The following is a 72089-nucleotide window of genomic DNA, read 5'->3' as shown; positions in this document are numbered from 1 at the left end:
AAAAAAAAAAGCTTCACCTGTTACTCAAATATTGGGGATATATTACCTTTCCAGGGTAATTTGAGGGAGACTGGGCACTTTTCAGGGCTCAAAATGACGTCCTTCAGCCCGTTTATAAGTTTGTGTGATATACAGATAGAAATGATCTGATCAGTGTAACCATTGTAATGCAGGATGTCTTTGAGTCGCCCTATTTCAGCATCAAGCTTGCATGGTGAGCAAATGGCTCAGCCCTATTTATGAGGTTTTCGATAAGACTCCGTGGTTACGGAGGGAGGGAGGGAGGTGGTTACGGAGGGAGGGAGGTGGTTACGGAGGGAGGGAGGGAGGTGATTACGGAGGGAGGGAGGTGGTTACGGAGGGAGGGAGGGAGGTGGTTACGGAGGGAGGGAGGTGGTTACAGAGGGAGGGAGGGAGGTGGTTACGGAGGGAGGAAGAAGGTTGGGACAGGTGAGAACACATGAGGATTTAGAAACAAGGATGAGTATTTTGAAATAAAAACAAGAAATGCTGGAACCACTCAGCAGGTCTGAGGATTTTGAGGTTGAGTTGTTGCTGGACCAGGAGCCAATGTCGGTCAGTGATTGGTTGCCGAGAAGGCCAATCTTATAGCTCATGGAACTGTAAGAATCCCAACGCGTGCATTGACCTGGGAAGGTAGGTTTGCGGTGGACCGTGGTAGAAAACCCCTTAGCAGATTTCTCAACTAGTACATCAAGGAAAGGGAGCTCATTTGACAGCTCCATTCCAAACGTGAACTTGAGTGTAGGATGGAGCCCATGAAGACGTGCAAGGAAATTATTTCATGCAGCTGCGGATTCAAATATAGCAAATGTATCATCTACATATTGGAAATATGCAAGAGGAAGGAGGTTAGGTGTCATTCCCTTAAAAACAGGTTTGTCATGGAATCCAACAAAGATGTTTGTGAGAGCTGGGCCTGGAGGGGATCCCTTGGCAACACCAGCAATACATGGTGTCAATAAAACTGAACTCAACTGTGCAAGTTGCCGAGTTCATAAGTTCAATGAATACTGATTCACACAATGGTGGCGGGTCTAGATCACCATGATATAGCACTGCAGTGCAAATATCTATGGCTTCCTGAAGTGGTACATTGGTGAATAGGCTAGCAATGTCAAATGACACATGGACACGGCATTGCTATCGATATGCAAGTCCTGTATGGTCTTCACAAATGTGAAGGAATCCTTCACTGTGCATGTGGAGAACTTGCTCAAAAACTGGTTGTAACAATTTGCCCAACCATTTGGCAAATTCATTTCTGGATACTATTTACATTGCTTCAAATAAAGAAAACACAACGACACAAAGAATTGAGCACAACGCTGAAAGTTTCACAGCAAATAGTCAAGTGGGAAAAGGATGAAATACAGAAAGAAAAAGCCTAAAATACTGAAAACACTCAGCCAGTCCGGAAACAACTGTGGAGAAGAGAAGCTCGGGTTAATGGTCCAGTTCTGTGACCCTTCTATAGACCTGAAACATTGCTCCTCCCTTCCTCTCTCCACAGATACTGCTGGAACTGCTGAGTGTTTCCAGAATCTTCTGTTATTATTCAGATTTCCAGTGTGTGCAGTATTTCTCTTTTTGAAAATAAAATATTCCCTGAGAGGAATGGAACTTTACATAAAAAATAGGAGTAGGCCATTCGGCCCATCGAAATAGCTCTGCCATTCAATAAGATCACAGCTCATCTCCTACATCAACTCCATCTTACCACACTAGCACAAATCCCTTGATTCCCTTAGTATCCAAAAACCTATCGATCTCTCTCTTGGATATACCCAATGATTGAGCATCCACATCTCTAGAGTCACAGAGAGATACAGCGCTGAAAAAGGCCCTTCGGCCCACCGAGTCTATGCCAACCAACAACCACCCATTTATACTAATCCTACACTAATCCCATATTCCTACCACATCCCCACCGACGCTATATTTCCCTCCCACCTACCTATACTGGGGACAATTTATCATGGCCAATTTACCTACCAACAAGTCTTTTGGCTTGTGGGAGGAAACCAGAGCAACTGGAGAAAACCCACACAGACACAGGGAGAACTTGCAAACTCCACACAAGCAGTATCCAGAATTGAACCCGGGTTGCTGGAGCTGTGAGGCTGCGGTGCTCGCCACTGCGCCACTGTGCCGCCCATAATGTGTGATCTCACCAAGGCTCTGTCTAATTGCAGTCAAACTTCTTTATTCTTATAAAAACTCTTCACAATGTTGAACACAACTATTAACTGCCATTCTGCTCTAAGAAGAAGGACCCCAGCTTCACACACCCCAGACCCCTATTCTTTCCACATTAGCTGAATTCCTGCATTTCTGATACCATTCCAGTAAATCTCCTCTGCACCCTCTCTAAGGCCTTGACATTCCTGCTAAAGTGTGGAGCATGGAATTAGACACAACGCTCTAACTGAGGCCTATAACCAGTGAGATTTATAAAGGTCCAGCGTAAATTCCTTGTCTGTGTCCCGTACTCCCATTTCTGGTTTCTGACTCAATGTCGGCTCTGAGCTGTTGAAACTGCCTGAATAAATATTTCCACCCAACAAAGCGCTCGGAATGTGAGAAGGGACAAAGTGAGTGACCAAGTACATCAACTCCAAATAAAACTCCACCATGTAGTGAAAACACTCGAAACACAACGGCTCTTTTAAGAGCCACCCACAATCTCTCTGAAAAAGCTGCACCAACATCTCTCTCGAATTGGCTTATTTCATTGGTTTTAATGCTCAGTAACTCTCTGGAACTTTCTCACTGTCTTTGTGTTTTCTGTTTCAATCTGGTATGGAGATTCTGTGAAGATGAGTTTCACTGCCTGGGAGGATCTTTGTGGTTTTCCTGCAGAAACACAAAACAAAGTCTCTTTTCAGATTCAGCCACCGCCTCATAGGGACAGCAGTGACCTGGGAACGGGAGCTGGGGTGTGTTTTATGCCGGAAATAACAGTTAATGATTTATGTTGTGGTCTCGTTATATTCCAATCTCTGAATTGAGCCTTTCCACCGCACCAGGGTTATGGGGAGAGTTTTCATCGTTTCTTTTCCAAACTTACAGACGATGTTATAAAGTTGCTGATTTACCCAGATGGCGGATTCTCCCCTCACAGTGAAAAGCAACATCGGACCTTCACATCTGCCCATTGTTTTATAATTGAATAATTAGTCAAATGGAATTATTTGTGATGTTATTTCCCCCGAGACGGTGTTTCCTGCAGTGAAACTGATCAGTTTCAGCTCAGTCATTCAGGGACCTGGAATTCCTGCAGTTTGAGCCCGCTGTTACCCCAGCCCACTTCTGATTGGTCACCCTCTTCTCATAAAGTCAGTGACAGCCATTCGCCCCATTCAGTCCATGTCGGGTTTCCAATCTGTTCAGTCCCCGACTCGATCCCCAAAGCTCTGCATAATCCCTTTGGGTCAAAATGACCGTGGCCGGACTCGAAACTGCAATCTTCTGATAACATCATAGAATATACCGAAGACGCCTTATCCATTAGGCCACACAGCCATTAGCTCACATGAGTGATTCAATTAGAGAACCTCGAAGCACAAAATACAAAAAATCATTGGTTGAACCTGTCAACCTGGCAGAATATTTGAATTTGTGAAAGCCGCCAATTTCACTTTGGAAAAGAAGTGATCGACTGGAAAAGTACATAAAAATCTATTTTCCCGTAGCGGTTTAAATAAACTTTTAAAACACAATTTTGCTTTTACCGACTCAAATTGCTGCTGCTATTTTAAGAACAGCTTTATTTTGCCAATTTTTGTCAACTTCTCATCCGTAACTGACAGTAAAAGGCTCCGTTCAGCAATCTTTCACGCGACAAATAACTCAAACTCGGTGTGGAAGTAATAAATTACAGACTATTGGTAATTCCCCTTCACACAGGCTTCAGGGGGACAGTGAGAAGCCACTGAAATAGTTGCTTCATCCTTTTAAAAGGTTCCCATTCTGTCCTGGTATTGACATGTTGGAATCAGATTTGTATTTAACAAGATATTTCTGTGAAAACAAAATCCTCAACAGACCAGCTGGGAATCTGGGAATCACTGAAGTAAAATAAAAGGCTTTTGATTGAGAAGACGGGACCTTCTCACCAGCAGCCGGGTTACATTCCCCTCACATCCTTATACAGTGAGCAGCTCTTTCCCTCGAGAAATAGACAGCAGCAGTTGGAAGTTAAGTAAAAGGATCGGTTCATTGAGACAAGTTTCTGACTGACAGGTGGTGCTGAATATTAATACAAGAAGGTCCTGGAATGGGAAACAAGTGTCCAGAGTGGGGTCTGAATTCAGGACAGGGAAATGGCCAGCACTGACACAGATCATTTCATTATGACATTGATATCTGACTGTCGAAAAGGAGAAGCGAGTTAAACACATGATGGTGAAAGGAATGGAAGATGACGCGGGTTGTTCTAGATGAAGAGGGATAGACAGAGGTGTGGGTACAGCAGACTTCAGACAGTAATCAGCCCTTTCAGATACTGTGGGTGGATCTGAAAAGAGCCTTTGGGTATTTGATAAAATCCTGGCAGATTGACTTGGTTTTGGTGCCCGGAGCGCTGGTTTTCTTGGGCAGCAGCACGGCCTGGATATTCGCAGCACCCCGCCCTCAGTGTCCTGGAATCAAAAGCAAGTGTCCAGAGTGGGACCTGAAATCAGGATAGGGAAAAAAGCTCTTTGTTTAAAAACCCTCAAATAGCGACCTTGTAATTGGTCAGGTTGCTAATGTTTTAGTTAGTGTAATTTATGAATAATTACTAATTAGAAAGTGCTGTTTGGACAGAGTGTAAAGCTGTGAGTTGATGTGTGAGGGACTTCACTGACTAGGGGAAGGAGATGCTCTTTGGTCTCTCTTTTCTTTTCTGCCTTTTCAGCCTCCATGATACAGGGGAAGAAGCTGATCGGTGAGTAACTGGTAAATTATTCTACTTATTACACTTATTACACGAGCAATAATGAGTTTGTAAAGCTGAGTAATGGCAGGGCAGCTCGAAAAGTAAAAGTTCGAAATTGGGGGAAGGCAAATTTTACAAAACTGAGAGGTGATTTGGTGGATGTGGACTGGATACAACTACTTGAAGGAAACCCAAAGATGTTTTATCAGTCCATTAAGAGCAAGAGGATAACTAAGGAAAGGGTACGGCCTATCAGAGATGTACAAGGGAACTTCTGTGTGGATCCAGAAGATGTGGGCGGGGTTCTTAATGAGTTGTTTGTCTCTGCCTTCACAAAGGAGAGGGATGATGCAGACATTGTAGTAAAAGAAGAGGAGTGTGAAATATTAGATACGATAAGCATAATGAGAGTGGAAGTACTAGAGGGTCTGACATCCTTGAAAATGAATAAATCACCAGGGCCAGATGGTTTGCATCTGAGGTTGTTAAAGGAAGCCAGGGAGGAAATAATGGATGCGCTGAGGATCATCTTCAAATCCTCACTGGATTTGGGGGAGGTGCCGGAGGATTGGAGGTCTGCGAACGTTGTACTATTATTTAAAAAGGATGTGAGGGATAGGCCAAATAATTATAGACCGGTCAGTCTGACCTCGGTGGTGGGTAAATTATTAGAATCAATTCTGAGGGACAGGATAAACTGCCACATAGAAAGGCATTGATTAATCAGGGATAGTCAGCATGGATTTGTAAAGGGAAGGTCATGTCTCACTAACTTGACTGAGTTTTTTGAGGAAGTAACAAGGAACATTGATGAGGATAGTGCGGTGGATGTGGTTTACACGGATTTTAGTAAGGCATTTGATAAGGTCCCACTGGTCAGTAAAATGAAAGCCCATGGGATACAGGGGAATGTGGCAGGTTGGATCCAAAATTGACTCAGTGGCAGGAAACAAAGGATAGTTATCTTCGGATGTTTTTGCGAATGGAAAGCGGTTTTCAGTGGCATTCCACAGGGCTCTGTGTTGGGTCTCTTGCTGTTTGTGGTATATATTAATGATTTGGAATTAAATGTGGGAGCTATGATTGGGAAATTTGCTGATGACACAAAAATTGGCCGTGTAATTGATAGTGAGGAGGATAGCTGTAGACTTCAGAATGATATGAATGGATTAGTTGAGTGGGCGGAAAAATGGCAAATGGAATTCAATCTGGAGAAGTGTGAGGGAATGCATTTGGGGAGGGCAAACAAAGCAAGAGAATACTCAATAAACGGGAAGATATTGAGAGGGGTAGAAGAAGTGAGAGACTTTGGAGTGCATGTCCACAGGTCCCTGAAAGTGACAGGACAGGTAGATAGAGTGGTGAAGAAGGCATATGGAATGCTTTCCTTTCTTGGTCGACAAAAGCAGGGATGTAATGCGAGAACTGTTTAAAACGGTGGTTTGGCCACAGCTGGAGCATTGCGTACAGTTCTGGTCATCACATTACAGAAAGGACAGAATTGCTGTGGAGAGAGTACAGAGGAGATTTACAAGAATGATACTGTGGGTGGCTCTGAAAAGAACCTTTGGGTATTTGATAAAATCCTGGCAGATTGCCTTGGTTTTGGTGCCCGGAGCGCTGGTTTTCTTGGGCAGCAGAATGGCCTAGCTATTAGGCAGCACCCAGCCCTGAGTGAAGGTCACCCCTCCCAGCAGCTTGGTGAGCTCCTCGTCATTCTGGACAGCCAGCTGCAGGTGTCTGGGGATGATGCGGGTCTTCTTGTTGTCCCGGGCCGCGTTACCAGCCAACTCGAGGATTTCAGTGGTCAGATACTCGAGCACAGCAGCCAGATAGACCGGGGCTCCGGCACCCAGACGCTCAGCATAGTTGCCCTTTCTCAGGAGCCTGTGAACATGGCCCACCGGGAACTGCAGTCCAGCCCGGGAGGAGCGAGACTTGGCCTTGGACCGATCTTTCCCGCCGGTCTTTCCTCTTCCAGACTTTTCTTTTCCAAAAATAGACTTGAAGACATTCCGTGCAGACCACTGCCTGATGGATTGGTGGTCAAAGGTGTTTTTCCACACAAACAGTTCCACGAAGACACAGTCCAACTGGATGGAGCGTTCCGTGGCAATGTGACCAGATCCATCCTTCGCAACACCGGGGTCAGATAGAACCTCAGCACGTAGTGACACTTGGTGTTTGCATACTGGGGCTCTACGCACAGCTTGATGCAGCCACATACTAAGGCGGCCATCAGGTTGAGGGCGACGTTGAGTACATTTTGTCGCCTTTATCCAGAGGTTTGAACATCGTGTCCCTCCAGACCCGGTCCATTTTGCATCTTCAGATAAAGCGGGAAATGGCTCGGGTGATCGCCACAGCACAGGAGTGGGGTATGGGCCAGACCTGTGCCTCTTACAGCAACAACGTGAGCACCTTGCACCTGATGACCAGGTTCTTACCCATAATAGAGAGTGATCGCTGCTCCCACTTGCTCAGTTTATGTTGTACCCTGGCTACTCGCTCCTCCCAGGTTTTGGTGCACGTCCCGGCCCTTACAAACCATATCCCCAGCACCTTCAGGTAGTCTGACCTGACAGTGAAGGGGACAAAGGATCGGTCAGCCCAGTTTCCAAGGAACATGGCCTCGCTCTTGCCATGGTTAACATGGCTCCCGAATCCAGTTCGAACTGGTCGCAGATGCTCATCAGTCTGTGAATGGACAGCGGATCCGATCAGAATACTGCAACATCATCCATGTACAGGGAGGCTTTGACCTGAGTGACTCCACTGCCTGGGATTGTCACCCCTCTTATGCTCGCATCCTTCCAAATAGACTCAGCAAAGGGTTCGATACAGCAAACATACAAGGCAGGGGAAAGAGGACAGCCCTGTCTGACTCCAGATTTGATTGGAAACTTTCTGATTCCCACCCAATTTTTTGGACTGTACTACTGATGTTTGTGCAGAGCAGTTTGATCCAATTGCAGATTCCCTCCCCAAACCCCATTTTGGAGAGCATATCCATCATGTATGTGTGAGATATCCTGTCAAAAGCCTTCTCCTGGTCCAGGCTGATGAGGCAGGTGTCCACCTTCCTGACCCATACATAGGTGATCGTATCCCTGAGTAGCATGACACTATCAGAGATCTTCCTGCTGGGTACAGTACAGGTCTGGTCAGGGTGAATCACCAACTCCAGAGCAGAGTTGACTCGACTGGCGATGACTTTGGACAGAACCTTGTAGTCTACATTAAGCAGTGAGATGGGCCGCCAATTTCTGATTTCTGCCCTCTCCCCCTTCTGCTTGTAGATGAGGGTGATGATGCCTTTCCTCATGGATTCTGACATGCTGCGGGCCAGGAGCGTACTCTCGTACACTTCCAGCAGGTCTGGGCTGACCCAGTACCACAGGGCCGAATACAACTCAACTGGTAAGCCGTCGCTTCCGCGAGTTTTCTTCGTCTCAAAAGACTTGATGGCCTTTGTCAGCTTGTCCAGAGTTAGCGGTTTGTCCAGATTCTCCTGCATGCTGTCATCTAAGACCTCTGTGATGGATGACAGGAAGGACTGGGAGGACTTGCTGTCCATAGACTTCACGTCTTACAGCCCAGCATTCAAGGATTTGCTAATCCTTAGTACGTCGGACTGCGAAGTTGTGACCGAGCCATCCTCTTCCTTCAAGCTGCTGATCACAGAGCTCTCTCTGTGTACCTTTTGGAAGAAGAAACGCGAGCACGTCTCATCCTGCTCAATGGAGCAGACTCTGGACCGGAGGATGATCTTGGAGGCCTCCGTGGCAAAGAGCGAGGCCTGCTGGCTCTTCACCTCTTGGAAGTCCTCCTTGACCTCAACCCCCATCGACTGCAGCCAGAGCAGATTTTGCATTCTTTTCTGGAGTGCGGACATTTCCCTCTGTCTCTCTCACCCTCTGAACACCTTTGGAGATAAAGAACCTCTTGATGTTCTCCTTGATCACTTCCCACCAGTTCACCGGATACTCAAAGAGGGTCTCACTGTTCTCCAACTTTTGCAATCTCTTTTGAGTTTCTCAATGTTCTCTGGGGTTAGCAGTGTAGCATTGAGCTTCCATGTCCCCCTACCAACCCGCTGGTCATCCTGTAAGTGACAGTCAACCAGTAAGAGGCAGTGGTCGGAGAAGAACACCGGCTTGACGTCGGTGGATCTGACCGTGAAAGCAGGGGACACATACAGGAAGTCAATCCTGGAACGGGCAGACCCGTCCGATCTTGACCAGGTGGATCTACGCTGCTCTCTGTCTGCAGGTTTGCTGAAGACATTGTGCAGTTTGGCATTTTATACTGATTCCTTTAAGAATCTGGGCGGAGCGTCCAGTTTTCTGTCGTTACTGCCAGATCGTCCAGCTGCATCAATGATGCAGTTGAAGTCACCTCCAAGAATGATCGGCCTGGATGTCGCCAGCAGCAGTGTGAGTTGCTGGAGGATGGTCAGCCACTCGCTGTATTGGACTGGGGCATATACGTTGCTTAACTGGAGCGGAGCATTGTTGGACATTACATCTGCTGCGAGAAGGCGACCGCCCACCAGCATCTTAACTTCAGAGATGGTTAAGTTGCCTTCCCGCAGCAGAATCCCCAGGCCGGAGGAACAGGAACCATTTCCTCTGGACCAGATCGATGACCCATGGGAAATACCATCGTGACCATTGCCTGTAAGTGCTGCGGTGCAGGATTCCACACTCCTGACGAAACAGTACGCCAGCTTTGACCTTTGCGAAGTCATCCAAGGTTGAAACACATCACGTGGTGGATTTAACACAATGCATGTTAATCGAAGCAATCTTTATATCCACTATAAAGTTGGGTGTTGCTTACCACACCAGGTGTCCTTGCTAGTCCCGGTCCTTGAGTATGTTCCTGCATACCCAAAGTGTACGGAAGCTGTTTCACATTCGTTGAGCCCAGAAACCCCTCATGGTTATTCATGAGGGTTTTGTTCCACTGGGGTGACATCGGCGGGTGGGGGGCGGGTCTTGTAGGCAGCAAGGCTTGGGTTGTCCTCTATTGTTGGTGTCTTTCCCCTCGGTCCCTCCTCGAAGACATCACTGTTCCTGACTTCCCGGAGCTGGAGCTGGAGTGCGCAGGACACTTCGCTGCTCTCGGTCTCCCGGAGCTGGGGTGCACTGAGCATCTCCTTGGGTTCCATGCTTTTGGTTTGGGGTGCGCTGGGCGTGTCACAGCTTCCAGTGCCCCGGAGCTGGTGGGCTTTATCTTCCAGCTCCTTTGAGTTCTGCTGCTTCTTTTGGAGGTGCCATCGTTCCGGCCCTTCCTCGATCCAGTGAGGAGGAGCTGCTGTAGTCTGTCTCAGACGGTAGCCTCCTCTTGCCACTGGTTGGGTGTTGACCTGTTCTTTTTTTGGAGCTTTTTTCTTTGTGGTCTTCCTTTGTACCACCTGCCACTGACCTGTTTGTCCATCTGCTGCCTCCTCCTCCATTAATTCTGTCTGTGGAGGAGGGGTTTCCAGGCACGGAGTAGGTGTTGGGTCACTGGTTGCAGCTGCCTCCCCTTTCTTCTCTTTCTCAGATAGACTTTCATCGCTGTGGGGAGGATTGCTTGTTTCCCTCCCAGCACCAGACATGTTCACCGTTCCTTCACCCGGTCTTTCCTTGATCCTTGCTGCCTGAGCATAACTGAGGCAGCGTTTGGGCAGGTTTTGTAGAGGTGGCCTGCCCCACCTCACAGGTTGCAGTACTTACAATGATTACAGTCCTTGGTCTGATGGCCTTCCTTCTTGCAGTTCTTGCAGACGACTGTGCTGCAGTTAGCTGCCACGTGACCAGATTTGCCGCAGGTACGACAAACTCTGGGCTGCTCCGCATAGACCATGAAGCCTCGACTTCCCCCGACAGCGAAGCTGGAGGGAGGATGGATGATGGCTCCGTTGGCATCGACCTTCAAGGTCACCTTGACCTGCCGCTAGCTGGTCCAAATCCAAATGGGTCCTTGACATCAGTGCTGCCGCCGGCCACCTCAACATACCTGGTGAGGAAGGTGAGTACATCCACGACAGGAACATGGGGGTTGTAGAGGTGGCTTCTCACCACCTGGTCACGTGGCGATGGCAGTGTGAAGAGCAGCTCCACTGTGAGGATTGACAGCGGCGCCTGGTTTCCCTTCTCCTTGAACACCTTCAGGAACTTGATGCATCAGCCATGTTCTTGGACGTCACGTCAAAATATCCACTGCTGGGGAAGTCCTGCAGGCAGAAGATGTTTACAGCTTGGAATCCACAGCAATCAATAAGGATTTTCTTAATGAAGAAGGTACGATCAACCAGTGCATCTCCATCATTATCCTTCACTACCACCCGAACGATGTTACACACTCCCTGGCCTGAAGTTACAGAATTGGTTACAGCCATTTTACTCAGAAACTTACCTGAGACAGGATCATGGTCTCTCCCCTGCTCCTCTTCCAGACATTTCCACAATCTCACAAATACTTTCACAAAGAGTGAGGAATTCCTCCCGCACTTCCCTGCTTTACCTTCTGGAGGAATGCAGTCCGGCTACTTCTGATTGGTTACTGTCTGCTGAGTCTCATTGGCTGGTTCATGTCACCAATCAGGTAGCTGCTATTTCGCCGATCATCAAAGGGCAATGAGAAAATGGAGCGGAGATTGACAGTGGCAAATTGTCAGAGCTGAAATCCATTCACAAATTTGAAAAGCCCGCAAAAATATTTGTGAAACAAGGAACAGCTGAAATATAATAAATAATATCGTCTAAAGAGTAAAATGTATTTCACTCTCTCCTGATATTGTGTTTCTCCTCATTGTCCGTCACAGATACCAGACTGACTTTCCTTCCGGGAGCGGAGCGGTGAGGAGTGGACCTGTGGGGAGAACGCCGAGAGCAGAACCAATAAATTGAGCCCAAGGATCGCGGCCCAGTCACTCACCTTCCGGGAGAGGACTGGACCTGTGGGGAGAACACCGAGAGTGGAGCCGATAAATTGAGCCCGAGGATCGTGGCCCAGTCACTCACCTTCCGGGAGTGGAGCGGACCTGTGGGGAGAACACCGAGAGTGGAGCCGATAAATTGAGCCTGAGGATCGCGGCCTAGTCACTCACCTTCCAGGTGAGAAGCGGAGAGCAGTCCAGGCACGCCGGAGTTTGAAAACAAAGGAGCTGTGATGTCACAGGAAGGCTGCAAGGTGATTGGTTGGTGAGTATCTGCTGTTAGGGAGTTACTCTAAATAGCTGGGTAAGTAACTAAAAGTAAAGGGACAGGTCTATAGTTTTTTCAATAAAGGAGGTCGTGTTTTTTGGGGGAGAATCAAGGTCCCTAGTGTAAATAATTTAATTTTTGGGTAATTTAAGGGGATAAATTAAGGGTAAGTTATGGCAGGGCAGCTCAGCAATGTGGAGTGATCCTCCTGTGCAATGTGGGAACTCAGGGACACTTCAAGTATCCAGGACGAACACGTGTGCAGGAAGTGTCTCCAGCTGCAGCTACTCGAAATCCACGTTTCGGATCTGGAGCGGCGGCTGGAGATACTGTGGAGCATCCGCGAGGCTGAGATCATCATGGATAGCACGTATAGGGAGGTGGTCACATCGCAGGTAAAGACTGCTCAGGTAGAAAGGGAATGGGTCACCACCAGGCAGAGTAGAAGAACTAGGCAGGTAGTGAAGGAGTCCCCTGGATCCATCTCCCTTTCTAACAGATTTTCCACTTTGAATACTATTGGGGGAGATAGCTTCTCAGGGGAATGCAGCAAGAACCAAGTCTGTGGCACCACAGGTGGATCAGCTGCACAGGAGGGGAGGAAAAGGAGTAGAAGAGCTATAGTGATAGGGGATTCTATCGTAAGAGGTACAGATAGGCATTTCTGTGGCTGCAAACGTGACTCCAGGATGGTATGTTGCCTCCCTGGTGCATGGGTCAAGGATGTCACAGAGTGGCTGCAGGACAAGGGGGAGGGTGAACAGTCAGAGGTCATGGTACACATTGGCACCAATGACATAGGTAGAAAGAGGGATGAGGTCCTGCAACCAGAATTTAGGGAGCTAGATAGCAGATTAAAAAGCAGGACCTCAAAGGTTGTAATCTCTGGATTACTCCCAATGCCACATGCTAATGAGTATAGGAATAAGAGGGTAGAGCAGATGAATGCATGGCTGAGGATATGGTGCAGGAGGGAGGGCCTTAATTTGCTCGACCACTGGGTCTGTTTCTGGCAAAGGTGGGACCTATACAAGTTGGATGGGTTGCACCTGAACTGGAACGGGACCAACATACTTGCTGGGAGGTTTGCTAGTGCTGTTTTGGGGGGTAGGGGGGGTTTTAACTAATTTGGCAGGGGGGTCGGATACAGAGTGGAGGTACAGTAGGGGGTTAAACACAGTCAAATTTAAAAGAGAAACTGAGTCAGTCTGGAAGGCAGAGCAAATATAGACCTGTTACGGCACAAGTGAAAAATGCATGGCTGGATTGCATCTATTTTAATGCAAGGAGTCTTACTAATAAGGCAGATGAATTGAGGGCGATGATTAGCACATGGGATTATGATCTTATTCCTATCACAGAGACATGGTTGAGGGAGGGGCTGGTCTGGCAGCTCAGTATTCCAGGGTACAGAATCTACAGGCAAGACAGGTGAGGGAGTAAAAGAGGAGGTGGCATTGCACTGTTGATCAAGGAGTCAATTACTGCAGTAAGGAAGGATGATATCTTAGAAATTCCTCAAATGAGGCCATATGGGTAGAACTTAAAAACAAAAAGGGGACAATCACTTGGTTGGGAGTGTACTACAGGCCTCTAAACAGACAGGAAGAGATAGAGGAGAAAATATGTAGGAAAATCTCAGAGAGGTGGAAGAATCTTCTTCTTCTTTGGCCTTCTTGTCTCGAGAGACAATGGGTAAGCACCTGGAGGTGGTCAGTGGTTTGTGAAGCAGCACCTGGAGTGGCTATAAAGGCCAATTCTAGAGTGATAGACTCTTCCACAGGTGCTGCAGATAAAATTGGTTGTCAGGGCTGTTGCACAGTTGGCTCTCCCCTTGCGCTTCTGTCTTTTTTCCTGCCAACTGCGAAGTCTCTTCGACTCGCCACATTTTAGCCCCACCTTTATGGCTGCCCGCCAGCTCTGGCGATCACTGGCAACTGACTCCCACGACTTGTGATCAATGTCACAGGACTTCATATCGCGTTTGCAGACGTCTTTTAAGCGGAGACATGGACAGCTGGTGGGTCTGATACCAGTGATGAGCTCGCTGTACAATGTGTCCTTGGGGATCCTGCCATCTTCCATGTGGCTCACATGGCCAAGCCATCTCAAGTGCCACTGGCTCACTAGGGTGTATATGCTGGGGATGTGTTGGAGATACGGTCCTGCCACCTGATGCCAAGGATTCTCCGGAGGCTGCGAAGATGGAATGAATTGAGACGTCGCTCTTGGCTGACATACGTTGTCCAGGCCTCGCTGCCATAGAGCAAGGTACTGAGGACACAGGCTTGATACATTCGGACTTTTGTGTTCCGTGTCAGTGCGCCATTTTCCCACACTCTCTTGGCCAGTCTGGACATAGCAGTGGAAGCCTTTCCCATGCACTTGTTGATTTCTGCATCGAGAGACAGGTTACTGGTGATAGTTGAGCCTAGGTAGGTGAACTCTTGAACCACTTCCAGAGCGTGGTCGCCGATATTGATGGATGGAGCATTTCTGACGTCCTGTCCCATGATGTTCTTTTTCGTGAGGCTGATGGTTGGGCCATATTCGTTGCAGGCAGCCGCAAACCTGTCGATGAGACTCTGCAGCCACTCTTCAGTGTGAGATATTAATGCAGCATCGTCAGCAAAGAGGAGTTCCCTGATGAGGACTTTCCGTACTTTGGTCTTCGCTCTTAGACGGGCAACCTGCCACCTGATCTTGTGTGGAGGAAAATTCCTTCTTCTGAAGGGTTGAACGCATGTGAGAGCAGCAGGGAGAAGAAGATCCCAAACAATGTAGGTGCGAGAACACAGCCCTGTTTCATGCCACTCAGGATAGGAAAGGGGTCTGATGAGGTGCCGTTATGCTAAATTGTGCCTTTCATATTGTCATGGAATGAGGTGATGATACTTAGTAGCTTTGGTGGACATCCAATCTTTTCTAGTAGTCTGAAGAGATCACGTCTGCTGACGAGGTCAAAGGCTTTGGTGAGATCTATGAAAGCAACGTAGAGGGGCATCTGTTGTTCACGGCATTTCTCCTGCAGCTGGTAAAGGGAGAACAGCATGTCAATGTTGGATCTCTCTGCTCGAAAGCTACACTGTGCCTCAGGGTAGACACGCTCAGCCAGCTTCTGGAGCCCGTTTAAAGCGACTCGAGTGAAGACTTTCCCCACTATCCTGAACAGGGAGATTCCACGGTAATTGTTGCAGTCACCACGGTCACCCTTGTTCTTATAGAGGGTGATGATATTGCCATCGCGCATGTCCTGTGGTACTGCTCCCTCGTCCCAGCACAGGCAAAGCAGTTCGTAGAGTGCTGGAAGTATAGCAGGATTGGTGCTCTTGACTATTTCAGGGTAATGCTGTGCTTCCCAGGTGCTTTTCTGCTGGCTAGAGAATGAATGGCATAACTGAGTTCCGATTTTGTTGGCTGTACGTCCAGCTCATCCATGACTGGCAGAGACTGGGCTGCATTGAGGGCGGTCTCAGTGACAACATTTTCCCTGGAGTACAGTTCTAGGTAGTGCTCCACCCAGCGGTCCACTTACTTCCGTTGGTCAGTGATTGTGTCCCCTGATTTAGATTTGAGGGGGGCGATCTTCTTGATGTTTGGCCCAAAAGCTCTCTTAATGCCATCATACATTCCTCAGATGTTTCCGGTGTCAGAGGCCAGCTGAATATGACTGTATAGGTGTTGCCAGTAGTCATTTGCACAGTGCCTGGCTGTTCTTTGTGCAGCGCTTCTGGCTGCTTTAAGAGCTACGGATGTTAACTCGCTGGGGACTTTCTTGTAGTTCAACAGTGCAATGCGCTTAGCGGCGATGACAGGTTCCAGCTCTTCAAAGTGTGATTGAAACCAGTCTGCATTCTGCTTCACACGTTTGCCATAGGTGATCATAGCTGAGTCATAGATGGCAACTCTGATGTGGGCCCACTTGGTCTCTGCATCCCCTGTCGGAGTGTTTTGAAGGACTTTATCAAGTGAATTTAGAAACTTACGTAACAGCTGTGGATAAGAAATTCTGCTACTGTTGATGCGCGGGCGGCCCTTCCGCTTGGAGTGATGCAGCTTCTTTGGTTTGAGTCTAACCTTGCTGCAAACCACACACTGCACACCACACACATCCTTGTCCACTCAACACAGTATTCGACTGGCAGTAAAGTCAGCTTGCATGCAGCTTGCTGTGAAATGGCATGAGACTGACACCTCTTGCAAGAGGGAAATTGATTGATAATAAAAAGCTCGGTGGGAATGTAAGCTGTGAGGGGGATACAAAGGGCCGGATTTTATTGGGTTCACTCCCCCCGAGATTCCGGCCCTGCTCCAATTCTGGTCTTTTGAGCATCGCTGATTTTTATCGCTCCACCGCTGGCAGCTGTGCCATCAGCTGTCCAGGCCCGAAGCCTGAGATTTCCCTCCCTGAACTCTCCGCCTCTCGACCTCTCTTCCCTCCTTTAAAACACTCATGGAAGCCTACTTCTGTGACCAAGCTTTTGGCCATCTGCTCTAATACGGTCTTGTGTGGCTTGGGGTCCAATTTTGCTTTCCGACACTCCTGTGAAGTGCCATGGGACGCTGTATTACGTTAAAGGTGCTCTATAAATTTACACACAAGTTGTTGTTGTTTTTGGTCTGGAATGTATTGCTTGAGAGAATGGTGGAAGGAGACTCAATCGTAAGGTTGAAAAGGGAATTTCGATAAATAGTTGAAAGGAAATGAAAGAGCTGCCACAGGCACGATGGGCCGCCCTGGTTGTAGATGTGGTCGTCATCCTTCCTTCTATGTGAGATGATGGACTTGCAGCAAATCCATTGGTGATGGGATAGTTTCCCATGGTGCACTTTGTCCGATAGCTGAAGAGGTCAATCTGTGAGAGGCAGGTTCTTCCACAAGTGCCACATATGAGGTGGGATTATCAGGTGTCGCTGTTTTCCATGTCGGCACCTGCTGTCGAACTGCTGTAGTCACTGATCGTCATGGTGATGCACACACCAGTCCAGGGGTAATATCACCATTTCCCTCTGTTGTTGGCCAGTGTCTCCCATGTGTGAAAATCGATGTTTCGGGCCTTCATGTCCTGCTTGCAGGCATCCTTGAAGTGGGGCTTTGGGCATCCAACTGGTCTTCTGTCTCCGGCGACCTCCCCTTGGGAATGTGTCATCTTCCATCCTGCGAATGTGCCTGAGCCAGCAAAGTCACCTCTGCTTGACGAGTGTGAGCATACTCGGGAGATTTGCTTTTGAAAGCATTGTTACATTTGTGATTTTGTCCAGTGTTTATTTGTGCAGTGTCTCACTGTCTTTTGCACAACTGCCTTGGCTAATTTCAAGTCATATAATGTTCTGGCTGCTGGTTTCATGTTGTGCGTCAGGTCGGTTCTGCTTTTTGCTTCAATAACAGATGTCATCTCTGCTGAGTAGGTGGGGAAGAGACAGTTGCCCACCTCCTTCTGGAATGTGTCTTTGCAAAGCAGGTGTGGAAAGAGATGCAGCGGTTTTTGTTGAGGTTCATCCCAAGCAGCTCTGTAACACAGGAGTCTGTGCTCTACGGGCTGTTCCCAGGGACGCACACTGAGACAAACATCAACTGCTGCTGGAGGACCATCAATTCGGTGAAAGACACTCTTTGGTCTGCCCTAAACAGGCTGGTCTTCCAGCGCAAAAAGTTGTCCACGACCGAGTGTTGCAGACTGGCACATTCCAAGGTCCAGGACTACGTGCTGAGGGACACACTAAAGCTTGGGGTAGCCGCTGCAAAGGCTCAATGGGGAAAGACCATTGTGTAAGTTCCTCCCGCCATAGTGAACTAAGGAACTGGACCCATGGGAAACCACTCAGGCTGTATACACCAAATATGGTTTTGCTGTAAAATGTACATGGCAGGTATAATGGAATGGAAGGGTTGTGAGGCAACTCACTCCTCTATTGAAGAAAACTGATTTATTTCACACTTTTTGAAATGTCATAGAGTCATGGAGAGATACAGCACTAATACAGGCCCTTTGGCCCACCGAGTCTGTGCTGACCACCAACCACCCATTTACACTAATCCTACATTAATCCCATATTCCCTACCACATCCCCACCTTCCCTCAATTCTGCGACCAGCTACCTACACTCGGGGCAATGTACAATGGCCAATTTACCTATCAACCTGCAAGTCTTTGGCTGTGGGAGGAAACCAGAGCACCCGGCGGAAACCCACGAGGTCACAGGGAGAACTTGCAAACTCCACACAGGCAGTACCCAGAACTGAACCCGGGTCGCTGGAGCTGTGAGGCTGCAGTGTTTTTTTCCAGATTTTTATGAATAAAGTATATTTTGGAAAAACAAAATTCTTAATGAAGTAGGCGCAGTCGATGGGTGCACCTCCTTCACTATCTTTCACCGCCACCCTAACGGTGTTACGCACCCCCTGGCCTGGATCTCTGGTGTTGGTTGCAGCCATTTTTACTTGACGTTTTCCTGGGACAAGTACTAAATCCTCAACTGACAGGGAAACCACCACCACGGTAGATCTATAATCCCAAAGGGCGGAATGCCCTAAATACGGTGCTGAAACCACCTCCCACCCCCAAAAAACACAAAAACAGCACCTGCATTATCAAACGCCACTGATCACGGTCTCTCCCCTGCCAGCTAAGTCCAAGCATTGAGGTGGAGAAGTGCGTACTTGGAGCTGCGAAGAAACGAGCAGGAGTGTTTATAGCAAAAAATATTTGGGAGCAGAAACACTGTCCAGCAACAGCTAGTAAATTCTATTTTTGATTCATATAATCAGGGGTGAGTGCAAAAGCAGACCCCCAACTATCACAAATTCTGCAGTTGAGTATCCCACATTTGAAGACATCGCAGGCATCAGCAAACCCACAGTGCAATAGGTTAGCCTCATCCTGGGAGAACTTTTTTCTTTATTTCCAAAATATACTTTATTCATAAAAATCTGTAAAAATTACATTCCCAAACAGTTTAAAACAGCATCAAGTCAAAAAATACAAACAGTGCAAAGGTGATCAGTTTCCTTCTATACAATCATGAGTTGCCTCACAACTCTTCCATTTCATTGTCATTTTACATTTACAGCACACAGAATTTTCCCGATACAGTTCGAGGGGTTTCCCATGGATCCAGCCCCTCAGTTCAGCTTGGTGGGGGGACCTTACACTGTGGCCTTTCCCCATTGAGCCTTTGCTGCGGCTGCCCCAAGCTTAAGTGCATCCCTCAGCACGTCAGCACGTAGTCCTGGACCTTGAAACGTGCCAGTCTGCAACATTCCGTCACAGACAACTCTTTGCAGTGGAAGACCAGCAAGTTTCTGGCAAACCAAAAGGCATCTCCCGCTGAATTGATAGTCCTCCAAGCAGTTGATGTTTGTATCAGTGTGCGTCCCTGGGAACAGTCTATCGAGCACAGACTCCTGTGTTATCAAGCTGCTTGGAATAAACCATGACAAAAACCACTGTATTGCTTTGAACTTTTTTTTTAATTTCCAAAATATACATTATTCATAAAAATCTGCAAAAATTACATTGCCAAACAGTTTCAAACAGCACCAAAAAATACAAACATTGCAAGGGAGATCAGTTCCCTTCCATACTATCATGAGTTTCTTCACAACCCTTCCATTTCACTATTGTTATGCCAATTACAGTTTCACATTTACAGCAAAAGAAAATATCAACAAAACAGTTCAACGGGTTTCCCATGGATCCTGCCCCTCAATTCAGCTTGGTGGGAGGAACCTTACTTTTTTTTATTTCCAAAATATACTTTATTCATAAAAATCTGTAAAAATTACATTGCCAAACAGTTTCCAAACAGCACCAAATAATACAAACATTGCAAGGGAGATCAGTTTCCTTCAATACTGTCATGAGTTTCTTCCCAACCCTTCTGTTTCACAATTGTCATGTCAATTACAGCTTTACATTGACAGCAATTGAGAATATTAACGATACAGTTCGAGGGGTTTCCCATTGATCCAGCCCCTCAGTCCAGCTTGGTGGGGGAACCTTACACTGTGGTCTTTCCCCATTGAGCCTTTGCTGCGGCTGCCCCAAGCTTCAGTGCGTCCCTCAGCACGTAGTCCTGGACCTTGGAATGTGCCAGTCTGCAACATTCGGTGGTGGACAACTCTTTGCACTGGAAGACCAGCAAGTTTCGGGCAGACCAAAGGGCGTCTTTCACCGAATTGATAGTCCTCCAGCAGCAGTTGATGTTTGTCTCGGTGTGCGTCCCTGGGAACAGCCCGTAGAGCACAGACTCCTGTGTTACAGAGCTGCTTGGGATGAACCTTGACAAAAACCACTGCATCTCTTTCCACACCTGCTTTGCAAAGGCACATTCCAGGAGGAGGTGAGCGACCGTCTCTTCCCCATCACAGCCAACGCGGGGGCATTGTGCGGAGGGGCGAGACTTTGGTTGTGCATGAAGGATCTGACGGGGAGGGCCCTTCTCACCACCAGCCAAGCTACGTCTTGGTGCTTGTTTGAAAGTTCTGGTGATGAGGCATTCCGCCAAATGGCTTTGACGGTCTGCTCGGGGAACCATCCGACATGATCCACCGTTTCCTTTTCCCGTAGGGCCTTGAGGACATTCCGTGCAGACCACTGCCTGATGGATCGGTGGTCAAAAGTGTTTTCCCGCAGAAACTGCTCCACGAAGGATAGGTGGTACGGCACTGCCCAACTGCATGGAGCGTTCCGCGGCAATGTGACCAGGCCCATCCTTCGCAACACCGGGGACAGATAGAACCTCAGCACGTAGTGACACTTGGAGTTTGCGTACTGGGGATCTACACACAGCTTGATGCAGCCGCACACGAAGGCGGTCATCAGGATGAGGGCCACGTTGGGTACATTTTTCCCGCCCTTGTCCAGAGATTTGAACATCGTGTCCCTCCGGACCCGGTCCATTTCCCTGCTGCTGGAGGACCATCAATTTGGTGATGGACACTCTTTGGTCTGCACGAAATCTGCTGGTCTTGCAGCGCAAAAAGTTGTCCACGACCGAGTTTTGCAGACTGGCACATTCCAAGGTCCAGGACTAAATGCTGAGGGACGCACTTTTATTAAGGTTGTTAAGATAAAGGTTCTTTCTCTTCAAAGGTGATCAGATGGCGAGAGAGAGACAGAGGGAAATGTCCCGACTCCAGAAAAGAATGCAAAATCTGCTCTGGGCGCAGTCGATGGGAGTCGAGGTCAAGGAGGACTTCCAAGAGGTGAAGAACCAGCAGGCCTCGCTCTTTGCCACGGAGGCCTCCAAGATCATCTTCCGGTCCAGAGTCCTCTCCATTGAGCAGGATGAGACGTGCTCACGTTTCTTCTTCCAAAATGTACACAGAGAGAGCTCTGTTATCAGCAGCTTGAAGGAACAGGATGGCTCAGTAACGTCTTTGCAATCCAACACAGCGGCACAGTGGCGCAGTGGTTAGCACCTCAGCTTCACAGCTCCAGTGACCCGGGTTCAATTCTGGAGACTGCCTGTGTGGAGTTTGCAAGTTCTCCCTGTGTCGGCGTCGGTTTTCTCCGGGTGCTCCGGTTTCCTGCCAAATGACTTGCAGGTTGGTAGATAAATTGGCCATTATAAATTGCCCCTAGTATAGGTAGGTGGTAGGGAAATATAGGAACAGGTAGGAATATGGGATTAGTATAAATGGGTGGTTGATGGTCGGCACAGACTCGGTGGGCCGAAGGGCCTGTTTCAGTGCTGTATCTCTAAAAAATATTAAGGATCAGCAAATCCTTTAATGCTGGGCTGTGAGACGCGAAGCCCACAGACAGCACGGCTTCCCAGTTCTTCCTGTCATCTATCACAGAGGTCTTGGATGACAGCAGGAGGGAGAGACTGGACAAGCCGCGAACTCTGGACGAGCTGACAAAGGCCATCAGGTCCATCGAGACGAGTACATCTCCCGCAAGCGACGGCTTACCGGTTGAGTTGTATTTGGTCCTGTGGGACTGGGTCGGCCCAGACCTGCTGAAAGTATACGACAGTATGCTCGTGGCCGGCAGCATGTCAGAATCCATGAGGAAAGGCGTCATCACCCTCATCTGCAAGTGGAAGGGGGTGAGGGCGGAAATCAGAAATTGGCGGCCCATCTCACTGCTTAATGTAGATTACAAGATTCTGTCCAAAGTCATCGCCAGTCGAGTCAAGTCTGCTCTGGAGCAGGTGATTCACCCTGACCAGGCCTGCACTGTACTCAGCAGGAAGCTCTCTGATAGTCTCACACTACTCAGGGATATGGACATCTGCCTCATCAGCTTGGACCAGGAGAAGATTTTTGACGGGATATTGCACACATTCATGATGGACGTGCTCTCCAAAATGGGGTTTGGGGAGGGAATCTGCAATTGGTTCAAACTGCTTTACACAAACATCAGTAGTGCAGTCTCAATCAATGGGTGGGAATCATAAAGTTTCCTGATCCAATCTGGAGTCAGACAGGGCTGTCCTCTCTCCCCTGTCTTGTCTGATTGCTGTATCGAACCTTTTGCAGAGTCCATTAGGAAGGATGCAGGCATAAGAGGGGTGACAATCCCAGTCAGTGGACGCACTCAGGTAAAAGCCTCCCTGTACATGGACAATGTTGCTGTCTTCTGCTCGGATCCACCATCCCCTCGCAGACAGATGAGCAGCTGCGACCAGTTCGAACCAAAGTCAACTATGGCAAGAGTGAGGCCATGTTCTTTGGGAACCGGGCCGACCGATCCTTTGTCCCCTTCACCATCAGGTCAGACTACCTGAAGGTGCTGGGGATACGGTTCGGAAGGGCCGGGGCCTGCTCCAAAACCTGGAAGGAGTGAGTGACCAGGGTGCACAATAAACTGAGTGTGTGCGAGCAGCGATCTCTCTCCATTGTGGGTAAGAAAATGGTCATCAGGTGCGAGGTACTCTCGTTGTTGCTGTACGTGGCGCAGGTCTGGCCCATACCCCACTCCTGCACTGTGGCAGTCACCCGAGCCATTTCCCGCTTTATCTGGAGATCTAAAATGGACCAGGGCGGGAGGGACACGATGTTCAAATCTCTGGACAAGGGCGGGAAAAATGTACCCAACGTCGCCCGCATCCTGATGACCACCTTCGTGTGCAGCTGCACCAAGCTGTGTGTAGAGCCCCAGTACACAAACACCAAGTGTCACTATGTGCTGAGGTTTTATCTGTCCCCGGTGTTGCGAAGGATGGGGCTGGTCACATTGCCGCGGATCGCTTCATCCAGTTGGACTGTGCAGTACCAGCTATCCTTCGTGGGAATGTTTCTGAGGGAAAACAGCTTTGACCACCAATCCATCAGGCACTGGTCTGCACGGAATGTTCTCAAGGCCCTACGGGAAAAGGAGATGGTGGATCCGGTCGGATGGTTCCCCGAGCAGACTGCCAAAGTCATTTGGCAGAATGCCTCATCACCAGAACTTTCAAACAAGCACCAAGATGTAGCTTGGCTGGTGGTAAGAAGAGCCCTTCCTGTCAGATCCTTCCTGCATGCCCGAAGTCTCGCCCCCTTCACATGCGGCCCTCGAGGTGGCTGCGGTGGGGAAGAGGCAGTTGCCCACCTCCTTCTGGAATGTGTCTTTGCAAAGCAGGTGTGGAAAGAGATGCAGTGGCTTTTGTCGAGGTTCATCCCAAGCAGCTCTGTAACACAGGAGTCTGTGCTCTACGGGCTGTTCCCAGGGATGCACACCGAGATAAACATTAACTGCTGCTGGAGGACCATCAATTTGGTGATAGACACTCTTTGGTCTGCCCGAAACCTGCTGGTCTTGCAGCGCAAAGAGTTGTCCACGACCGGGTTTTGCAGACTGGCACATTCCAAGGTCCAGGACTACGTGCTGAGGGACGCACTAAAGCTTGGGGTAGCCACTGCAAAGGCTCAATGGGGAAAGACCACTGTGTAAGGTCCCCCCGCCATAGTGAACTGGGCAGCTGGACCCATTGGAAACCCTTGTGCTGTATACACCAGTTATGGGTTTGCTGTAAAATGTCCATGTCAGGTAAAATGGAGTGGAAGGGTTGTGAGGCAACTCACTCCTGTATTGAAGAAAACTGATTTCCTTTGCACTTTTTGGAATGTCAACTTGGTGCTGTTTTGAACTGTTGTATAATGCATTTTTTACAGATTTATATGAATAAAGCATATTTTTAGGAATAAAAACCTGGGGATTCATATGCATAGTTCTTTGAAGGTGGCAGGACACATTGAGAAAGTAGTTAGCAAAGCATATGGGATCTTGGGCTTCATAAATAGAGGTACTGAGCACAAAAGTAGGGAAGTTATGCTGAACCTGTATAAATTTCTAGTTGGGCCACAACCAGAGAATTGCATCCAGTTCTGGTCAACACACTTTTGGAGGGATGTGAGTGTCCTTGAGAGGGTGGAGGAGATTTAACAGAATGGTTCCAGACATGAGGGATTTTAGCTGTAAGGTTAGGTTGGAGAAGCGGGAGTTGTTCTCCTTGCAGCAAAGGAGATTGAGGGGAGATTTGATAGACATGTACAAGATTATAATAAATATGACAGGTTTAGATAACTTACAGGGCGATGGGGATAGAGCGGGGGAATGGGACTGAATGGATTGATTTACATGGGCTTGATGGGCAAAATTACTTCCTGTACTGTAGTGACTCCAGGACTCAATGACTCTCTCTCCTTCTCTCTCTCTCTCTCTCTCTCTCTCTCTCTCTCTGTCTATCGCTTTACCTCTCTCTGCCTCTCTCTCTCTATCTGTCTTTAGCTGGTCCTCTAACTTTCTATTGCACTCTCTCTCTCTTTTCTTTCACTCTCTCTCTCTCCATTACACACATATTTGTCAATCACATGTCAAAGAAGGAAGCGTAATGAAGGAATGGCTGCGCCCTTGAAAATGTTTCCAGCAGAATAGTTAAATGTTTAAAGTTTCTGTAGGGAGTTTGACCTGAGATGGTGAGACACAAGGATGTGAGGTTATTAAAGTCTTCACCAAATGTAATAGGGAATAATTTTCTTCACTGGTGAACCCAAAGGAACAAATATGGCACAAGAATGAGAAAAGTCAGAGGATTGAGAAACATCCAATGGTTCTTCACATATTCAAGTCAGCAGACCCACAGAAAAACAGTAGGTTGAGAGTTCAGATCCAGTGATAGACTGGACAAATATCGAGCCAGTGCTTTTTTCTTTATAAACCTGACATCTGTCCACTTGGCTATTGCACCTCGTCTCGATGTATCTGATAATACTGATACTATTTGTATTCCACAGTTGCTTTGAAATCACAGGCAATATAAATGGATTGGGAATGTCAATGGTCAGGAACCATTAATGGATTGGGAAAGTCAATGGACTGGAAAATATCAGTGGATTGGGAAATTCTATAGACTGAGTTATTTCAATGGATTGGGAGAGTTCAGTACATTGTGAAACATCAATGGATTAGGAAACAGGAATTAAAGGGACAGATGGAGTTCAACCTGGAAAAGTGTGAAGTGATTCATTTTGGAAGGTCGAATTTGAATGCAGAATACAGGCTTAAAGACAGGATGCTTGGGAGTGTGGAGGAACAGAGGGATCTTGGGGTCCATGTCCATAGATCGCTCAAAGTTGCCACCCAAGTTGATAGGGTTGTTAAGAAGGCGTATGGTGTGTTGGCTTTCATTAACAGGGGGATTGAGTTTAAGAGCCGCGAGGTTATGCTGCAGCTCTATAAAGCCCTGGTTAGACCACACTTGGAATATTGTGTTCAGTTCTGGTCGCCTCATTATAGGAAGGATGTGGAAGCTTTAGAGAGGGTGCAGAGGAGATTTACCAGGATGCTGCCTGGACTGGAGGGTATGTTTTACGAAGAAAGGTTGAGGTTGCTAGGGCTTTTCTCATTGGAACAAAGAAGGATAAGAGGTGACTTGATAGAGGGGTACAAGATGATGAGAGGCATAGATAGAGTGGATAGCCAGAGACTTTTTCCCAGGGCAGAACATTATACAGAATCATTTCATGGGGGACCCCAGTGTGAATTGTAGACAGGTGGGTCAGTTTTAACTTTCAAAGTAACACAGAAGCAAAATACTGCAGATGCTGGAAATCTGAAATAAAAACAGAAAATGCTGGAAATACTCAGCAGGTCTGGCAGCATCTGTGGAGAGAGAAACAGAGTTAACGTTTCTGGTCTGTGACCTTTCATCTGAACGGGGCTGAAATTGTCTGTGGAACAGAAACGATGGGCCAAGTGGCCTCTTTCTGTGCCTTCAACTTTCTCTGACTCTGTGATTCCATGAGATTGTGGAATCAATTTCAGGGTCGATGACATTGCACTCTGTAAGGATAGGAAGATGGAGATTATTAAGTACAGTGCAAAAATATAGATGCTTTTACATTATTTTAATCAAAATTGATTTAAATTTTGTGCTCACGAATCCTATCTTTTGATCACAATGACACTGATAACAATGGAAAAAGCAAGACTTGCATTTCACGACCACAGGACGTTGCAAAGTGTTTTACAGCCAATGAAGGACTTTCCAAGTGTAGTCACTGTAGTCATGCAGGAAACATGGTGGCCAATGTGCGCACAGCAAGCTCCCAGAAACAACAATGTGATAAAAACGAGATAATCTGTTTGTTAGTGATGTTGATTCAGGGTTAAACAATGACCAGCACTCCAGAAATAATTCCCCTTCTATTCTCTGAAATAGTGCCATGGTACCTTTAACATCCACCTGAGAGGGCAGAGGGATCCTCAGTTTTCTGTTTCACCTGAAAAACAGCATTTCTGATAGTGCAGCACTGCCTTAGTACTGTACTGGAGTGTCAGCCATTTTTAAAGGGCTGTTAGTCCTACTGGAAAATATTTATTGGAAGATTAAATGAAATGAAATAAATACATTGCTTTTGCCTCTCTCCCATCCCCCCAATAACAGTTAAATTAATTATTTGCCCTTTCCTTCCCAAAACCTACCTTTACCATCTGACCTTCCACCCAAAACTGCACAAACTGTAAACTATAACCCTTCCCACCATCCCAAACACCCATGACATTAATTTGACTCCGTCCCCCCACCCTCACACTGAGAAACTTACCTTCTGCGCCCTCCCCATCAGTGTTGCACCTCATTTCCCCGGATGGGGCTCCGAAGGCACGGCAGTGCCAGTCACTGGGCTGAAGATCGCAGCAGGATATCAGGAAGTGATGGGATAATAATTAATGCAGGTTTGTGGTCCCGTTGCCGAGCGGTGGGGGTCCCCCACAAGGCCTAGCCGTCGCCGGCAATATTGAGCCAGGCCCTGCCGGCGTTGAGGTCCGTGGCGGGCCTCATCCGGGGCCATCTTCAAGCGGCTCCCACCCCACCCCCACCACAGATCTTGACGTCGAGGGATCTAGAGAATCCAGCCCATTGTTTCTGTCAATCTCAACTCCACAAGGATTTGCCTGTTAATTGTAGAAAAATTAAAGCTCAATAACCTTTTGATAAAAGGGGGTTCAAATCCATTTCCAAACAAATGATAGTTCTCATTGTATCTAGAACATGTTTTCTGACATACAAACATACCAATTAGGAGCAGGAGTAGACCACTCGGCCCCTCGAGTCTGCTCCACCATTCAATAAGATCATGACTGATCTGATTGCAACCTCAACTCCACATTCCCACCTGCCCCCGATAACCTTTCACCCCCTTGTTTATCAAGAATCTATCTACCTCTGTCTTAAAATATTTCAGAATTTCTGTCGTACAGCAACTTTCACTTTGTTTCCTGGATTTCACCTGAGAAATGTATTTCCACACTTTGGATATCCTGTACTTCATTAATGTTTTTGCTCTCTCGGGATCTCCCTTTAATTATATTCACCGCTGGTATTTTACTGCCACACACTGACTGAAAGTGTCCCATCTTTCTGCAGGAAAAACACTCAGCTTCTTTGGCGAGGCAGTTTTCCCACTTGTGTCTCTCTCGGCCACACCTACTGCAATTGGTTGCAGCTACCACTAGATGCTCTTCCCGTCTTTCTTGTCTTTTACCACTAATTTTTCCTTTTGCTTTCTTAACAAATTCAATTGAGTCTGCAACTCTCGAGATCAGACTCTCCCTGTCCCCTCGGACAACGGATTGGTTAAACTTTCTAACCTCTGTTTGTCTGCTCAATTGAAACTCTTTCGTTAATGTGAGATCAGCCCTGGACTGTAGATGATCTGAAAGGGTGTTGTCTAATACCCCGAACATAATCCTGTCTCCATTCAGCTCTTCTCTTAAGTTGCTGTATTCACAATCCTCCGTGAGATTGTACAAGTCATTGATAAATGAATGAATACTCTCCCCTTTCTGTTTTGTATGCTTATTAAATTCAAAGTGATTCCTGACAATGCAGCAGCCAGCCGACGTCATCAGAGCGCTCCAAGCTCGCACATGCACAAACAGTCTCCTGCGCTCTGAGATGCTGTGCATGCTCAGCCTACGTCTTCCAGGACAAAGTGGCGCATGTGCGGGAAAACTCTCTCCCCCCACTCGGCCACTCACTCCAGGCCGCTCGCTGCCCGCTCCTTGCTACCCCGCTCCCACGACCTCCGGCCACTTGCTACCCCCCCACCCCCGCACTGCCCTCTCTCCGTCCACTCACGCCCCGCTTCCCCCCCACGTCCCTCCAGACACTAGCTCTAAGCCATGCTGCTTCCCTCCTCTCGGCCTCTCGCTCCAACATTCGATCATTCTTCCCCGCACCACCCGATAAAGCAAGGCGAGCCTCGAGGGGTGATGGGGCAATGTTGGAGCGAGTGGCCGAGAGGAGGGAAGCGGCAGAGCCCAGGGCCTTGAGTGTGAGCGGCCAGAGAGCAGGATGGGGGTGGTGGTGGGGGAAGCGGGGAGTGAGCAGTCAGAGAGTGGGATGGGGGGAAACGGGGAATGATCGTCCGGAGAATGGGATGGCACTGTATAGAGGGGATTTGAGGAAAAAATCTAGATGACCACTCAAAACGCCACAGAATACAAGGCTACGGCCATGTGCTGGAAAATGGAATTAGAATAGATCGGTACTTGATGGCCGGCACGGACATGATGGTCGAAGGGCCTGTTTCTGTGCTGTATAACTCTATGACTCTATGAAACTTCACTGAATTACAGAGGGTGTGCAGCACTGTCAGGGGTGCTGTCCTTCTGATGAGACTTCAAACAGCACAACGTTCTCCGAGTATCAACCAAAACATGTCCATTCTGTAGATATGTGCCATATTTGCTTCTGAAACGACAGTCACTGCTCCGAAAGTAATTCACTTTAGGTGAATTAAGATGACTTGGTACTGTATAACTGGCGAATGCTCAGGAGGGAGCAGGGGATTGTTGGGGGTGGGATGGAGGCGGCGACGGCAACCTTTGAAAGTCTTTTTGGGTCGAAGTTGTTTTCTATGACACATTGAATTGCACCATCTTTAATCCTGGCAGCTGCCTGAATGTCACAGACAGTGATGTTTCAGTGGAAGAGGCTGCATTTGCGCATGTCCTAGTACAGCACCACCTGGTGGTTGCGTTGTCAGCAAATGCAGCGTTTTAAATTTGGCTCCACGATGACATTTTATTCCTGAATTAAAATAGGTCTTGAGTGCCTTAATAACTTCTTCACACGTAACCTTCTGTTCTTCATGAGGATGTTGCATCCACACTCCCTCCATTGCATACAATAGCGTACTGACCTGCTCCATGTCTGGCTTCTGCACGAGACCCGATGCAGTACGATCCATTGCAAACCTCTGGAACCATCTCGGCCACTCCTCGGCTTGGTTCAGTCCAGTGACCTTTTCAAAGTTCTCCGGTAGAGGCAAAGATTTCTCCATCTTCACTTTGGTTTTCTGTGGCCCCCATATAATATTCTGATATCTGTCAAGTCTTAGTACAGAATTTATAAGAGTCTGATGGCTAAAATAACCTGAGTTTACTCTACATTTCTTGCATGGAAGGTTTCATCGACAACTCTCCATGAGGTGCCGTACAGATTATATTACATCACTTCCTGTGATGATGTACACAGTCTATTTACATAATCTGCCCAGTAACAACCCAATGTCCACTCAATTATATTATTGTTCAGATGTGAGAAAAGCTGAGGATGGGAATGGAACGTCTGAATGAAGATTTCATGATGCTGATGATGTAAATGAGGATCTGTTACCCATTCCACAATCCCTCTTTATTTCTGTGCATGTTTCTCGATGCTGTTTCAACCAAATTGAAAAAGAATCACAAATCCTGCTCTGGAGCCTCAGGTACTAATTACCCAGAGGCATGGTTGCCAATTGGTCAGGCGTCAGTTTCGTAAAGTGAAGATCACGGGTTCAATCTTCCTCCATGCCTTGTGATTAGTTTCTCATCTTAAATGTGATGTTTTCCTGAAGGATGCCCATTGCATTTGTTTTCCGCTGATTGTTTCAACCATCTGGAAATCAGTGTCCTGTTGCACTTCATCCTGGACACTGGGAAGAACATGAGAAGTAGCCACATGGTCCCTCGAGCCTTCTCTGCCATTAATAGAGTGAAAATATCTGAGGTCCAAGCACTGAACCTTATTACTGTGCATATGCTGGATATTTAACAGAGCTATTCTATTAATCCCACATCCCGCACTCCTGTCCTTTCCCTCATTGCCCTGTTATATTTTCCATGTCAGGTATTTATCCAATTCCATTTAGAGTTACCATTGAATCTGCTTCCACTGACCTTTCAGGATTGCATTCCAGACCAGAACAACACACTGCTGAAAAAACAATCTCCTCATCACAACACAGTGGTGCACAGTGGTGCAGTGCTTCGCACCGCAGCTTCACAGCTCTGGGGACCAGGGTTTGATTCTGGGTACTGTCTGTGCGCAGTTTGCAAGTTCTTCCTATGACCTTCTGGGTTTTCGCCGGGTGCTCTGGTTTCCTCCCACTGCCAAAAACTTGCAGGTGGTAGGTAAATTGGCTGTTGTAAATTGCCCCTAGTGTAGGTAGGTGGTAGGGAATATGGGATTACTGTAGGGTTATTATAAATGGGTGGTTGTTGGTCGGCACAGACTAGGTGGGCCGAAGGGCCTGTTCCAGTGCTGTATTTCTAAATAAATAAACTCTCATTATTTAGCCAATTACTTTAAATGTGTTTCCTCTGGTTACTGACCCTTCTGACACTGGCAACATTTTCTCCTTCTTCACTCGATCAAAACTCTTCAGGATTTGCATTTCCTGCTGCCTTTGCTGATATAACAAGGCTGAGCATACATCACCAAAAGGAATATAATAAAAGCAAAATACTGCGGATGCTGGAAATCTGAAACAAAAACAAGAAATGCTGGATTCACTCAGCAGGTCTGGCAGCATCTGTGGAAAGAGAAGCAGAGTTAACGTTTCGGGTCAGTGACCCTTCTTCGGAACTTACAAATATTAGAAAAGTCACAGATTATAAACAAGTGAGGTGGGGGTTGGGCAAGAGATAACAAAGGAGAAGGTGCAGATTGGACCAGGCCACATAGCTGACCAAAAGGTCACGGAGCAAAGGCAAACAATATGTTAATGGTGTTTCGAAAGACAAAGCATTAGTACAGATTAGGTGTGAATATACTGAATATAGAACATCTGCAAGTGCAAACCTGAAGAAAAACAACCTGAAAAAAACAGTGGGTAAGCAAACTGAACAAACTAAGATGAAATGAAATAAATGCAAAAAAAGATTGTAAAAAATGTAAAAAGGAATGCAAAAAAAAGGAAGAAAAAATAACTAAAAATGACTAAAAATGAAAGTAAAGTGGGGGGCTGTCATGCTCTGAAATTATTGAACTCAATGTTCAGTCCGGCAGTCTGTAGTGTGCCTAATCGGTAGATGAGATGCTGTTCCTCGAGCTTGCGTTGATGTTCACTGGAACACTGCAGCAATCCCAGGACAGAGATGTGAGCATGAGAGCAGGGGGGAGTGTTGAAATGGCAAGCAATCGGAAGCTCAGGGTCCTGCTTGCGGACTGAGTGGAGATGTTCCGCAAAGCGGTCACCCAGTCTGCGCTTGGTCTCCCCAATGTAGAGGAGACCACACTGACCAAAAGGAATATGATTGGCTATGAATCACATTTATCCTTCCTGTCAATCTGATGTGGATCGTGTATTTTCCCGGAACCAAACAACCTGAGCAGCAAGTGTGGGTTCCAGTGATTCCCACCGCTCTGAGAGAGAGAGGATGCGTTAATGAACCAGATGGAAGAAAGGAGTGAGATAGAGAGTAAAATAGCCCTGGTCTGTTCCTACTAACCCCCCGACACCCGACTTAAAATGGCATCATTTTCTCCTGCTTCTGCACATTCTAATCCATTGATGTTTGCAAACCTTTCATCTGTCCCTTTAATTCCTGTTTCCTAATCCATTGATGTTTCACAATATCCCAATCCATTGATATAACTCAGTCCATAGAATTTCCCAATCCAGATATTTTCCAGTCCATTGACTTTCCCAATCCATTAATGGTTCCTGACCATTGACATTCCCAATCCATTTATATTGCCTGTGATTTGAAAGCAACTGTGGAATACAAATAGTATCAGTATTATCAGATACATCGAGACGAGGTGCAATAGCCAAGTGGACAGATGTTGGGTTTATAAAGAAAAAAGCACTGGCTCGATATTTGTCCAGTCTATCACTGGATCTGAACTCTCAATCTACTGTATCTCTGTGGGTCTGCTGACTTGTATATGTGAAGATCCATTGGATGTTTCTCAATCCTCTGACTTTTCTCATTCTTGTGCCATATTTGTTCCTTTGGGTTCACCAGTGAAGAAAATTATTTCCCATTACATTTGGTGAAGACTTTAATAACCTCACGTTCTTGTGTCTCACCATCTCAGGTCAAACTCCCTACAGAAACTTTAAACATTTAACTATTCTGCCGGAAACATTTTCAAGGGCGCAGCCATTCCTTCATTATGTTTCCTTCTTTGACATGTGATTCATAAATATGTGTGTAATGGAGAGAGAGAGTGAAAAAAAGAGAGAGAAAGAGAGGGAGAGAGAGTGCAATAGAAAGTTAGAGGACCAGCTAAAGACAGACAGAGAGAGAGAGGCAGAGAGAGGTAAAGCGTTGGACAGAGACAGAGAGAGAGAGAGAGAGAAGCAGAGAGAGTCATTGAGTCATGGAGTCATTTTGCCCATCAAGCCCATGTAAATCAATCCATTCAGTCCCATTCCCCCGCTCTATCCCCATAGCCCTGTAAGTTATCTAAATCTGTCATATTTATTATAATCTTGTACATGTCTATCAAATCTCCCCTCAATCTCTTTTGCTGCAAGGAGGACAACCCCAGCTTCTCCAACCTAACCTTACAGCTAAAATCCCTCATGTCTGGAACCATTCTGGTAAATTTCCTCCACCCTCTCAAGGACACTCACATCCCTCCAAAAGTGTGGTGACTAGAACTGGATGCAATTCTCTGCTTGTGGCCAAGCTAGAACTTTATACAGGTTCAGCATAACTTCCCTGCTTTTGTCCTCAATACCTCTATTTATGAAGCCCAAGATCCCATATGCTTTGCTAACTACTCTCTCAATGTGTCCTGCCACCTTCAAAGAACTATGCACATGAATTCCCAGGTTTTTATTCCTACAAATATACTTCATTCATATAAATCTGTAAAAAAATGCATTCTAAAACAGTTCAAAACAGCACAAGTTGACAGTCCAAAAAGTGCAAAGGTGCTATTGCACCTCGTCTCGATGCATCTGATAATACTGATACTATTTGTATTCCACAGTTGCTTTGAAATCACAGGCAATATAAATGGATTGGGAATGTCAATGGACAGGAACCATTAATGGATTAGGAAAGTCAATGGACTGGAAAATATCTGGATTGGGAAATTCTATGGACTGAGTTATATCAATGGATTGGGATATTGTGAAACATCAATGGATTAGGAAACAGGAATTAAAGGGACAGATGAAAGGTTTGCAAACATCAATGGATTAGAATGGCGCGAACCAGGAGAAAATGATGCCATTTTAAGTCGGGTGTCGGGGGGTTAGTAGGAACAGACCAGGGCTATTTTACTCTCTATCTCACTCCTTTCTTCTATCTGGTTCATTAACTTTTCTTCAATAGAGGGGTGAGTTGCCTCACAACCCTTCCATTCCATTTTACCTGCCATGGACATTTTACAGCAAAATCATATCTGGTGTATACAGCCCGAGGGGTTTCCCATGGGTCCAGTTCCTTAGTTCACTATGGCGGGAGGACCTTACACAGTGGTCTTTCCACATTGAGCCTTTGCAGTGGCTACCCCAAGCTTTAGTGTGTCCCTCAGCATGTAGTCCTGGACCTTGGAATGTGCCAGTCTGCAACACTCGGTCGTGAACAACTCTTTGCGCTGGAAGACCAGCAAGTTAAGGGCAGCCCAAAGAGCTTCTTTCACCAAATTGATGGTCCTCCAGCAGCAGTTGATGTTTATCTCGGTGTGCATCCGTGGGAACAGCCCGTCGAGCACAGACTCCTGTATTACAGAGCTGCTTGGGATAAATCTCGACAAAAACCACTGCATCTGGTTCCACACCTGCTTTGCAAAGACACATTCCAGAAGGAGGTGAGCAACTGTTTCTTCCCCACCTACTCAGCAGAGATGACATCTGTTATTGAAGCAAAAAGCAGAACCGACCTGATGCACAACATGAAACCAGCAGCCAGAACATTATATGACTTGAAATTAGCCAAGGCAGTTGTGCAAAAGACAGTGAGACACTGCGCAAATAAACACTGGACAAAATCACAAATGTCACAATGCTTTCAAAAGCAAATCTCCCGAGTATGCTCACACTCGTCAAGCAGAGGTGACTTTGCTGGCTCAGGCACGTTCGCAGGATGGAAGATGACACATTCCCAAGGGTATTCTGTATGGGGAGGTCGCCGGAGACAGAAGACCAGTTGGATGCCCAAAGCCCCACTTCAAGGATGCCTGCAAGCAGGACATGAAGGCCCGAAACATCGATTTTCACACATGGGAGACACTGGCCAACAACAGAGGGAAATGGTGATATTACCCCTGGACTGGTGTGTGCGTCACCATGACGATCAGTGACTACAGCAGCTTGACAGCAGGTGCCAACATGGAAAACAGCGACACCTGATAATCCCACCTCATATGTGTCACTTGTGGAAGAACCTGCCTCTCACAGATTGACCTCTTCAGCTATCGGACAAAGTGCACCATGGGAAACTATCCCATCGCCAATGGATTTGCTGCACGTCCATCATCTCATGTCGAAGGAAGGATGACGACGACATCTACAACCAGGGCGGCCCATCGTGCCTGTGGCAGCTCTTTCATTTCCTTTCAACGATTTATCGAAATTCGCTTTTCAACCTTACGATTGAGTCTCCTTCCACCATCCTCTCAGGCAATACATTCCAGACCAAAATCAACAACAACTTGTGTGTAAATTTCTAGAGCACCTTTAACGTACGGGAGTGTCGGAAAGCGAAATTTGACCCCGAACCACATAAGACCATATTAGAGCAGATGGCCAAAAGCTTGGTCACAGAAGTAGCTTCCATGAGTGTTTCAAAGGAGGGAAGAGAGGTGGAGAGGCGGAGAGTTCAGGGAGGGAAATCTCAGGCTTCGGGCCTGGACAGCTGATGGCACAGCCGCCAGCGGTGGAGCGATTAAAATCAGCGATGCTCAAAAGACCAGAATTGGAGCAGTGCAGGAATGTCGGGGGGAGTGAACCAAATAAAATCCGGCCCTTTCTATCCCCCTCGCAGCTGACATTCCCACCTAGCTATTTATTATCAATCAATTTCGCTCTTGCAGTTCTATTTCACACCACGAGATGTCAGTCTCATGCCATTTCACAGCTAGCTGCATGCAAGCTTACTTGACTGCCAGTCCAATACTGTGTTGAGTGGACAAGTATCTTCTTCTCTTGCAGTTTCTCCAAATGATAGGTGTTCATTCTTGCCCCTGCACTTCAAAGAAACTGGGAAAAAAACATTCTTAACATTTTCTCACATTCACACACCCATTTACCCCAGTGATAATTCACAACATTTTCTTTGTCCCATCGCCATCTACATAACTTAACATAGTAAAATTAAATTCGTGACAAAGCGCTGGCGACAACATTGTTCTTCCCCAAAATATGTACAATTTTCAAATGATCAGGCTGTAGCAACAAACTCCATCTAAATATTCTAGTATTTTGGTTTTTAAACTTATCCACAAACGTTAATGGGTTATTGTCAGTTTATATTAGTGTTTCTTTATAGTCCTGGCGGACATATACTTTGAAATGTTTGAGAACCAGCAAAAGTCCGAATGTTTCTTTTTCCACAGTGGAATACTTTTTTGATGCCAACTTAGTTTTCTTGAAAAGTACCCTACTGGCTTCTCTATGCCCGATTTGTCATCCTGCAATTGGACTGCACCAACCCCCAGGTCGCTAGAATCGATCGCTATTTTAAAGGGTTTCGCAAAATTTGGAGCAGCCAACACTGGTTTATTAGGTAAGATTGCCTTTAGCGGCGACAGGGAGAGCGAGGTGACAGCTGGGTAAGTGAGTTTACAACTTATATAAACTTATCTTTTTGTTTCGGCAGTTTCTTTTTGCAGCGGCGACAGGGAGAGCGAGGTGGCAGCTGGGTAAGTAAATCCTATATATTTGGGCAGCGGCTGAACCCGAGACCCTACACCTGTAGTGTCTCCCACCCGCCCTCCTCCTCTGACCAAAAAAAAAACGACTCGGTGGTGTGCAGATAAGGTAAGGCTTTTTCTATTTATTTTTTTTTCGTGTGATTGGTAAAAACTTTTCGTTCCTTTTTCATTTATCTAAGTTAAGACTAAGTTAAGCTTAAGATTAAAAATGGCAGGAGGTCTCAGACCCGTGTTATGCTCCTCTTGCTCAATGTGGGAGCTCAGGGACACGGCTGATGTCCCTGACTCCTTCACGTGTTGGAATTGTGTCCAGCTGCAGCTCTTGTTAGACCGCATGACGGCTCTGGAGCTGCGGATGGACTCACTTTGGAGCATCCGCGATGCTGAGGAGGTCGTGGATAGCACGTTTAGCGAATTGGTCACACCGCAGATTAGGATTGCTGAGGGAGAAAGGAAATGGGTGACCAAAAGGCAGAGAAAGAGCAGGAAGGCAGTGCAGGTGTCCCCTGCGGTCATCTCCCTCCAAAACAGGTATACTGTTTTGGATACTGTTGAGGGAGATGGCTCACCAGGGGAAGGCAGCAGTAGCCAGGTTCATGGCACCGTGGCTGGCTCTGCTGTTCAGAAGGGCGGAATAAAGAGTGGAAGGGCTATAGTCATAGGGGATTCAATTGTAAGGGGAGTAGATAGGCGGTTCTGTGGTCGAAAACGAGATTCCCGAATGGTATGTTGCCTCCCAGGTGCACGGGTCAGGGATATCTCAGATCGGCTGCAGAACATTCTGAAGGGGGAGGGTGAACAGCCAGTTGTCATTGTGCACATAGGCACCAATGATAGAGGTAAAAAACAGGATGAGGTCCTACAAGCAGAGTTTAGGGAGTTAGGAGCCAAGTTAAAAAGTAGGACCTCAGCGGTAGTAATCTCAGGATTGCTACCAGTGCCACATGCTAGTAAGAGTAGAAATGAAAGAATAGTCAGGATGAATGCGTGGCTTGAGAGATGGTGCAGGAGGGAGGGGTTCAGATTTTTGGGACATTGGGACCGGTTCTGGGGGAGGTGGGACTATTACAAATTGGACGGTCTACACCTGGGCTGGACTGGAACCAATGTTCTTGGGGGTGCTTTTGCTAACACTGTTGGGGAGGGTTTAAACTAATGTGGCAGGGGGATGGGAACCAAATGAGGAGGTCAGTGGACAGTAAGGAGGTAGTAACTAAAGCCTGTAAGGAACTAGATAATGAAGTCAGCGTGACTAAGGGAAAGAGTAGACAGGGAGCAGATGATGAACGCAGAGGGACTGGTGCATTTGTTTTAATGCAAGAAGTGTAGTAGGTAAGGTAGATGAACTTAGGGCTTGGATTAGTAGCTGGGAGTATGATGTTATTGCTATTACTGAGACTTGGTTGAGGGAAGGACATGATTGGCAACTAAATATCCCAGGATATCGATGCTTCTGGCGGGATAGAGAGGGAGGTAAAAGGGGTGGAGGAGTTGCATTACTGGTCAAAGAGGATATCACAGCTGTGCTGAAGGAGGGCACTATGGAGGACTCGAGCAGTGAGGCAATATGGGCAGAACTCAGAAATAGGAAGGGTGCGGTAACAATGTTGGGGCTGTACTACAGGCCTCCCAACAGCAAGCGTGAGATAGAGGTACAAATATGTAAACAGATTATGGAAAGATGTAGGAGCAACAGGGTGGTGGTGATAGGAGATTTTAATTTTCCCAACATTGACTGGGATTCACATAGTGTTAGAGGTCTAGATGGAACAGAATTTGTAAGGAGCATCCAGGAGGGTTTTCTAGAGCAGTATGTAAATAGTCCAACTCGGGAAGGGGCCATACTGGACCTGGTGTTGGGGAATGAGCCCGGCCAGGTGGTTGAAGTTTCAGTTGGGGACTACTTTGGGAATAGTGATCACAATTCCGTAAGATTTAGAATACTCATGGACAAAGACGAGAGTGGTCCTAAAGGAAGAGTGCTAAATTGGGGGAAGGCCAACTATACCAAAATTCGGCAGGAGCTGGGGAATGTAGATTGGGAGCAGCGGTTTGAAGGTAAATCCACATTTGATATGTGGGAGGCTTTTAAAGAGAGGTTGATTAGCGTGCAGGAGAGACATGTTCCTGTGAAAATGAGGGATAGAAATGGCAAGATTAGAGAACCATGGATGACAGGTGAAATTGTGAAACTAGCTAAGAGGAAAAAGGAAGCATACATAAGGTCTAGGAGGCTGAAGAAAGACGAAGCTTTGAAAGAATATCGGGAATGTAGGCGCAATCTGAAACGAGGAATTAAGAGGGCTAAAAGGGGTCATGAAATATCTTTAGCAAACAGGGTTAAGGAAAATCCCAAAGCCTTTTATTCATATATAAGGAGCAAGAGAAAGGATTGGCCCACTCAAGGACAAAGGAGGAAAGATATGCGTGGAGTCAGAGAAAATGGGTGAGATTCGAAACGAGTACTTTGCATCGGTATTCACCGAGGAGAGGGACATGACGGATGTTGAGGTTAGGGACAGATGTTTGATTACTCTAGGTCAAGTCGGCATAAGGAGGGAGGAAGTGTTGGATATTCCAAAAGGCATTAAGGTGGACAAGTCCCCAGGTACGGATGGGATCTATCCCAGGTTTCTGAGGGAAGCGAGAGAGGAAATAGCTGGGGCCTTAACAGATATCTTTGCAGCATCCTTAAACACGGGTGAGGTCCCGGAGGACTGGAGAATTGCTAATGTTGTCCCCTTGTTTAAGAAAGGTAGCAGGGATAATCCAGGTAATTATAGACCGGTGAGCCTGACGTCAGTGGTAGGGAAGCTGCTGGAGAAGATACTGAGGGATAGGATCTATTCCCATTTGGAAGAAAATGGGCTTATCAGTGATAGGCAACATGGTTTTGTGCAGGGAAGGTCATGTCTTACCAACTTAATAGAATTCTTTGAGGAAGTGACAAAGTTGATTGATGTGGGAAGGGCTGTAGATGTCATATACATGGACTTCAGTAAGGCGTTTGATAAGGTTCCCCATGGTAGGCTGATGGAGAACGTGAAGTCGCATGGGGTCCAGGGTGTACTAGTTAGATGGATAAAGAACTGGCTGGGCAACAGGAGACAGAGAATAGCAGTAGAAGGGAGTTTCTCAAAATGGAGACGTGTGACCAGTGGTGTTCCACAGGGATCCGTGCTGGGACCACTGTTGTTTGTGATATACATAAATGATTTGGAGGAAAGTATAGGTGGTCTGATCAGCAAGTTTGCAGACGACACTAAGATTGGTGGAGTAGCAGATAGTGAAGGGGACTGTCAGAGAATACAGCAGAATATAGATAGATTGGAGAGTTGGGCAGAGAAATGGCAGATGGAGTTCAATCAGGGCAAATGCGAGGTGATGCATTTTGGAAGATCCAATTCAAGAGTGAACTATACAGTAAATGGAAAAGTCCTGGGGAAAATTGATGTACAGAGAGATTTGGGTGTTCAGGTCCATTGTTCCATGAAGGTGGCAACGCAGGTCAATAGAGTGGTCAAGAAGGCATACGGCATGCTTTCCTTCATCGGACGGGGTATTGAGTACAAGGGTTGGCAGGTCATGTTACAGTTGTATAAGACTTTGTTTCGCCCACATTTGGAATCCTGCGTGCAGTTCTGGTCGCCACATTACCAAAAGGATGTAGATGCTTTGGAGAGGGTGCAGAGGAGGTTCACCCAGGATGTTGCCTGGTATGGAGGGCGCTAGCTATGAAGAGAGGTTGAGTAGATTAGGATTATTTTCATTAGAAAGACGGAGGTTGAGGGGGGACCTGATTGAGGTGTACAAAATCATGAGAGGTATAGACAGGGTGGATAGCAAGAAGCTTTTTCCCAGAGTGGGGGATTCAATTACCAGTTGTCACGAGTTCAAAGTGAGAGGGGAAAAGTTTAGGGGGGATATGCATGGAAAGTTCTTTACGCAGAGGGTGGTGGGTGCCTGGAACACGTTGCCAGCGGAGGTGGTAGACGCGGGCATGATAGCATCTTTTAAGATTTATCTGGACAGATCCATGAATGGGCAGGAAGCAAAGAGATACAGACCCTTAGAAAATAGGCGACATGTTTAGATAGAGGATCTGGATTGGCGCAGGCTTGGAGGGCCGAAGGGCCTGTTCCTGTGCTGTAATTTTCTTTATAAAAGCAAAATACTGCGGATGCTGGAAATCTGAAACAAAAACAAGAAATGCTGGATTCACTCAGCAGGTCTGGCAGCATCTGTAGAAAGAGAAGCAGAGTTAACGTTTCGGGTCAGTGACCCTTCTTCGGAACTGTCGGAGAGAAGAGCAGAACTTCTTCAAGGTAGGCATTCCTGGAAGAGAAGTGGCAGTGAATTAAACACTAAAATAAAAGCAAAATACTGCGGATGCTGGAAATCTGAAACAAAAACAAGAAATGCTGGATTCACTCAGCAGGTCTGGCAGCATCTGTAGAAAGAGAAGCAGAGTTAACGTTTCGGGTCAGTGACCCTTCTTCGGAACAGTTCCGAAGAAGGGTCACTGACCCGAAACGTTAACTCTGCTTCTCTTTCTACAGATGCTGCCAGACCTGCTGAGTGAATCCAGCATTTCTTGTTTTTGTTTCTGTAATTTTCTTTGTTCTTTGTTCTTTGAGTGAACCTTTCAAAGTACAGAAGTGATGACGAGGTTAAAAAGGTCTGAACAGTGGAGGTGACTGAGCGGTTTCAGCTTCTCTGTTCAGGTTGCAGCTTTCACTGGAGGCATGTGTTTAAATCCCACTTCTGACAACTTGATTTTCAGTTACTTTGCAGAGCTTCCTTGAAGGTTTGAGGTAGAGTAAATACTGAGGAACTGTTTCTAACTGCTCAACGGTCTCTAACCGAAGGTTACAGATTTAATGTAACTCACAAAACTGGAAAGAACTTGAGGAAAAATTCCTTTCTGCAACGTGTGGTTAGGATTTCAGTTATGTGGATAGATTGGAGAAGCTGGGGTTGTTCTCCTCAGAGAGGAGATTTGATAGAGGTGTTCACAATCATGAGGGGTCGTGACAGACCCGATAGAGAGAAACTGTTGGTAGAAGGATTGAGACTCAGGTAAAAGCTGTGGCTCAGTTGGTCACACTCACCTCGAAATCACAAGCTTCTGGGTTCAGATTTCACAGCTGACACTCCAGTGCAGCACTGAGGGTGTTGAAGGTGCTGCCTTTCAGGTGTGATGTTAAACCAAGACCTGGTCTGCATGTTTGGGTGAATGTAAAAGATCCCATGCTGCAATTTCAAACAAGTGAAGAGCAATTCTCCCTGGTGTTGTGATCAATATTTGCCCCTCAATCAGATCAGTTGGTCATTATCACATTGCTGTTTGTGAATATCAGCTGCTGCATTTCTGACATTACAACAGTGATTACACTTCAAAAGTATTTCATTTTCTACAAAGTGCTTTGATATGTCCAGTGGTCTTGAAAGGTGCTATATAAATGCAAGTCTTTTCTTTCTTTATCACAACACATTGCTGTGTAAAAAATGGTTCTTCATGTCACCTCTGGTTCTTCTGCCAATCACCTGTTATCTGTGTCCTCTGCTTACTGACCCTTTTACCACTGGAAACAGTTTCTCCTTATTTAAACTATTGAAGAACTTCATGATTTGGAACAAATGTGTCAAATCTTTTCTGAATTTTCTCTGCCGCAAGGAGAACAACCCCAGCTTCTCCAATCTCTCCACATCACTGAAGTCCCTCACCCTGCTACCATTGTGGCAAATCTCTTTTTTATTCTTTCACGGAATGTGGGCATCGCTGGCAACGCCAGCATTTATTGCCCATTCCTAACTTCCCTTGAGAAGGTTATGGTGAGCTGCCTTTTTGAGCTGTTGCAGTCCATGTGGTGTAGGTAAATCCACAGTGCTGTTCGGAAGGGAGTTCCAGGATTTTGATCCAGTAACAGTGAAGGAACGGTGATATAGTTCCCAGTCAGGATGGTGTGTAGCTTGGACGGGAACTGGCAGATGGTGGTGTTCCTATGCATCCAATGTCCTTCTAGGTGGTCGAGGTCATGGGTTTGGAAGGTGCTGTCGAAGGAGGCTTGGTGAGTTATTGCAGTGCATCTTTTAGATGGTACGCACTGCTACCACTGTTCACTTGTGGTGGAGGGAGTGAATATTTAAGGTGGTGGATGGGGTGCTGATCAAGCGAGCTGCTTTGTCCTGGATGATGTTGAGCTTCTTGAGTGTTGTTGGAGCTGCACTCATCCAGGCAAATGGGGAGTATTCCATCACGCTCCTGACTTGTGCCTTGTAGATGGTGGACAGGAGGTGAGTGATTCACAGCAGAATTCCCAGCCTCTGACCTGCTCTTGTAGCTACGGTATTTATATGGCTGATCCAATTCAGTTCCTGCTCAATGGTAACCCCCAGAATGTTGATAGTGAGGGATTCAGCAATGGTAATGCCATTGAATGTCAAGGGGAGATGGTTAGATTCTCTCTTGTTGGAGATATTCATTGCCTGGCACTTTTGTGGGTTGAATGTTCCTTGTCACTTATCAGCCCAAGCCCAATGTTGTCCAGGTCTCTCTACATGTGGACACGGACTGCTTCAGTAGCTGAGGAGTTGCTAATGCTACTGAACATTTTGGAATCATCAGCGAACATCCCCACTTCTGACCTTATGATAGAGGGAAGGTCATTGATGAAACAATGGAAGATCGTTGGGGCCTAGGACACTACCCTGAGGAACTCCAGAGTGCTGTTCTGGGACTGAGATGATTGGCCACCCACAACTATCACCATATTCCTTTGCGCTAGGTATGACTCCAACTAAAGAACAAAGAACAAAAATTACAGCACAGGAACAGGCCCTTCGGCCCTCCAAGCCTGTGCCGATCCAGATCCTCTACCTAAACATGTCGCCTATTTTCTAAGGGTCTGCATCTCTTTGCTTCCTGCCCATTCATGGATCTGTCTAGATACATCTTAAAAGACGCTATCGTGCCCGCGTCTACCACCTCCGCTGGCAACGCGTTCCAGGTACCCACCACCCTCTGCGTAAAGATCTTTCCACGCATATCCCCCCTAAACTTTTCCCCTCTCACTTTGAACTCGTGACCCCTAGTATTTGAATCCCCCACTCTGGGAAAAAGCTTCTTGCTATCCACCCTGTCTATACCTCTCATGATTTTGTACACCTCAATCAGGTCCCTCCTCAACCTCCGCCTTTCTAATGAAAATAATCCTAATCTACTCAACCTCGCTTCATAGCTAGCACCCTCCATACCAGGCAACATCCTGGGTGAACCTCCTCTGCACCCTCTCCAAAGCATCCACATCCTTTTGGTAATGTGGCGACCAGAACTGCATGCAGTATTCCAAATGCAGCCGAACCAAAGTCCCATACAACTGTAACATGACCTGCCAACTCTTGTACTCAATACCCCGTCCGATGAAGGAAAGCATGCTGTATGCCTTCTTGACCACTCTATTGACCTGCGTTGCCACCTTCAGGGAACAATGGACCTGAACACCCAAATCTCTCTGCACATCAATTTTCCCCAGGACTTTTCCATTTACTGTATAGTTCAATCTTGAATTGGATCTTCCAAAATGCATCACCTCGCATTTACCCTGATTGAACTCCATCTGCCATTTCTCTGCCCAACTCTCCAATCTATCTATATTCTGCTGTATTCTCTGACAGTCCCCTTCACTATCTGCTACTCCACCAATCTTAGTGTCGTCTGCAAACTTGCTAATCAGACCACCTATACTTTCCTCCAAATCATTTATGTATATCACAAACAACAGTGGTCCCAGCACGGATCCCTGTGGAACACGTCTCCATTTTGAGAAACTCCCTTCCACTGCTATTCTCTGTCTCCTGTTGCCCAGCCAGTTCTTTATCCATCTAGCTAGTACACCCTGGACCCAATGCGACTTCACTTTCTCCATCAGCCTACCATGGGGAACCTTATCAAACGCCTTACTGAAGTCCATGTATATGACATCTACAGCCCTTCCCTCATCAATCAACTTTGTCACTTCCTCAAAGAATTCGAGTGGAGAGTTTTCTCCCAGGTGTCCATTGACTTCAATTTTGCAAGGGCTCCTTGATGCCCTTGGCAAGAGCAGTCACTGTCTCCTCACCTCACTTCTTGAGTCCAGCTCTTTTGTCCAAATTTGGGTCAAGGTTGCAACGAGGTCAGGAACCAAGTGGCTCTGGCAGAACCCAAAATGAGCATTGATGAGCAGGTTATTGCTGTGTAAGTGCTGCTTGATAGCACTGTCAATGACACCTTCCATCACTTTACTGATGATCAAGAGGAGGCTGATGGGGCAGTAATTGACAGGGTTGGATTTGTCCTGCTTTTTGTTTGCAGGACATACCTGGGTAATTTTCCACGTTGCTGGGTAGATGCCAGTGTTGTAGCTGTACTGGAACAGCGTGGCTAGTGGCGCGGCTAGATCTGGAGCATAAGTCATCAGCACTACAGCCGGGATGTTGTCAGTATCCAGTGCCTTCAGCCATTTCTTGATATCATGTGGAGTGAAGTGGATTAGCTGAAGATTGGCATCTGTGATGCTGTGGACCTCAGGAGGAGGTCGAGATGCATCATTTAGTTAATACTTCTGTCTGAAGATGGTTGCAAATTATTCAACCTTGTATTTTGCACTGACATGCTGGTCTCCACTATCATGCAGGATGGGGATATTTGTGGAACCTCCTGTTGATTGTTTAATTATCCACCACCATTCAGGACTGGATATGGCAAGACTGCAGAGCTTTGATCTGATCTGTTGGTTGTGAGATCACTCAGCTCTGTCTATTGCATGCTGCTTCCGCTATATGACATGCAAGTAGTCCTGTGTTGTAGCTTCACCAGGTTGACACCTCATTTTTAGGTCTGCTTGGTGCTGCTCCTGACATGCCCTCCTGCACACTTCATTGAACCACTATTGCTCCCTTGGCTTGATGGTAATGGTAGAGTGAGGGATATGTCAGGCTATGAGGTAACATATTGTGTTTAAATACAATTCTGCTGCTGCAGATGGCCCACAGTGCCTCATGGATGCCCAGTTTTGAGTTGCCAGATCTGTTCATTTCTTCCCTCAGATATAATTGGAAAAAAATTCCAAAGGAATGCATGAACTAAATAAAAAGGAGAGAGAAATAAATACTGACAAAATAGATGGCAGCATTTGCAAGGTAAAAAGATTTAGAAGTTTTATTATCGATGAGTGAGAGGAATATATCACACTTTGGGGCTTCTGTAAGTGGATTTACTGATAATTTTGGGAATTGATAGGAAGCTGCTTCATAGTTGGTGGAACAAACTCCCGCCCTTGGGGTGGAGCCAACAGCTGCATCCGTCCAATAACAGACAGAGTAGAAGTACTGTATCAGGCCTTGTTAGCTCAGTTGGTCGAGCATGAGACTTTTAATCTCAGGGTCTTGGATTTGAGACCCTTGTTGTGTGGTTGTTCTTCCCTTTTTCAGACTTCATCGGCAGAGAGTTCAAGGGGTGTTTGAAATTAAGTTCAACAACATCACCAGATTTCCTACTCCCCCCCCAGCCCCCCTCCCAGTGTAGTTGTATAGACCCTCAACCTCTGCCCTCCCCCTTCCCTTCCCTCCCAGAACTGCAACAGGGATCCCCTTGTCCTCACTTTCCACCCCACCTGCCTCAACAGCAGCACAGTGGCGCAGTGGTTAGCACTGCAGCCTCACAGTTCCAGCAACCCGCGTTCAATTCTGGGTACTGTCTGTGTGGAGTTTGCAAGTTCTCCCTGTGTCTGTGCGGGTTTCCTCCGGGAGCTCCAGTTTCCTCCCACAAGCCAAAAGACTTGCATGTTGGTAGGTAAATTGGCCATTATAAATTGCCCCTAGTATAGGTAGGTCGTAGGGAAATATAGGGACAGGTGGGGATGTGGTAGGAGTATAGAATTAGTATAAATGGGTGGTTGATCGTCGGCATAGACCATGTGGGCCGAAGGGCCTGTTTCAGTGCTGTATCTCTAAACATAAACACATCCAAAGGATCATCCTCCACCATTTCCGCCACCTCCAACGTGATGCCACCACCAAACGCATCCTCCCCTCCCTTGTCAGCATTCCGAAGGGATTGTTCCTTCCACGACACCCTGGACCACTCCTCCATTACCCCAACACCTCTTCCCCTTCCCATGCAATCGCAGGAGATATAATACCTGCCCTTTTCCCTCCTCTCTGCTCATTATCTAAAGCCCCAAACACTCCTTTTTGGTGAAGCAGCGATTTACTTGTACTTCTTTCAATTATGTTTACTCACTGCTCACAATGCGGGCTCCTCTAAACTGGGGAGACCAAAAGCAGATGAGGTGGAACACCTCTGCTCAGGCCGAAAGCATGATCCTGAGCTTCTGGTTGCTTGCCATTTCAACACTCCCCCCTGCTCTCATGTCAACATTTCTGTCTTTGGCCTGCTCCAGTGTTCCAGTGAAAATCAACCCAAGCTCGAGGTGCAGCACCCGACCTTTTGATTCGGCACTCTACAGCCTTGTGGATTGAACATTGTGTTCAATAACATCACAGCATGACTGGTGTCAGGCAACCACAAGCATTAACACACTTTGTCCCAGGACAGCTTTGTTATTTAATCTCTCCTGCCCTCTGCACTATCAAACACCTTCCCCTTTGTTCTCTCCCACATGCCCCTCCCCTTCACTTGTTTAAAACCTAATTCTTTTCTAACCTGTGTCAGTTCTGAGGAAAGGTCACAGACCAGAAATGTTAACTCCGTTTCTCTCACCACAGATGCTGCCAGAGCTATTGAGTATTTCCAGCACTTCTTGTTTTTATTTCAGATTTCCAGCATCTGCAGTATTTTGCTTTTATTGTGTCAGAAAGTCTTTCCTTCATTCAGGACTCTGACCTCTCTCCAGAATCTCTCTGCTAAAGATTGAACTTTATCTCATTTCACTCACAGCTCAGGGTCAGTGTGGCACAGTGGGACTTCTGGCTGTGTCCCCCTTCACAATCCATCAGTACTGAGAAAACAATGGGGAATATTACTCACATGTTGTGTTCTGTAACTTTTTACAAACACTTCAATGTATATATTGTCTTCCAAAGCAGTGACAGAATGGTGGCTTTAGTGTGTTGTTGAAATAGCTTTGTTGAGTACGTGCTGTACTAATAGTTAAACAGTTCTTGGTTCAATCCCAGGTTTTGGCACTTTCAACCTCTCCTGTGTCTTTTTCTTTGTCTCCAATTGTCAAGCTGCATGATTTACTCTGAAATTAGCACCAGAGAACCAAGGCACCAGCGAGCATGAGGAGCTGAAATTAGCACAGATCAAATCCACTTAATATTTCTGACTGAAGATGGTTGCAAATGCTTCAGCTTCATCTTTTGCACTGACGTGCTCAGCACCACCATCATTGAGGATGTGAATGTTTTTGGAGCCTCATCATCTTGTTAGTTATTTAATTATCCACCACCATTCACGACTGGATGTGGCAGGACTGTGGAGCTGTGATATGATCCCGAAGGAGATATCCGTGCGCGGAGTGGCGGGATGTATGGAGAGTGATCCTGAAGAGGGTGTCCGAGCCTGGAGTGGAAGCTTTCCGTGGAGGTGCAGGAGTAGGCCATTCAGCCCCAGTGTTTTATAAAGGTTTAGCATAACTTATTTGCTTTTACTCTTTGCCTCCGTTAATAAAGCCAAGTGTCCTGTTTGCTCTTAGCAACCTTTTCAAACCTTGATCAAAAAAGATTGGTGTACATTGTCTCATTCTTCCTCCCTAACTGTATCACTTCACAATTCTCTGTGTAAAATTTTAACTGTTGTGTGAAAGCCCATTTTACCAGTGTGATTAAGTTCCTCTGAAGTGTGTTACTGTCACTGGCATAGGACCAAATTCTCGAGCATTCTTTGATGCTATCTCCGTGGAAAGAGCAATCTTACACACGAGCTCAAATTGGGATTTTGTGTGTTTATTATCTTTCCTCATCCACCAATATAAGCACAAATCTGTCTCATAATGTACAGTCTAAGAATGTGCCAATGTTGCAATGTGGTGATAAATTCTTCAGTGTCACAATGTACTCACCAACTGTTTCACTACTTTTCTGATTTCTGGATCCAAGTTTGTAGCTTTCCGCGATCTCTAGTGGCTTAGGGTTGAGCCTCACTTCAACGAAGAAACGGAAAATTATGATTTAAAGATTACACTGTCAATCATTCACATCTCTGTCTTCTCCTGAACTTCGAGTTCAAATTTGTTTGTGAAGTTGATTCACATGTTAAGACAGCACAGTCTTTGCCTTTGTGAAGGAAGTGATTTGGGAATGGTTGTTTGAAACTGTCCCTTCTTGCACAGAAATTCAGTGCAAATACTTGATCACTCACAATTTCCTTGAGAGAAATTTGTTCACAATCGCATTCGACACGGAAACTGCCTCAGCATTAATCTCACTGAAGCAGAATGTGACCGTGTTATATGTTTCAGAATGTTGGTGCCGTTATTTGTCGCTTTTAACCGAGACTGGGACACAGGGCAAGTTTGATCCGAGGTTGGAATATATTATCATTCAGGAGCAAGAAAAATCAAAAGGAACAAAATAAGAAAACCCAGTCTCTGGATTTGAGAATCTGTAGATCCGCTTTGGGAAAGTGAATCAGAGCAGAATGAAGGGTGAACTGTCCAGAAGAGATGAAGACACAGCTCAGTCAACACTTTCCCCTGGTTTATGATGCTGGAAGGTTCCTCACACAGAAATGATTCAACCCAATGACAAACATTCTTACAGCTGATAATTTATGCTACTGATTTAAGGACTGTCTCATGTGGTTACCGAGTGACGACGAGAAGATATTAAACTTTGTTCTATTCAATCTAGCTGTGATGAAGTTTGAATTTTTCTACCATTTATAAACAGTATTTGAAGGGTCTCGGTAACAATGTTCAGTGTTGATGAGAGTGGGGTCTGGGTGAGAAGCTGCTGAGTGTGACAGGGTCAGGACTGGATGCAGGAAGTTCTCTGACAGTCTCCCTCTATCTATCTAATGAGTTTGAGTTGATTTACGACTGGTAGCTTTTATTTTACTTTTCTTATTTAGAGATACAGCACTGAAACAGGCCCTTCGGCCCACCGAGTCTGTGCCAACCAGCAACCACCCATTTATACTAATCCTGCATTAATCCCATATTCTCTACCACATCCCCACCATTCTCCAACCACGTACCTACACGAGGGACAATTTACAATGGCCAATTTACCTATCAACCTGCAAGTCTTTTGGAGGTGGGAGGAAAACAGAGCACCCGGCGGAAACCCACACAGACACAGGGAGAACTTGCAAACTCCACACAGGCAGTACCCAGAACTGTATCCTGGTCACTGGAGCTATGAGGCTGCGGTGCTAACCATTGCGCCACTGTGCTGCTGTTGGTGTTTTGATAAATGAAGGAAGTTCCCTCCACCCATTTTTTTTGGACAGACAGTGTGGTATAAGGATGCCTCGGGTTAATGCTGAAGATAGTGGGATCAACCCCTCCCACTGTCAGAGTGATGATGTAACAGTCACATGAGATGAAGTTTGGGAGAAGAGAGAGCAGCACCAAGGATGCTAGCTTAGCAGGCTTGATGAGTGTGTATAGAGTATTGTGTAAATTAGAAAAGAGTTCTTAGTTCTTTCAGCAGGAACTGTGTCCAGAAAATATCGAGAAACTCACAATTTTATTATTCAGGAGTCGGATCACAGATATTAATTCCAAGTGACAGTTCTGGGACCAATTAACAAAAAAAGTAGAGACTAATATTGCTCACTGATTGAAATCCCCCAGTGAGGAAACAGTTAAACAGGTGATCTGTTGGGGCATCCTTCGATCCAAGGTTTCAGCAACATTTAATCTCCCTTTTTGGTGAAATTCTCTGTTATTTGCAACTTTTTTTATCAGCTTTGATGGGCGAGTGAAAAAACTGAAAAAATTGAACAGTTCCATGCTTTCTTTTCTTCCTTCTTCTCTTCTTTCCATCAGTTTCTCTTTTCTGTCCCAGATCAATATAATGATGAGAATCCCACTTTAATCTGTTGTTTCTGGTGTTTTATCCATTCCAATCAAAATTTCAACATTCCAATCAAATCTATTTGTTATTCCACAGTGTCTCTCCATGTGTTTTATTCTGTTGTATTCTCTCACAGTCTGTTTGATGATCAATGTTACATCTCACTCTCTGTTCTGGTGAAGATCAGAAGCAGTGATATCTGTTTACAGCACCCGACAAGTCGGCCTGAGGCTGTGCCTCGCTGATCATGTGGAGTTAAAGCAATTCTTCCAGTCAGTTAGTTCAGTTGTAATTTCATGAGAAATTCGGTCATCATGACTTCGTCAGTGACCTAATGGTTCAGGTGTCTGAGTGATGTTAATCATGATGTGATCAAATGATTGTATGTTCCAGTCTTTCCGTGGTGGGTTTTCACACTGAGTCGAAACGTGTTGGACATGGTCTGGAAATGTTTCACACCGCTCCATTCCCAACTTCATTTACTTCCAGAAGGTCTTTTCCATCATTACACAGCTAGCTGCACAGTCAGAAACTGTGCTGAAGGTGACAGCTATGTCTACGCAACTGACAAGGTGGCCGAGAAGTTAAGGCGATGGACTGCTAATCCATTGTGCTCTGCACACGTGTGTTCAAATCCCATCCTTGTTGCTAGTTTATGAACTGTTCAGTGTGTTGTTTATGTTGGGGGAGTTTATGTGTAAAGTCAGCCTCGAAACCCGTTCTTGTCTATGTCCAGACAGTGATTCCAGAATTGGTTATACTTAATTAAAATTGAGACAGACAATTGGAATTCTTCACCCAAACTGCACTGGAATGAAGATCAAATAGGGATCACGAAACGGAGCAGGATTTTTCCTCCCCTCCTTCTTTCCATCTTTACTTTCTCTGGATTTGCACCAAGTGAAAGACAAATGGGAAAAGAAAATGGCGAGGGAGCAGATGCAGAAAATTATCCTTTGGCAAGAAATTTATTTTCAAATCTTCTTGATAGATTAAGTGAGTGAGCAATGCTTTGGCAGATGGAGTATGAAATGAGGGGTCATTTAGTACCTACGATAGATCAGAGTGTTTTTTTGTAAGAGGTGAGATGTTAGAAACGGCGGAGGAGCAGAGACCCGAATACTGAATTAATAAAAGCTCGTGGACTGGTAGAAAATAATGTGAAAAGTGAACAGAATATGAAGATTGGAACTTATGTTGCAGTGATATAAAGCTCTGTGCTCCTGAAGTAAATGTCCAAGCCCAGATTGTGGGGAATCTGTGGAGAGTGATTTGGTTTTTATTCATTCTTGGGTGTGAGTATCGCTGATAAGGCGAGCATTTATTACCCATTCCTCTTGCCGTTGAGAAGGTGGTGGAGAGCTGCCTTCTTGAACTGATGCAGTCATGTGTGGAGTTTGCAAGTTCTCCCTGTGTCTGCGTGGGTTTTCTCCGGGTGCTCCGGTTTCCTCCCACAAGCCAAAAGACCTGCAGGTTGATAGGTAAATTGGCCATTATAAATTGTCACTTGCATAGGTAGGTGGTAGGGACATATAGGGACAGGTGGAGATGTTTGGTAGGAACATGGGATTAGAGTAGGATTAGTATAAATGGGTGGTTGATGTTCGGCACAGACTCGGTGGGCCGAAGGGCCTGTTTCAGTGCTGTGTCTCAAACCTTAAAAAAAAATATGGTGCAGGAACACCCACAGTGCTATTGGGGAGGGTGTTCCAGGATTGTGACCCAACAACAGTGAAGAAATGGCGATATCGTTCCAAGTCAGGATGGTGAGTGACTTGGAGGGGAACCTGCAGGTAGTGAGTTCCCATGCATCTGCTGCCCTTGTCCTTCGAGGTGGTAGTGGTCACGAGTTTGGAAGGTGCTGTTGAAGGATACTTGGCGAGTTGCTGCAGTGCATATGGAGATGGTACACACTGCAGCCACTGTGTACTGGTTGTGGAGGGATTGAATGTTTAAGGTGGCGGGTTAGGTGCCGATCAAGTGCGCTGCTTTGTCCTGGATGGTGTTGAGCTTCTTGAGTGTTGTTGAGTGGGATGTATTCCATCACACTCCTGACTTGTGCCTTGGAGATGGTGGACAGGATTTGGGGTGTCAGGAGGTGAGATACTTGCTGCAGAATTCGTAATCTCTGACCTGCGCTTATAGCCACAGCATAGATGTGACTGGTCCAGTTACGTTTCTGGTCAAGATGTTGATGGTGGGGGATTTAACGATGATAATGCTTCTGAATATCAAAAGGTAGATGTTTTTCTCTCTCATTGGAGATGTTCACTGCTTGGCACTTGTGTGGCCAGAAGGTTGCTTGTCACTTATCAGCTCAAGCCTGAATGTTGTTCAGGTCTTGCTGCTTGCAGGCACAGACTGCTTCAGTATCTGAAGAGTTGTGAGTCATCATCTAACATTCCCACTTCTGACTTACGTTGAAGAGAAAGTCATTAATGAAACAGCTGAGGATGTTTGGGTCTAGGATACTACCCTGAGAAACTCCTGAGGCAATGTCCTGGGCTGAGATGATTGGCCTCCAAGAACCACAACATCTTGCTTTGTGCGAGGTATGACTTCAGCAAGTGGAGAGTTTTCCCCCTGATTCCCATTGACTTCAATTTTGCTGGGGATCCTTGATGCCACACTCACTCAAGGGCAATCACACTCACTTCTCCTCTGGAATTCCACTCTTTCGTCTCTGTTTGGACCAAGCTGCAATGAGATCATACGAACATAAGATCAGAAGAACTAGTAGCAGGAGTAGGCCATTTGGCCCCTGGAGCTTGCTCCGCCATTCAATAGGATTATGGCTGACCTGATCATGACCTCAACCCCACTTTCTTGCCTGCCCACATAACCCTTGGCTCTCTTGTAGATAAAAATCTTGAAGACATTCAATGACCCAGCCTCCACTTTTCTCTGCGGTAAAGAATTCGAAAGATTAATGACCCTCTGAGAGAAGAAATTCCTTCTTAAATGAAAAACCCCTAAATCTGAATCTATGTCCCCTAGTTCTAGATTCCACCACGAGAGGAAACATCCTCTCAGCATCTACCCTGTCAAGCTCCCTCAGAATCTTATATGTCTCAATACGTTCTCCTTTCATTTTTCTCAACTCCAATGAGTATCGGTCCAACCTGCTCAACTTTCCTCATAAGCCAACACCTTCATCACAGGAATCAATCCAATGAACCTTCTCTGAACTGCCTCCAATGCAAGTATATCCTTCCTTAAATAAGGAGACCAATACTGTACACAGTACTCAAGGTGTGGTTTCACCAGCACCATGTACATTTGTCGCAAGACCTCTCTACTTTTATACTCCATCCCCCTTGCAATAAAGGGTAACATTCCATTTGCCTTCCTAATTATTTGCTGTACCTGCATGGTAACTTTTTGTGATTCATGCACGAGGACACCCAGATCCTTCTACACTGCAGCATTCTGTAATCTCTCACAATTTAAATAATATTTTCCTTTTCTATTCTTACTACCAAAGTCGATAACCTCACATTTTCCCACATTCTCCTCTATCTGCCAAATTATTTCCTGGAGCTGAGAGACCCTGGCAGAACCTAAATTGAGCACCGATGATCAGATTATTGCTAAGTGTGTGGTGCTTGATAGCACTGTTGGTGACATCTTCCATCGCTTTGCTGATGATTGATAGTAGACTGATGGGGCAGCAAGTAGATGACTGTGTTGTCGCTCCACTGGAACAGCTTGGCTGAGGGCGCAGCGAGTTCTGGAGCACAAGTCTTCAGTACTAGAGCCGGAATGATGTTCGGGCCCATAGTCTTTGCTGTACCGAGTGCCTGCAGCTGTTTCTTGCCATTATGTGGAGTGAAGCAAATTGGCTGAAAACTGGAAGCTGTGATGCTGGGGAACTCAAGAGGCCAAGTTGAATCATCCACTGTGCAATTTCTGACTGAAGATGGTTTCAAATGCTTCAGCTTTATCTTTTGCACTGACGTGCTCGGCGCCACCAACATTGAGGATAGGGATGTTTTTGGAGCCTCCTCATCTGGTTCGTTATTTAATTGTCGACCACCATTCATGACTGGATACCTAGTTTCTCAGGGCAGAGTCCTAGGCCCAAACATCCTCAGCTGTTTCATTGATGGCTTTCTCTTCAACATAAGTGAGAAGTGGGAATGTTCGTTGATGATTCACAACTCCTCAGATACTGAAGCAGTCTGTGCCTGCAAGCAGCAAGACCTGAACAACATTCAGGCTTGAGCTGATAAGTGACAAGCAACATTCTTTGATCTGATCCTGAGGGAGATATCCGTGCGTGGATCGGCGGGATGTATGGAGAGTGATTCTGAAGAGGGTGTCTGAGCCTGGAGGGCAGAATCTGTGGAGAGTGGTCCTCAAAGGATGTCCGTGTCTGGAGATTTAGGATCTCTGAAGAGGGTCTCCAAGCCCGTAGTGCTGGGATCTTTGGAGAGTGATCCTGAAGTGGGTGTCCGAGCCTGGAGTGGCGGGATCTGTGGAGAGTGATCCTGAAGTGGGTGTCCGAGCCTGGAGTGGCAGGATCTGTGGAGAGTGATCCTGACGAGTGTGTGTAAACCTGGAATGGAAGCTTTCTGTGGAGGTACAGGAAGAGGCCATTCATTCCCAGTATTTTATAAAGGTTTAGCATAACTTATATGTTTTTACTCTATGCCTCTATTAATAAAGCCAAGTGTCCTGTTTGCTCTAAGCAACCTTTTCAATCCTTCTGACATTGGTGTACATTGTCTCTCTGCTCCTGCACCCAGTTTAGAATTGTAACCTTTCATTTATATGGCATTCTTCCTTCCAAATTGTATCACTTCACAGTTCTCTGTGTAAAATTTCATCTGTTATGTGAAAGCCCATCTTACCATTTTGTTTTAAGTTCCCCTGAAGTGTGTTACGATCACTGGCATAGGACAAAATTCCTGAGCATTCTTTGATGCTATCTCCATAGACAGAGCAATCTTTTACGCGAGCTCAAATGTAGGATTTTGTGTGTTTTCTATCTTATTTCACCCACCAATATAAGCACAAATATGTCACGAAAATCTTGTTCACTGCAGTCCCTGCTGCTGTTTTCTGCCTATATTTACAGACTTTAATCTCAACCTCGTCACCATGTTCTCTAATATATTCAGGGGGCATCAGCAGAGAAAATGTTCAACAAGCGTGGCAAGTGCAAGGAAATGTTTATTTATGTCATTATGTCATGAACATAATATACAAACTTTTACATGTGTGAATCATCAAGATGTGTCTTCATAAATGGAACCCCGTCACAATAAACACTGTCACCTTTCAATGTTTAGCGGACAGGTTTGACGGCCTGATGTGTGTGATTCCCATATTAATGTGTTTGTACAAAGTTCGGGGAAAGATGGAGATATGAATAATTTACAGGGAAATCTTTTAAACATATTACCACATCTCTCACTCACAAAGATCTGCAAACACATGGATTCCAAAAGAACCTGAGTACAAAATCACCTAAAATAAACACTGCCAGAGAGACTTGCGATAACCTGTAGCTCAGGGAAAGTACATGATGTTATGGAAGGGATTCTGTTTCTTTTGTTAAAATATTTTTTGAAGAAGTCATAATCAAACTGAATAAGTGTAGGACCAGTTCTTTTTCAAGAGGGCACCAAAAGAACCAATTTGGCAACTATGTTTACTGGTTGTCACATGATTCAAGTTAAGTATAGAACAGAAACCCTGGTAACAGGGAGAAATGTGGACAGAGAAGTCAGTCATGCTCCTTGATTGGACAAGCTTGGCAGCAGCAGCGCAAACCTAAGACGGCAGAAAACTCACAACCTTTGGTTGTAGCAGTCAGTGTGTTTTACCTGCTGGAGTGAACAGCTGATAAAGTTAGCCTGTGGAATCGTCAAGGAAGGAGAGAAGACCACAACCCAGTTTGTTTTCCAGAAAATCCTTAAAAGACCCTGAGAAGTCCACTGAGTTAATTCATCTTGTCGCATGTCTTTGAAGAAGGCCTGCTAAAATTAATTCTCAATGCCTTCTGAAAAGAACTGTTCTAAAATACCCTAGTGACCTGTCTACGTATACTCGGAAGTTAGACTGTATTCCAGTTTTGGAGCAACATATCTCATCTGATGATTTCTTCAAAAATGAGCAAATAAACAGCCCAAGAGGTTGTTTTTGTCTGTAACAGAGTGCTGAATTTTTTTAAAAATCCCTTTTATTTTTTCTGCTATCCGGTGTGTGTGTGTGCATGTGGCTCGAAGATAAAAAAAAGGACTTTAAAAGTTGGTAAAGGTGAAAAAGGAACTTTTAAAATTTCCACCTGTGTGGTTATGCTTTACTTCATGACTAGTTAAAACTTGTTTGACAATAAATGGATAATTTTGTTGTTCATTAAAGAAACCTGGTCAGTGTCTTCTATTCTGGGAAAAATAGAGTACATGATTGACTGTATCAGTATGTGGGAAAAGCTCACATAGATGTTGTGACCTGTGGAGAAGTGGGATGAGAATAAAGAGTGCCCTCCTCTGCCCTTAGTTGTCACAGCACTTGTGATCTGGCTCAGCAGCTTAATTGGTTCGAGTGTTTGTCTTAGAATCATAAAATCTTGGATTCATATCCTTGCTTCAAAAGTTTAGCTATCAATCATTTACATCCATTTTCTTGTGAACTTTAACTTTTCTTATGAATTTCATTCACAAAAGAAAACAGCTCAGTGGTTGCCTTTGTGAAGGATGTGAGTTTGAAATGGCTGTTCCTGCTCGTACAGATGTCCAGTGCTAATATTACAACGGCAACTCAATCCCCTACAATTTCTTTGAGAGCAATGTGTTTGCAGTTGCATTTAACCTGGAAAACAGCTCAACATTAATCTCACTGAAGGAAAGTGTGACCGTGTTGTATGTTTCAGAGTGTTTGTGCCATTTTGTGTCTCTTTTAACCAAGACTATAACACGACGCAAAGGGGAGGGTTGATCCGAGGTTTAGAATATATTATCATTCAGGAGCAAGAAAAATCAAAAGGAACAAAATAAGAAAACCCCGTCTCCAGATTTGAGAATCTGTAGATCCGCTTTGGGAAAGTGAATCAGAGCAGAATGAAGGGTGAACTGTCCGACTGCCCAGAAGAGATGACGACACAGCTCAGTCAGCACGTTTCCCTGGTTTATGATGCTGGAACATTCCTCACACAGAAATTATTCAATCAATATTCATCTGCCAAGTCGGTCTGAGGCTGTGCCTCTCTGATCATGTGGAGTTAAAGCAATTCTTCCAGTCAGTTAGTTCAGTTGTCATTTCATGAGAAATTCGAAGTCATCATGACTTCGTCAGTGACCTCATGGTTCAGGTGTCTGAGTGATGTTAATCATGATGTGATCAAATGATTGTATGTTCCACTCTTTCCGTGGTGGGTTTTCACACTGAGTAGAAACGTGTTGGACATGGTCTGGAAATGTTTCACACCACTCCATTCCCAACAGGCCATGACCTGATGTGATGGAAATGTCATTTACTAAAAGAAGCTACATTTCCATCATTGCACATCTGGATGCACAGTCAGGATCTGAGCTGAAGGTGACCATCCTGCCCAAATTTCCATAGAGGCAAAAAAGACATGTGATGGGTTGCTGGCACAAAGCTGGGTGATGAAGTGTTTGAGAGGTTAAGATGATGGATTGTTAATTCCTTCTGTTTTACAAGTATGAATTTGAATCCCATCTGCATCAACAGTTTATAAAATGCTCAATACATTGTTTCTTTGTAATTCACCAGCTTTTGCAGAAAGTAGGACTGAAGCTGTTGCAGTACCTGTTAGAAAGATAGTCTAAGTTATTCTGAAGCCATCTTCCAATGTCATCTACATGTAAGCAGGATTTTAAAGGATAAGATGTAGTTTTTAAAAGTCATTTCAATCTTGCTCGAGTCTTTACAAAGAAGCCAGGTAAATCTCGATAAAAAGTCATATATATTTAGAGATCTTTTAAAAGCACTTCAATCTTGTTAATAAAAAGTCAGATGTAAATTTAAGAACTCTGATAAGGCCTTGCTAAAAAGTGACATACAATTAAGAAACAAAATACAACATTTAAAATGTCTGAACTCCCTCTGAAAGTTGACCCCTGCTGCTGCCGGTGTCTTCCTGGAATAGTGGAGCTGTTGTGTCAACAGAAAAGTCCTTCCCGAGCACCCCTGAGCCTGTTGGTACCGGCTCTAATCCAACCCAGGTAAAAATCAGGGTACGTTGTGGGCAATGAGCCCAAATTGCTGAACTACAGGTCCCTGTCACTTTAAAGAGTGGGCTGGTGCGATTATGATCAGAGGCTCCTTCTAAGCACATTTCTCACCACCACAACTTCCAGATGCTGGTGTTAGTGTGTGCATGTACTGGCAGTTGCAGTGCTGTTCAGACCCTCAATAGCAGTGAAAGTCTCAGAGTTCACCACTATTGGGCTGCAAAATCCAGGCCAATATCTCACAGTCCTGTTAGATTTGCTCTCCCTCTGTACAAAATCAAACTCCACACATTGTCTTTCACTCACTCCTGTTTCCAGCCCTGACGGTGCTGAAATCCCCTCTCAAAGGTACACAATCCAGTTGATTTCTGATCAAATACCTCCTTCCTCATTCAATAGAGGAAACAGAGACATGAACAGGAGTCAGGTGCAAGAAAGTTTCACCAACAGAGCAAAGAAAGGCACCAACAAAAGTCACACCTACTTTCCAAATCATTTCACTGGAATATTCTTTCACTTGTTTTGCAAGTGACTGCAATAAATCTGAAAATGAGCACCATGAGGTTTGTGTTCACTAGTCACTTGTTCTCCTGTGTTTGTCTGTCAGGTTTGTAATTCAATTTGTATTGGATATTGAAGAGAATCTCTTTTCAGATGATTGCACATTGTACTGTGTTTAAAGCAACCAACTTGTAAAATGGCAGATAATGAATGTTTCAATACCTGTGTGACCAGATTCTTCCAATGCTTTTCAACAGCTAGATTGATGATGCTTGCAATCTGTATCCTGTGGAGAATGGGAGAGGAGAATAAAAACATGGTGCATGAACAGGACAGACTGTGTAAAATGGGAGCACAGAAATACTGCCACCTCATTGAAAGTTAATGAGATTTATTCGAAGTCAGACACCTGTCCACAATGAACAAGTGAATACATTAATTGTCCACTTTCAATCTAAATGGGACTGAGGTTCCAACAGAGAAGTTTTCTGGAAAATACCTGCTGCAGTTTTAAAATTGATGAACTGGAACATCTTATACTAACTTTCAAATAACTGGAGTGATTGTTTAGGTCCCATAGTGGAGAGAAGGAGTTGTTTATAAATATAAGCAGAAAGACACATTTGTGGATTGGTGAATGAGCTTTATCTTTCTGAAATGTATTTGTCCATTGGTTGCAGGTCACTGGAAATTCTTTTTTACATTTCAATTGTAGCAGCAGCAGTTAGCAGTAAAATGTCTGATTAATCAGAGTAGTGGGTCTGAGAAACACTTAAACAGCCGAGACCCTGTAAAACAGAACTCCAAGTAATAGTTTAAATAAGGCACTGAACTGACAGAGCGGTAAAGGCCTGCTCAGGTCAGGAAAAAATACCCGACCCGAACCCGACAGAACCACATTGGACCCAAGCCCGACCCGGCCCGAGTATCTCCATTTATTCCCACGCCCAAACACACCCGAGCCTTACCCGACCACCGGAATGTTCACTTTGCCGACCTCCCGATTTCGAATCTACAGGAAGCTGCAGCATGAGCGCAATGACGTCATAGAGATGCTTACTTGCTCACTGAGCAGACTCAGAGTTTCCCTCCTTAATGACCCGGACTCCCAGCTTTGGTTGGCTTTTCAACTTTTGACACTTATTAAACTCAACTTCCCAGCAGAGTTAAATGTAATACTTACTGTGTGTGTCACACCCGGACTCAGTCCAACCTGGACCCAGCCTGACCTGAACCTGGCCTGACCCTACCCGAGTCCAAAAGCCAGACCCGGAAGAGCGACCCGACATGACCCGAACGCGACACAGGTCGTCGGGTCCCGTCGGATTCAGGTCGGATTGCAGGCCTTTACAGAGTGGAGGTCAGATGAGCATTGAATTAATTTCAATCACTGAATCTAAACAAGAAGTAAATCTGCCAGGAATGGAAAACTTTGATTGATCTGTGAGCTTGTGGCACAACGGTAGTGCGTCTGACTCCAGATCAGAAGGTTGTGTGTTCAAATCGCATCAGGCTCAGTTATGTTTTCCAGCAGCTCAAGTTCTTGGATTTTATATCAGAAGAGAGTTCGATCTATTGGAATGTTCAGTGAATGGTTGAATTTCAAGATCAACTTTAATAGATTAAAGTCCTGATTTCTGGTTCCGTTCCATTTCCATGCTCAGTTCTTATTTCACACTGTTTTATATCAGAACAATGTTTCAGGGATGTGATGTGTCCATTGTTTGTACAATTGCTCTGTCACCCAGTGTGAGAAATAAAACACAAACCGCCCAGCGTGCGGCTCAAACCCATACCTGGCTCTGTCTATAGGCTGCTTAGTTCAGTTGGTTAGGACGCAGTGTTGATAACAACATGGCTGTGGATTTGATCCCCATGTGCACTGTCACATGGTCAGTCATGAATTTGACACATTTTTGTAACACTTAAAATCCAACTTTTAGATGCAAACAAGTTTACATAAAATGTCAGAGGGAACTTATTTTGAATAACATCCATTATATCTTTGTCACTGGTCTGGAGTAACACAGAATTCTTTCCAATTATCTTCCGTTTGCTGATAAACGTTGAACTCGTGGCCTGTTCTCGTTAATGGTCATGAGCAACAAAAACAGACAGAGCGAGTCTGACCGCCCAGAGATGTGGAAAAGGCTTCAGTTTGGGACAAATGCAGCAAATCAAATGTTCACCCTGCCCCGAGAGAGTCAAAAACTGGGGGAAAGGACACAGGGAGATAGAGAATAAGCGACAGCAGACAATGTAAATATTTCCCATCCTTGATATCTCTCTATTCCAATCCAACCTTCAGAGTTGGGTAAATAATTTCAGTGTAAATTGTGCAGCTCAAGAGTCAAAACCAAAAGGCGATGCAGAAGAAAGGAGAACTGCCAAAACCCCAGATTGAACCAGGGATCTTCAGTCTAACACTCTCCCAACTGAGCTATTTCAGTCACACAGGCTTGGGATGATAAGTGGCAAGTAACATTCGCACCACACAAGTGCCAGGCAATGAATATCTCCAACAAGAGAGAATCTAACCATCTCCCCTTGACATTCAATAGCATTACAATCACTGAATCCAGCACTATCAACATTATGGGGGTTACCATGGGGAGCCATACAAATAACGTAGCTACAAGAGCAGGTCAGAGGCTTGGAATCCTGAGGCGAGTAATTACAGTGCAGCTGTTGGCTCCACCCCAGGGGCTGAATTTGTTCTGTAAACCATGAAGCAGCTTCCTCTCAAATCCCAGGTTTATCAATAAATCCTCTTACAAAAGCCCCAAAGTGTGATATATTCCTCTCACTCATCCATGACTCTTGACTCCCCAAAGCCTGTCCACCATCCACAGGGCACAAGTCAAGAGTGTGATGGAATACTCTCCACTTGCCTGGATGGGTGCAATTCCAACTCAAGAATCTCAACACCGCCAGGCCAAAGCAGCCCGCATGATTGGCACCCCATCTGCAAACATTCACTCCCTCCACCATCGACGCACAGTTGCAGAGTGTGTACCGTCTACAAGATGCACTGCAGCAATGCACCACGACTCCTTAGACAGCACCTTCCAAACCAGTGACCTTTAACACCTCGAAGGGCAAGGGCAGCAAATGCAGGGGATACCACCACATGAAAGTTCCCCTCCAAGCCACACACCATCCTGACTTGGAACTATATCGCCGTTCCTTCACTGTCGCTGGGTCAAAATCCTGGAACTCCCTTTCTCACAGCACTGTGGGTGTACCTACCCCACATGGACTGTAATGGTTCAAGAAGGCAGCTCACCACCACCTTCTGATGGTCAATAAATGCTGGCCGAGCCAGCGATGCCCACATCGCATGAATGAATGAACAAAAAAGTGAAGTATCCCTTGTGTCATTGTTTTGGTAGAAAATATAACCCTGGTGGAATTGTCCCTCCCAATCACACCTCGCTTCATAGAACATAGAAAATGGAGAAAAATTATGGCACAGAATGAGACCATTTAGCAATCGTGTCTGTGCCAGCTGAAAAAGAGCGATCCAGCCCAATCCCACTTTCCAGGTCTTGGGAATGGGATCTGAACAGATCTCAGAGCTCACATTATGTGAATGTTCTGTTGAAGTATTGGTGAGCTGATATACCAGGGGAGATTCACACTGTTAGACACAGTGTGAAATACATTCAAGTATTTATAAAACATTGTAACATGTGAGTAATATTCCCCATTGATTTCTCAGCACTGATGGATTGTGAAGTGGGAGACAGCCAGAAGTCTCACTGATTCACACTGACCATGAGCTGAAAATGAAATGAGATAAAGTTCAATCTTCAGCAGCGAGTTGCTGCAGAGAGGTAAGTGTCCTGAATCAAGAAGAGACTTTCTCATACTGCTGTTGAATCTCATTTCAAACACTCCTTGAACTCTCTGCCGAGGAATTCAGAGCTGGAGAATGCCTATAAAATCAGCCTAAAAAGGAAATAAAAAACACCCATCGTGGGGCTCAAACTCAAAAACTTGAGATTCAGAGTTTCATGCTTTCATCGACTGAGCTCACCAGGCCTGAGACAGTGTCCCCGTCCTGTCTGTTATTGGACGGTGCAGCTGTTGCCTCCACCCCAGGGACTGAATTTGTTCTGTAAACCATGAACCAGCTTCCTCTCAAATCCCAGGTTTATCAGTAAATCCTCTTAAAAAGCCCCAGAGTGTGATATATTCCTCTCACTCAACCAGAATAAAAGTTGCATCTTTTGCTCTTTTTACCTTCCAAACATTGACTTCTATTTTTCTCAGCATTTATTTCTCTCTCTTTTTTGTATTGTGCATTTCCTAATAAACATTTCATTTCAATTATTTATGAGGGATGAAATGAACAGAAGAGATTTTCTGCAATGGTACCAGGGGTGTGGGACAGAGTGAGTGGTTCAGATCTGGATTACACTGCCTGAGTGTGCTGGAGGCAGATTCAATCGTGGCTTTCAAAAGGGAATTGGATAAACACCTGAATAGAGAAAATTTGCAGGGTTACAATGAAAGGGCAGAGGAGTGGAATTAGCTGATTTGCTCTTGCAAAGAGCTGTCATGGACATGATGGACTGAATGGTCTCCTTCTGTACTGTAACCATTTGATTCCTTGATTCTAACTCTGTCAAAGTTGTTCTGAACTTGCTCTGCTCCAAGGAGAACAACCCCAGCTTTTCCAGTCTGAAGTTATGAGGAACCATGGGGAACCCACTGTAAACCTTCCTCCAGACAGAAATACAACTGTTCACCACTACACTGTGACCCAGCTGTTCACAATATACATCAATGATTCGGATGTGGGGACCAAATGTAGTATTTCCAAGTTCGCAGATGACACAAAACTAGGTGGGAATGTGTGTTGTGAGGAAGATGCAAAGCGGCTTCAAGGGGATTTGGACAGACTTAGTGAGTGGACAAGAAAGTGGAACATGGAATATAATGTGTAAAAATGTGAGGTTATCCACTTTGGTAGGAGGAACAGATGTGCAGATTATTTCTTAAATGTTAAGAGATTAGAAAGTGTAGATGGACAAAGGGGCCTGGGTGTCCTTGTCAATAAGTGACTGAAAGCTAACATGCAGGTGCAGCAAGCAATTAGGAAGGCTAATGATATGTTAGCCTCTATCACAAGAGGATTTGAGTACAGGAGTAGTGAAATCTTGCTTCAATTGTATATAACCTTGGTTGGTCTGCAGTTTGGAATAATGTGTGCAGTTTTGGTCCCCTTACCTTAGGAAGGATATCATTGCCATAGAGGGAGTGCAATGAAGGTTCACCAGACTTGTTCCCGGGATGGCAGGACTGTCCTATGAAGAGAGATTGGGGAAACTGGGCCAGTATTCTCTAGAGTTTCAAAGAATGAGAGGTGATCTCATTGAAAATTACCATCTATTTAAAGGGATAGACAGGGTAGAAGAAGCTATTTCCTCCGGTTGAGGAATCTAGAACCAGGGGACACAATTTCAACGGAAGGGGAAAGTCACTTCGGACAGCGATGAGGAGAAATTTCTTTACTCAGAGGGTTGTGAATCTTTGGAATTCTCTACCCCAGAGAGCTGTGGAAGCTCAGTCATTGAGTATGTTTAAAGCAGAGATTGACAGATTTCTAAATACAAATGATTCAGGGGATATGGAGATAGTGTGGGAAAAAGGCATTGAAGTGGATGATCAATCATCATCATATTGAATGGTGGGGTGGTCTCGATGGGCTGAATGGCCTACTCCTGCTTCTATGTTCCTATCAGTCTGCTAAGTTCATATGCATGCTGTCATTGTCCCTTTTATTACATGGGCTTCAGTTTTACTGGCAGTCTAGTATGTGACATCATCAAGAAGGTTTTCAATAAGTTGAATAAGGAGAAATTGTTTCCAGTGGCAAAAGGGTCAGTCACCAGAGGATGTATTTATCAGGTGATTGAGAAAAGAACCAGAGGCGAAATGAGGAATGATTTTTTATCCAGTGATGTGTTGTGATCTGAAATGCACTGTCTGATCAGGACTTGAAAGCAGATTCAGTGGTAACTTTGAAAAGCAATAGGGATAAATACTGAAAGGAAAAATGTACGGATTCCAGGAAAAAGCTGAGCAGCAGGACTAATTGGATAGCACAACCAAAGAGACAGCACAGACACAATGGACCAAATGGTCTCCTTCTTTGGGTATCAGTCTATGGTTTTATGAACATAATGTTGAAACAATTCGCTGAGTTGGAAGGGAGATGAACACAGATTCCGGGTATTCTAAACACCAGAACCAAACCAACTGAACAAGCCTGTTGTTTAATCTCTGTTTTTCACACCAGCTTCTCCTCGCTCTTTCTGTGTTTCCAGCCTGGTCTGTTCCTCTGACCTTCATTCCTGACACTTTATTGAGAATGGCCAATTGGAATGGAATACATTGGAATGGATTTTTCTGTCGGCGGCTGACATGGAGGGCAGACTTCGCACATCCACACGGCAAGAAGGCATTTCAAGTATTTATGAGTCCAATTGTCAGCAATTTTATTCACTGGATCCAATTGAACTAATAGCACACGGGAACCATGGGGCTTCAGAGCCTCGCCTGGTTAAAGGAGGTGACTGGGAGGTGGGAGCTGAGTGTTGGCTTCACTGGGAAGCTGTCGGGTGAGGTAGCGTAACTTGGCAGCAAGGGTGGAGGGGGAAAGGGCATCCGGAATCACTGTCAGGAGTGGGGGCCAATGTGCCAGCTCTGCAGGGGAAGCTGCACCAGGGTGCCATTGAGGCAGTGCCACCTCAAGGAGGGTAAATGTGAGTGGGTAAAGAGTGAAGTAAATGTGGCTGGGTGTTGTTTACTGTGAAGGCCTTGCACTCAGGGAGGGGCAACCTGTCATGGGCCTCATTCACCCTGGATACGAGGCTCCCGTTGAGGAGGAGTAGAGAGGGAGGGAGGGAAGGGCAGGCACCAGCAGGGACACCACAGCAGCTTGGGTGCCCACAGGAAGGCCAGCCTCGAACAGGAGGCTGGAGAAGGAGGCAGAGGAACACGTCAGCCAAGGTTCAACTACCTGCAGATGTCTGAGTGATAGTGTCTCCACAGACTGCACCTCTCCACGGAGGTTGTCACTGATCTCTCTGCCATGATGCAGCTGTGCCCCATGGGACTTGGTGGGCACCTGATGCCGGTGTCACTGAAGGTCACTGTGCCACTGAACTTCTGGATGACCAGATCATTGCGGGGATCCACTGGAGATATGTGTGGAATCTCACAGTCTGTGGTGAATCAGTGCATCAAGGAGGCCACCAATGTCCTCTTCAGGAGGGCCGGTGACTATGTGCACATCGATCCAAACAGTCAAGCTGAGAGGGCTATAGGATTCAGGGTCATCGCTGGATTTCCCCAGGTGTAGGGTGTCATTGACTGCACCCATGTGACCATCAAGGCTCCTGCAGACCAGCCAGCAGCCTTCAACAGGAAGGGCTTCCATTTGCTCAGTGTGTAACTGGTCTGTGACCATCACAAATGGATCCTACAGGTGTGTGCACAAATCCCGGGAAGCAGCCACAACGCCTGCATACCAAGGCAGTCGCAGGTGCCAGAACTTTTCCGTGGCCCCATGCACTTTCTGAGATGGATCCTTGGAGACAAGGGCAACCCAGTGAGGACATGAGTACTGACGCCTGTGAGGAATCCACACAAGGATGCAGAGGAGAGGTACAACACCTGCTGCGGGTCAACCCGAGTGATCATCAAGGAGGCCATTGGTCTCCTAAAGATGAGATTGAAGCGCCTGGATTGTTCCAGTGGAGTCCTTCAGTACGTCCCGGTGAGGGTCTCGTATATCGTGGTGGTTTGCTGTGAACTGCACAATCTGGCATTACAAAGGGGTGAGGTGTTGACTCGTGAGGAGATCATGGAGTGTGATGTCTCCTCTGATGATGAGGATGTGGAGGAGGATAATGCCCAAGCAGTGCCAGATGAAGGACCTCAGGCACAGCAGGAAAGCCACCATGAGATCCACACAAGGGAGACACGAGACACCCTTATACATTCACGTTTCCTTTGAGCCTTACCACCTTCTGGAACCAAGTCAATAAAGTCTTAGCTTTAATCAGCCCTGTTGTCACCTCCTTCCTTCTGCACTACAGCGCCCAGGTACACATCGCACAGTGGCAAGGCCGAAGCTTTGTGAACTCAGGGCTTGGCCCCTCACTTCCAGCCCCTTGGGAGGAAGGGTTTAAATTAAGTCCCAAAGGGCATCAACAATTAGAAGGAGACAGAGTGATAGAACATCATTTCTTTATTCTGTGTGACACCAAACACAACCCTATCCATCTGGAATGTACATTCACCCGTGAACCCCTCAGTGAATCTAGGTGCTCTTCTTAAATCTTTTCTGGGAGCTCCTACGTGGTGCTCCCCCTGCTCTGGCAGCTGAGGTGGAGACAGGCAGCTGATCTTGCTGCCCCATGGCTTGGGATGACATTGGTGGCCGTCCTCTGGCTGCCTGAGGCCTGGAGGGCCCCGGCACACTAAGGGCCTCCTGCACAGGTACAGGGACCCCCCTCTGTCATCGAGGATGATGGAGGCACTGGCATCACTGGTGTCACTGGCAGAGGGACTTTCGAGCTACTGTCCACACCAGGAGCACCCTGAGAGGAGACCCCAGATGTAGCAGCCAGCTGCTCTTCCCCCTTATAAGACACACTTGTACCTCGCTGCTGACCTGAGAGGGACGTGGACCTGGTGGAGAATTCAGGTGCCTCGTCCCCCCTCTCACCTTGTCACCGCTGGATGGAGCTCATGGACAAAGTGATGGAGTGCAGGTCTGCGAACATCTCTGGCAGCCACTGATTGATCGGCTGGATCTGGCTCTCCATGAGAGTCACCAATCTCTCAATGGAGGAAGCCAGACACCCCCCCATCAGAGACAGTGCAGCACCCAAGGCCTGGATGGACTCCTCCACCATCCTTGTTTGGGTACACATAGCCTCTGGCAACTCTGCCAGATGTTACCTGACCTCTCGCTGCAGCTGCGGTATTTCCCGTGTTGCTGGTGACACCAGAGGCATGTCATCAGCCTGGGGCTCAGTGTGGGCCTGGCCTCCCACAGACCACCAACTGTCAGTGGCCTCGGCTGTCACAGCCTCCGTCAGCTGCCCGGGCCTGTCTGTGATGTGCTCATCAGTTTGCGTGAGCGTTTCTGTTCTGGTGGAGGGTGCAGGGGAATGATGTGATGGTGCACCATCTGAGGCTCCCTCCTCCTCCTCAGACGTGTCCGGCTGTCTCCCAGTCTCTCCAGCTCTTTGCTTTTGTCGTTCATCCGGGCCTTCATGAGAAAACAGGGACATTGAAGGGTTACGGTCTGCCCATCGTGACATTCCAACCACCCCTACTGTGCAGCTCCATTGATGCAGTGGTGAACAGATGAGCAGTGTTGCTCCTTTGCAGCGGATGCTCCCTTGTGCCCCAGGAGATGTTCACTCACTCTCTTGGGTAGATGCCCCTGTCTCTCCATCAGCTATGGAGCAGCTGCTTTGCTGCCCGGCCTGTTCCATGGCCTCCTCCTCCATCGGGATGAGGACACGGAGATAAGGCACTCCACCGCCAGTCTTGACACGCTCTTTCCAATTGTGGGATGTCTTCTCCTGCAGACACAATGATGAACAAAGTTAGTCTCCCAGCGGGGACAAGCCCAACATCTCTGATGGTGATAGTCCAGCAGTCCATGATGGGGACACACGTATTCCTCCTGCATGTGGCCCCTCTCGAGGGACTGTGTGAGTTTATACAATGACTGACGTGCACCTTTCACCGAGATGCAGCCAAGCCTCAGGCAGCATGTCCTGCTGCCCTTCCCCAATACACATGACTGGGTGGTCACTCCCTTTCCACTAAACATTCCCTTTCACTCTGCCACATGCAATGTCCAAAGGGTCCAAAGTGCTTTGAGTTGTCGCCTGAGCAACCTGGATCAGGTCATTGACCCACTTCCTGCACTGGATCCATGTCCTGGGGGTGAACCCATGGCTGCTGACCTCAGTTACTATCTCCAGCCAGCTTTGCTTGGTCAGGTGGACAGGTCTCCACCTCCCATCCCTGGGGAAGTGGATCTTGCACCTTTCTCTTGTCTCCTGGAGGAGAACCTGCAGGGTGGCATCGCTGAACCGTGGCACCATGGTCACTGCAGGCTCGCATTCAGCTCCTTACCCATCAGGCAACAGAGGCAGCAGAATGGGTCCTGGGGCATCAGAGGCAGCAGAACTGGTCCTGGGACAGCAGAGGGCTCTCAGGAAGACACTCCTTTAAACCAGGCAGCAGTGAATGCAGGGCTGGCAGCCCTTTAAATATGGTGCCAGCACCTGCCGTTGTGTCAGATGTCGGTGCCATCGGCACCTCGTTCCCTGCCTCTGGTCCTTGTTTACATGAGCCCCACGCCACCCCTTCATTAATTTGTCGGCTGCTCCGTGATCGGAGTCGGTCGGCCACATTTCACTCGTGTGGTGACGACACCTGCTTCCGGTGCCTCTGCCGAGAGCCGCACCGTTAGTTTAAAATTCAGCCCATGGGGTCAAGAGTGGAAAATCTCCCCTCTGATTCTCTCTACTTAAAATGAAGGAGACACCTAATTAAAACTGATGAAACCAGGGATTGTATCCTGGTTCTTCAATCTAGTGTTCTCCCAACTGAGCGATTCCATCCTCACTGTGAACTCATCTTCATTGGAGACAAATATAACTCCAGGCGGAATTTCCCCACCCGTTCATTCCTCACTTCAGGGGAATGGGACCCGACCAGATCGCGGAACTCAGATGATGTTAATGTTCTGCTCTTGATATCTTCATATTATTTTGCGTTTGAGCCACTTTTAATCAGGTTCACGGACAAATTCTTCTATCATCCCTTCTCCCACATTCTCTCTCTCTCATTCATTCTTTATTCCTCACAATCCAGAAAGGGTTAGGAATCAGAGCTCACCCCCAAACCCTCTGCACACAGACCTCTGTCTGTCACCCTGTTTGCTCCAAGATCCAAGAGACCAGTCAATAAATTACACTCTTTATAAACACAGAAAGCTGCCTCACAGTGTTGGGCACAGAGTTAAATACACTGAAGTCTTTTGAAAAAAGTTCATCTTCCGGGCTGTGTTACTGAGCCCACAGAGCAGGACAGGCCCAGGCTCCAGCCCCAGCCCCGCCTGGGCTGTGTTAGCTGATGTCACCTGGTGTGATACTGAGCCACATGGAGCAGGAAAGGGCCTGGTTGTATTCATGGCCTGTGTTGAGTTAACTGAACCCACCCAATGTTGTAGGAGCCACACAGAACAGAATGGGCCCAGGCTCCTTCCTCAGCCTGAGGGATGATAGTTCATCTCACACGGTGTTGTACAGAGCCCCACACAGAACAGGAAAATCCCAGGCTCCATCCCCGGCCTGTGGTATTTTACTTCATCACACCTGGTATGGTACGGAGCCCCCAAAGCAGGAAAGATCCAGCTTCCATCTCCAGCCTGTGCTGAATTAGCTGATCTGACCTGGTTGGCACTGAACCACAATCAGGGGATGATGGGCCGAGGCTCCCTGGCCTGTGGTGTGTTAGTTATTCTCATTTGGTGAGGTACTGAGCACTATATAGAGCAGGAAGGGCCTGTGCTCAGTGAGCTGCTCTCACCTTGTGCCTTCCTGAGACCCACACACAGAGCAGGACAGGCCTAGGCCTCATCCCCGGCCTGTGCTCAATTCGCGGATCTCAGCCAAAAGATTTTGATAAGGTTCCACACAAGAGGCTTCTCGATAAGATTAAAGTCCCTGGTATCAGTGGTAATATATTGATCTGGATTGGGAACTGACTGGCACGACGTAGGCAAAAAGTAGTTACAGATGGATCTGGATCTGTTTGGAGACCAGTTACCAGTGGTGTCCCACAGGGATCGGTGTTGGGTCTGTTGCTCTTTATTATTTTTATCAATGATCTGGACGGAGGTGCAGGGGGCACCATCTCTAAATTTACAGATGATTTGAAGATCTGTGCGAGTGTTCAGACTGTAGACGATGCTTGACTGTTTCAGGCTGATCTTAATGTGTTGGGAGATTGGGTTCATGACTGGTAAATGATGTTTAATTTGGGTAAGTGCAGTGTTATTCATGTGGACAGGGCGAATGCTCAACATTCATACACCCTTCAGGGAAAAACATTAAAGCAGGTGGAGAAAGAAAATAATTTTGAGCAGAGATCTGGATGTTCGAGTGCACAGATCTCTAAAGGTACAGCAACAATGCTGTGAAGTGATAGCTGGAGCAAATAGGGGGTTGGGCTGCATTCAGAGGATAATTGCATATAAGATGGGGCATATTCTTTCATGGGATGTGAGCGACACTGGCAAGGCCAGAATTTGTTACCCATCCCTAATTGTCCTTGACAAGGTGGCGGTGAGCTGCCTTCTTGAATTGCTGCACTCCATGTGGTGCAGGTACACCCACAGTGCTGTTAGGAAGGGAGATCCAGGATTTTGACCCAACATCAGTGAATGAACAGCGATATTGTTGCAGATCAGATGGTGTATGACTTGAAGGGGAACTTGCACATGGTGGTGGTTCCATGCATCTGCAGCCCTTGTCCTTCAAGGTGGTGGAGGTCTTCGGTTTGGAAGGTGTT

General features: G+C 46.3%; 2 non-coding genes across 2 annotated transcripts; both read left to right on the top strand.

Moving 5' to 3' along the window:
- Positions 1–51332: 51332 nt before the first annotated feature.
- On the top strand, positions 51333–51414 carry trnas-gcu (transfer RNA serine (anticodon GCU)). The gene has a single exon. It is a non-coding gene; the product is annotated as a tRNA-Ser (tRNA).
- A 9502-nt stretch (positions 51415–60916) lies between these two features.
- trnaw-cca (transfer RNA tryptophan (anticodon CCA)) lies at positions 60917–60988 on the top strand. The gene has a single exon. It is a non-coding gene; the product is annotated as a tRNA-Trp (tRNA).
- Positions 60989–72089: the final 11101 nt, after the last annotated feature.

The sequence above is a fragment of the Heterodontus francisci genome, unplaced genomic scaffold, assembly GCF_036365525.1.
Source record: "Heterodontus francisci isolate sHetFra1 unplaced genomic scaffold, sHetFra1.hap1 HAP1_SCAFFOLD_58, whole genome shotgun sequence".
Taxonomy (NCBI): domain Eukaryota; kingdom Metazoa; phylum Chordata; class Chondrichthyes; order Heterodontiformes; family Heterodontidae; genus Heterodontus; species Heterodontus francisci.
The sequence above is the reverse complement of the archived record's forward strand: the minus strand, read 5'-3'. Positions and strand labels throughout refer to the sequence as shown.